This window comes from Nicotiana tabacum, chromosome 10 (genome assembly GCF_000715075.1).
Source record: "Nicotiana tabacum cultivar K326 chromosome 10, ASM71507v2, whole genome shotgun sequence".
Lineage (NCBI taxonomy): Eukaryota > Viridiplantae > Streptophyta > Magnoliopsida > Solanales > Solanaceae > Nicotiana > Nicotiana tabacum.
Genome location: NC_134089.1, coordinates 150,867,565 through 150,939,653, shown reverse-complemented (window position 1 = coordinate 150,939,653; position 72,089 = coordinate 150,867,565). Strand labels below are relative to the sequence as shown.

At 37.0% G+C, this 72,089-nt stretch overlaps 2 protein-coding genes across 3 annotated transcripts; both read left to right on the top strand.

Moving 5' to 3' along the window:
* The first annotated feature begins 33,943 nt into the window (after window positions 1-33,943).
* On the top strand, window positions 33,944-42,746 carry LOC107767758 (3-oxoacyl-[acyl-carrier-protein] synthase, mitochondrial). Of its 2 annotated transcripts, none has more exons than XM_016586851.2 (14): window positions 33,944-34,155; window positions 34,846-35,075; window positions 36,272-36,379; window positions 36,458-36,529; window positions 36,715-36,801; window positions 37,472-37,623; window positions 37,794-37,874; window positions 37,972-38,005; window positions 38,258-38,324; window positions 38,427-38,503; window positions 40,253-40,313; window positions 40,424-40,506; window positions 40,813-40,884; window positions 42,055-42,746. In XM_016586851.2, the coding sequence occupies exons 1-14, from the start codon at window positions 34,032-34,034 to the stop codon at window positions 42,217-42,219; spliced, it is 1,413 nt and encodes a 470-aa protein (XP_016442337.1). In that variant the 5' UTR covers window positions 33,944-34,031; the 3' UTR covers window positions 42,220-42,746. The 2 variants fall into 2 exon arrangements, with proteins under 2 accessions (XP_016442337.1, XP_016442338.1); XM_016586852.2 differs by having other exon boundaries at window positions 34,016-34,155; window positions 34,780-35,075.
* A 2,211-nt stretch (window positions 42,747-44,957) lies between these two features.
* On the top strand, window positions 44,958-49,735 carry LOC107767759 (uncharacterized). The gene is made up of 7 exons (XM_016586853.2): window positions 44,958-45,874; window positions 47,352-47,468; window positions 48,350-48,528; window positions 48,638-48,731; window positions 48,868-48,945; window positions 49,042-49,143; window positions 49,398-49,735. The coding sequence occupies exons 1-7, from the start codon at window positions 45,398-45,400 to the stop codon at window positions 49,527-49,529; spliced, it is 1,179 nt and encodes a 392-aa protein (XP_016442339.1). The 5' UTR covers window positions 44,958-45,397; the 3' UTR covers window positions 49,530-49,735.
* The last annotated feature ends 22,354 nt before the right edge of the window (window positions 49,736-72,089 follow it).

The following is a 72,089-nucleotide window of genomic DNA, read 5'->3' as shown; positions in this document are numbered from 1 at the left end:
GAACTTTCAAGAACCCTAAAAATACCAGACTTTTGGATTCTGTCCAGATTGAATAAAGATTGAGGTTTAATCGACCTTAGTCGAAGTATTTTCAGTGGAAAATACTTCGACTAAGGTCTGTTTGATTTCAAACAAATCCGAAGCCAAGTTGAGTTCGAGTCTGATTAAAATTCAGAGGTAGTTTTCTATTTCTGTTTGTGTATTCTGTATGTATTTTCGTTTGTTTTAATAACTTGTTAATTTTTCATATTTTGTTTTGATTAATTCTGTCATCTTTGTCTCATGCCCGTCTTATGATCAAAATATGAAATTATTTCTGTTGGTTGTGATTGTTTACAATGTGTGTAATCAACTCGATTAAGTTCGTCGATTAGTTATATTACGAATTTTCATTTCTGAAAATGCTGACTGAAACAGTCTGCTTCTATTGTTTTAGACTGATTATGGACAAATGTTGTAAATAGTCAACTGATTAATACTCGTCAATTAAATCATGTTTGTTTGTGAATCAGTGAATTCAAATGTATGTTGTATATGTTGTTTTCTGAACAGGGCATTGTCAGTATATTGACAATGCTCCTGTGTATGTTTGATCTTAGTTCAATTTGAAGATCAGTTTGAATTATTATGCTGAACTCAGTGTAATATTGTTGTAATGTCAAGTTTGAATTCAAGTTTACAAATGTTGATTGGATGTAATTGTGTTAGGGGGTTACATTCTTAGTCAGGATTCAGTCCAAAATTTAGGATTGGTTGTAGCTGTTGTAAATCAGATTAATAATCAGGCTTATACAGATTTTAAAATCTGTATTGTTAAGATGCTGAATTTAAGGCAGTAATACCAGTAGAAAACAGTAAATCTGGACATTTCTGGGATAAAACAATAAGGGTAATATGATATAATAGAGGGCTGAAAGTGGTTTGTTAATGGATTTTAATTTAATGAGATAATGGGAAACAAAGGGTAATGGGCTGCTTAAAATCAGGATAAGATCATTTAAAGTATTAAAAAGTAGTTTGTAATGGAACTTTCTGATTTTTAAAAGAAGAAAGGGGTCCAAGAAGCACTTAAAAGTATAGGACCAGCCCTGTATAAATACAGGAGCTGGACAACTTAATAAAAGAGGAGGGGAAGAGAGATTTGGAAAGAAAAAAATCTGATTTAGAAGTTTTCAGAGAAAGAGAGAAAATAGAGAGAGATACATTGAGAAAAATCAGAAATAGAAATCTGAAAAAGAGGAAGAAAACAGAAAAGAAACAAAAAAAAATGAGAATACACACCTATACGCACAATCTGAAATAGATATAGAAACAGAAAAGAAAATCAGAAACATACTTTTCTTTGGATCTGTCCGGGTCTGTTTGTTTGATATTACTTGGATTAAATCTGAAAGTTTTCCCAAAAATCCTGTTACTGTGCATCTGGGCTCCTCGGATCCTATTCTTGTTCAGACTTGCTGTGTTATCGGTACATTCTACTGATTTTGTTATTGCTGCTACTGCTGAAATTTACTCCTTCTACCTTCATTTTCAGGTACATATCCTTTTAAATTCTATGTTGGAAAGAGATTCAGCATGACAGATAAATGAAGCTTGAATTGTAATAATGTCTGTTATTCATTTGAGCTCTTTAATTAAAAATTCAGTTTTGTTTCTTGATCAAATAAGTAATATATGTTGATAGGATGACTGTAAGTTAAATGTCCTTTATTGAAGACTGTATAAGTGTTGTAATAAGGTTAATTTTCTAAATTTTCATTAAAGTATAGTTATGATTGAATTGTTAAGATAGGGAATATGGCAGAAAGTTGGCTATTAGTTAAGTCCTATGACATTGTTAGTCAGGTATAGAATATTCTGAAATATCAAGAAAATGCATGGTTAGTGTAATTCGATTGTTTGGTTGTGGATTAAGGTCAGATGTTGTTAGTTGAATAAAGAGTAGTACAAAAATGTCAAAAACCATATTGCTAGTTTATTCTAATACCAGATTTAGTTATGGATTGAATGGTGGGAGTTATACGTTCATATATGGCGTGATAACAGGTATATATATAACCATTAAGGGATGATGAATTGATGTATCTCATTATGATGTTAAGAATATTATGAATGTTTAAGCGTACAACTATGTTGTATGTAATACAATTCGAATTGAATCAATTTGCATAATAACTCTATTCTCATCAATTTGATCATTTATCGTTATAAATAAGCGGAGTAATTATAATTCTGGATCAAAAACAAGCGTGTGAGAATGAGGCGATATGTATAAGAACAAATCACAACATTTTATATCAATGGTAAATAAAAGTAGAATTTGCATTAATTAAAAAAAAAATTGTTTAAAAATACTTCTTCCCTTCATAAATTATTTTTGTGAGTTTCACATGGCATTCATCCTTTGGTATATGTATATGTTGTATTTGTGAAGGATAGTATTAATCATGTTCTTATTTTACTTTGAATTTGAATAGTCTTGGGATGAACATAATTAATACTCGGAAATTATAGTCAACGGGCAATATTTGATAAATTGTGAATTTTTTTAAAAAGAATTTAAAGACATCCCTTGAATATGAATTTCTCAGTATTTTTATATAAAATGTGTAGATACAACAAACAATTTGTGGAAAAATTCATAATACCATTAAGAATATTTGGTGTGATTAGGGATACGTTCGCGTAATCTGATTATACCAATAAAAGCAATTCGAATTATGCGTACGCGCAATTTCTAATGAATATTTAATATAAGGGATTTCTTCGAGGACGTTAAATTAATTTCATAAAAACCCGAGATGTGCGGTTCACTATTTAAGAAAAACAAATATTCTTGATTCAACACAATTTCGAAAAAATGATTGCTTAATAAATATATTATCAAAAGTTATTGTGTACACGTACGCGTGACACAATTCCGCATTTTTAAATTTATAACACGAATATACGTACGCATAATTCGATTCAAAGAAGGGTCCTTAATCACAATAAGTAAAAGCGGTAGAAAAATCACGTAACAAAAAGTATTTAATAAAATCAAGATAATTAAGCCAATAATAAAAACAGTTAAGCGACCGTGCTAGAACCACGGAATTCGGAAATGCCTAACACCTTCTTCCGGATTAACAGAATTCCTAACTCGGGATTTCTGGTTCGCAGAATAATAAACAGAGTCATATTCTCCTCGATTCAGGGATTAAAATTGGTGACTTGGGACGCCTTAAAATTCCCAGGTGGCGACTCTGAAATAATTAAATAAATCCCGTTTCGACTGTCCTTTAATTGGAGAAAACTCCCCACGCGCCCCGCGAGCGCGGTAAAAAGGAGGTGCGACAGCTCTGGCGACTCTGCTGGGGATTCCTATTGTAAACTGTAACCCAGAACCATTGGTTCAGGGTTTAAAGAATTCGAGCTTAAAATATCTGTGTTAATTGGCTTTATTTACTATGAGATTTTCAACTGTTTATATGCTAATATGCTAAATGTTGTTGTTTACCGCTTTAATATTATTTGAATTGCGAATATATACAACTGCTACGAAACCCCCTTCTTTCTGAGTCTTCTGAATTTATGGTGTACACGTGCGCGTGACCCACCTTTATGTTAAAGTCATACCAAATAAGACGGAGTTGGGACAAGTAACTAGGCCGGGCAGACTTTCGTGCTCCCGGTACGTTGCCCCCGCTTCGGCTCAAACTGTCCGTTTGGGTAAGCCAGGTTTAGAACAATCAACCTAAGGTTTTACACTTAGAATAACTCAGCCATGTACCAGATCCCTAGTAGGAACGTCTATTTGCATCATACACATTTGGCATTGGAGACTCAACACAGGGGTTGGGTCTGTCTAGGACAGGTGAACCCGAAATAAAAAGACCATCATGATGCATCCTATTTGCTACTTGTGCATTCATTTGCCTCGAACATGCTTGTTGACCAGTTTAAATGAAATCATGGTGAGAAGAGAGGAATAAAATGGGTTGTTTTTTTTAAAAAAAAAAATTCAAAAAAAAAAGAAAAATATTTTTAAAATAAAGGTATTTAATAAATAAAATAAAAAAATCGAAAATGTTTTTTTTTAGTGTAAATTTTCAAAATGAATTTTGATTTTTTAAAATTAAATTTCAGATACAAAATGAACACCACACAAGGCCCCTCATCCACTAGTACGGAAGAATTTCTATTTCAACTTCAAATATGGTGGTATGATTTAGGCGAAGATGGTCAAAAATGGGTCGTCAAGCATTTGGGAAATCTCACGGACATTATGAAAGTTAAACCCCGTGATGATCTGATTGCAGCGTTAGTAACTTTTTGGGACCCTGCTCACAATGTTTTTCGTTTCTCTGACTTCGAGCTTACTCCTACATTAGAGGAGATAGTTGGATATGCTGGTTTTGACGGAAGTCTAAGAAGTCAAAGCTTGATATTCACAAAGGCTCCTTCGGTACATCGATTCTTCGGTCTTCTGAACATCAGCAGTCAAATCAGGAAAAGCAATGTCATCAATGGATGTTGTTCCTTCAACTTTTTGTATTCAAGATTCGGAAAGTCAGATGGGTTCGAAATTCATGAGAAAGGCCTTACCAATAAGCAAAACAAAGACACTTGGCAAATTCACCGTCGCTTTGCTTTCATGGTGACTTTTCTAGGAGTCATGGTCTTTCCAAACAAAGAGCGAACAATTGATATTCGCACCACAAAAATTGTGCAAATCCTCACCACCAAAGAAAATCACACCTTTGTCCCCATCATTCTATCAGACATTTATCGAGCTTTGACTTTATGTAAATCAGGAGCAAAGGTCTTCGAAGGATGCAAAATTTTGTTGCAAATATGGGTGATGGAGCATCTCCAACAACAGCCCAAGATCATACAGTATGGGTCAAACAATGATAATTGCATCGAGAGCTATGAGGAGAGAACAAAAAATTATCAGGCTCCAGAAGGGATAGAAGCATGGGTATCTCATCTAAAGGCTTTAACGGCAAATCAAATGGAATGGACTCTGGGATGGCTCCCGATGAGGGAAGTAATACACATGTCAGCCTCAAATAGTTATCTACTACTATTGGGATTGAGAAACATTCAGCCGTATGCACCACTGAGAGTCCTAAGGCAATTAGGGAGATATCAAATAGTTCCTGATGATGAAGATTTGAGTGTGCAAGTAATCGAATTACACCCAGAAGCCACTATTCCCGAGGCTCTACTTCAGCAGATGTGGAATGGGTGCCGATACTTGAAAAGTTATACTCAAGTCCCAGACGCTACAAAGGGTGAGATAAATCCTGGATATGCAAGGTGGTTTGAAAACGGTCTCGCGTGGATGATGTACCAGAGCCTGAGCTAAGAAGGCCAACAAAAAGACCCCATGTTCAAAACTTCAATGATAAAATCCAAGAACGGTTGATCTGGGGAGAAAAGGAAAAAGGGTACAAAGCAACTATCCATGCCCTAAAAGAAAATCTAAGAAGCCTCAATTTGGAGAAAGATTTGCAAGAACAAGAAGCCGAAGGCGAGAAAAAGAGTCTAGCTTGTGAGAATGAAAATCTTTATGCTCGATTCCAAAAAATGAAAAGAGTTTCTGAAATGCCAAAGAGGAGCTGGAAGGATCAAAAAACCATCGCCAATCTCTTTGAAAGAATGCAAGATTATGATTCCATTCTTGCGGAAAACGAAAGGGCATTAAGCAAAGCAAAAGAAAGGATCCAACAATTAAACGAAGAAGCCAGATCTAACAAAGAACGCCAAGATAGACAATCCGAAAAAGACAAGGCACAATTCAAGAAGGAAAAAGACTATTGGATGCGATCAGAAGACCAGCTTCGTGCACAACTAGAAGAGGCAAGAAGATGCAACAGAGAATATCAACAAGCAGACCTCGACAGGGAAAGATCGCAAGCAATATTAGAGCAGGCCAGACTCCGAGCTCTATTAGAATCAGCTTTAGATCGTGAAAATCGTGTCAGAGATATAGCCACCACTCGTCAGCAGCAATTGCAAGACCAAGACCAACGTCTCCAAGGTTTCAGGGCACAAATCCACGACCTGGCAGTCTTCACATCTCAAAGTTATGTAAACTACCAAGGAATGGATTATGAAAGGTTTACAGAGCATGCGCCCACTTTTGCTCGTCATCTAGCAATGGAGTTGGAAAGGATGTATCGTACGCTGGGAGGCCATCCAGGTCAAGCCCCACATTGAGCAGATAATCCAATATTTGACAACAAAAGTGGAAAGTGGGGCACGTTGTGAGATGTTAAGAATTGTATCTTTTTTTTTATTTAAGTGTGTGTGTTTTCAAGCCATTTTCTTAAAGTTTTCAAATGTAATTCCATCTTTGTGTAATGAATAAAAGTGATTGCCTTTGGTCCGAACTACGCAAGGTCTGATTCATGTGAGGCATGATACGTAGGCAATCTCTAAGATTCGACCACCACGATAAAAGATATATATAATAAATAAAAGTGAATAACAATAAAAATTTCAAGAAAGCTGGGACGACACAAGCAGCCGAGCAAATGCATAATAGAAAGGGATTATTTGTCTAGGAGCATTGCATCTCAACGTGTGATTATATATGTGTTAAACTCTCAAAACTAACAAGTTTGTTCATTTTCAGAATTCAAGCAGTTAGTTTCTCTAAAGAGTATACTGGCATATTATCACTATCACACAAGATCAAAAGGACCAATACCCGAAAGTATGTCTATCCCAGATGTTGACACAGGTATGGAGCTAGAGGAGATGGATGTCGGGAAAATGAAAGAAGAGATGTTTAAGCTCAAGCAGCAAATGGCTGAGATGTACCAAGCATGGTCTACAGGACAGCTACCCCATCTTACCCAAATAACCCTGCTCCATCAATGACCCAAGCTCAGGATAATATCACCACTGAATTATCCCCAAACTTCCCCATTTACCAGCACTACCGAGGCACCACCTCTCAGACACCGCAGTCTCCACCTCCAAAACCTGTTCCATATTTTCCTCCACCTATGACTCCTGTTTTCGTAGCACCTCCCCCTGCTACATTCCACAAATCTCCTAGTGAGCCTACATTCCAGGCCCAGGACAACCAATATTACCCCCCGGAGCCCACCCTCAAAGCCTCCGAAATTCATTCAACCACTCCTCGTTTTGATCTCCCAACCGAAATTGACAAGCCAGCCAAAAATGCTGAGCAAGAAGAGATATTCAGGAAGGTCAAGAGTCTAGAACAATCGTTCAGAGACATGCGAGGATTAGGTGGGCAAGTCAGTGTAGCATACAAAGATTTGTGCTTATTCCCCAATGTACAATTACCAGTTGGCTTCAAGATGCCCAAATTTGACTTATACAACGGGCACGGCGACCCAGTAGCCCACTTAAGAGGTTTCTGTAGCAAGATGCGAGGAGCTGGGGGAAAGGATGAATTATTGATGGCTTACTTCAGTCAAAGTCTAAGCGGATCAGCTTTGGAGTGGTATACACGCCAGGACCATGGGAGATGGTACACCTGGGATGATCTGGCACAGGCATTCGCATACCATTTCCAATACAATCTGGAAATCATCCCAGATCGATTATCTTTGACAAAATTTGAAAAGAAACACAACGAAAGTTTCAGAGAGTATGGTTTTCGGTGGAGAGAACAGGCAGCAAGAGTGGAACCTCCTATGAAGGAGAGCGAAATGGTAGACTATTTCCTCCAAGCCTTGGAACCGACTTACTATGCCCATTTGGTTTCAGCGGTTGGGAAATCATTCAACGAAGTAGTGAAGATGGGAGGTATGGTGGAAGAAGGCCTCAAGACAAATAAAATCATGAGCTATTCAGTAATTAAGGCAACTACTCAAGCTATTCAAGGCGGGGTAGGAGGAATCGGAAGAAAGAAGAGGGAGGAAGCAGCAGTAGTTGATTCAGGAATTTGGCCGGGACCCAGAGGTTCACCGCTTTACTATAATCAACAATGACCTCGCCAATCAGCTTACCACCATGATTCATCCCAACACTACTATCACCCTTCAGAGCCTCATTTTTCCATTAATCATGCTCAAGCATACAATCAGCCACCTGTTCACACCAATTGGCGTGCTCCTGTCACACCAAATACTTACCCACGAGCCTATCCCGGACCAGGTTTCAGGCCTAGGCTAGCATTCAGGGGAGAAAGGGAACAGAAAAAGAAAACTTACACTCCATTGGGAGAGTCTTACACTAGTCTGTTCCACAGGCTGAGATAGCTAGACATGCTGAGACAAATACAATCCAAGCTACCCAATCCTCCTCCAAAGAATCTGGATTACACCATTAGCTGTGAATATTGCTCCGGTGCACCAGGCCATGATACGGAGAAATGCTGGCATTTGAAAAATGCAATACAAGAGCTGATTGATACTAATAAAATCGAGGTTCAAAACCCCGAAGCCCCAAATATCAATAGAAATCCAATGCCAGCCCATCAAGAGGCTAATATGATAGAAATCATACAAGCTGATGGGGAGACAAAGAAGCCATCACAAACTGTCATGATGATCAAGTCTCATGAAACCAAGCCAGATAAGCAGTTGATAGAGGAGAAGCCGGTGTCTAAGCAAAACAAAAATGGTGATGAACCATCTATGATAGTCGATGAGGGATCATCGAGCAAAGTTGCCGCAAAACAAGAAAGGCCGAAAGTGATAGTACCAGGGGTTGCTAACAAACCCATTGTATTCGTGGAAGGAGCCCGTACAGATCGGGTTATTATTGCACCTGTAATCCAGCTGCCGGTCATCAACAACAAAGCCATCCCATGGAACTATGAACGGGTGACTGTAACGTACAAGGGAAAAGAAATCAAGGAAGAAGTGTGTGAGGTGCAAGGCTTGACTCGTTCGGGAAGATGTTTTACTCCCGAAGAGTTAAGAAAAACTAAAAATAATCCAACGCCAACAAAGAGAGCTGTGACGGAAGAAGAGGCGGAGGAGTTTTTAAGAAAAATGAAACTCCATGATTATTCTGTTGTGGATCAATTAAAGAAGACCCCCGCTCAAATTTCATTGTTGTCATTACTGATCCATTCAGAGGAGCACCGTCTGGCTTTGATGAAAATCCTGAATGAGGCTCATGTTCCTGAAAAGATCTCTGTAAATCATTTGGGAAAAATAGCCAACAGAATCTTTGAGACAAACAGAATTACATTTGCTGATGACGAATTACCTGTGGAAGGTACTGAGCATAATAGAGCTCTTTACCTCACCGTGAAATGTGAAAACTCTGTAGTAACCCGGACATTGGTTGACAATGGGTCAAGTGCAAATATCTGCCCTCTCTCCACTTTAAGCAAATTAAAAATTAAAGAGGAGAGGGTCCAGAAGAATAGTATTTGCGTACGGGGATTTGACGGTGGAAGCAGAGATTCATTTGGCGACATAGTGTTGGAACTAACAATAGGGCCAGTTGAATTCACAATGGAATTCCAAGTGTTGGACATAACTGTTTCTTACAACTTGTTGTTGGGTCGACCATGGATCCATGCTGCTAAAGCAGTCCCGTCAACACTACATCAGGCTGTCAAGTTTGAATAGGATCATCAAGAAGTAGTCGTGCATGGAGAAGAAAGTTTAAATGCTCACAGCACTACCATTGTACCGTTCGAGGGAACAAAAAATAACCAGGGACCATGGGTATACCAAGTGTCAGACACAGTGTCGATAGAGAAAATTCCAGAGGGGAAATACCTTCCGAATCCAAAGATATCCTCTGCATCAGTCATGGTAGCTTATGAAATGTTAAAGAATGGTTTTACACTTGGCAAAGGTCTGGGCTTATCTCTGCAAGGAATTGTACAACCAGTATCTCTCCCCGAGAACTGGGGAACATTCGGTTTAGGGTTCATACCCACCGCCAATGACGTGATAAGGGCCAGGAAGTTGAAACACCAAGCATGGGTTCTTCCAAAACCAGTACCACATCTGTCAAAGTCTTTTGTCAAGACCGGTGCTAAAAAATGCCCGATAACAACAATTCCTAAATCCCGGATCAATCCTGAGGAGGAATTAATTGAAAGGTTCGAGAAATTATTTAGTGATGTGAACATGTTGGAAAGCGGAAAAGGGTGTAGCAACGTAGAAGTTCAATTCGTTGGGCCAGAAACAAAGCTCAATAATTGGAAAGCCACTCCTCTCCCAATTCGAAAGGAGTCTTGGTAGTTTATTTTGATTTTCTTTCAGTTTGTTTGGGTTACTTCAGGGTTGTAATCCCAAAGCTTATCTTACAGTTTGTTTGAAGTGTGCAAACCTTGTTATCTTTCATCATCCAATAAAAAGCAGTTTCCTTTTTATTATCATTCCTAATAGCTTTCTTTTCTTTTTCTTCTTTCCTGTACAGTTCCTTTTACGCTGGCTCTAGTGATATGGCATGCATGAGGAATCCTCAGCCCAGTCTTAAAAATCAATCTGGTTCTAAAGTAATAATTCAAGAAATATATTGTGATTATGAATCAGAATATGATAAAGATGAGGTTTTTGAAGAAATTAGTAAAGAGTTAATTTACTTTGAGGAAAAAATCAAACCTAACTTGAGTGATACCGAGGACATCAATATAGGGGACACGAGTAATATCCGAGAAACCAAAATAAGTGTCCATCTGGAACCAAAGATCCGAGAGGAGTTAATTAAAGCACTCATAGAATTCAAAGATGTTTTTGCATGGTCGTATGACGACATGCCGGGCCTGAGCACTGATTTAGTGGTTCACAAATTGCCCACCGATCCAACGGTGCCTCCTGTCAAGCAGAGGTTGAGAAAATTCAAGCCTGACATGAGTGTGAGAATTAAGGAAGAAATCACCAAACAATTGGAAGCAAAGGTCATTCGAGTCACTCGATATCCTGTTTGGTTGGCTAATATCGTTCCTGTACCAAAGAAAGACGGCAAAATTAGAGTATGCGTCGACTATCGCAATCTCAACAAAGCAAGTCCAAAGGATAATTTCCCATTACCTAATATCCATATTTTGATCGACAATTGTGCCAAGCATGATATAGGGTCTTTCGTGGATTGTTATGCCGGGTATCATCAAATTCTAATGGATGAAGAAGATGCAGAAAAGACGGCATTCATCACACCATGGGGAACTTATTGCTACCGGGTAATGCCATTCAGTTTAAAGAACGCCGGAGCAACCTATATGAGAGCAATGACCACAGTGTTTCATGATATGATACACAAGGAGATTGAGGTATACGTGGACGATGTGATCATAAAATCAAAGCATCAGGCCAACCACGTTGGGGATTTGAGGAAGTTCTTCTTAAGACTTCGCAGGTACAACCTCAAGCTTAACCCTGCCAAGTGCGCATTTGGAGTTCCATCTGGAAAGTTGCTGGGATTCATAGTCAGTCGACGAGGCATCGAGCTAGACCCATCAAAGATCAAAGCCATCCAAGAACTGCCACCTCCAAGAAACAAAACTGAAGTAATGAGTTTGTTGGGAAGGTTAAATTACATCAGCAGGTTTATTGCTCAGCTCACAACAACCTGTGAGCCAATTTTCAAATTGTTAAAAAAGGATGTTGCGGTCAAATGGACCGATGAGTGTCAAGAAGCGTTCAATAAAATAAAAGGGTACTTGTCAAACCCACCCGTGTTGGTCCCACCAGAGCCAGGAAGACCTTTGATTCTTTACTTGACGGTTTTGGAAAATTCATTTGGTTGTGTATTGGGGCAACATGACCTCACTGGCAGAAAAGAACAGGCCATCTACTACCTTAGCAAGAAGTTCACAGCTTATGAGGTTAAGTATACTCATCTGGAAAAGACATGTTGCGCCCTAACATGGGTAGCTCAAAAATTGAAACACTATTTGTCATCCTACACTACTTACCTCATTTCTCGGTTGGATCCATTGAAATACATTTTTCAAAAGCCTATGCCAACAGGAAGACTTGCAAAGTGGCAGATATTGCTCACAGAGTTTGACATCATCTATGAAACTCGGACTGCGATGAAAGCCCAAGCACTGGCCGATCATTTGGCCGAAAACCCGGTCGATGAGGAATATGAGCCGTTGAAAACTTATTTTCCTGATGAAGAAACAATGCATATCGACGAGGTGGAGTGAATTGAAAAGCCTGGCTGGAAACTTTTCTTTAACGGAGCCGCTAACATGAAAGGAGTCGGAATAGGAGTTGTAATCATTTCTGAAACAGGGCATCACTATCCTGTTACGGCTCAATTGCGATTTCATTGCACCAATAATATGGCTGAATATGAAGCTTGTATTTTGGGGTTAAGGCTAGCCGCAGACATGGGTATCCGAGAAATCTTAGTCATGGGAGATTCGGATCTTTTGGTACATCAAATTCAAGGAGAATGGGAAACCCGAGACTTGAAGCTCATACCATACCGACAATGTCTACATGATCTTTGTCAGCGGTTTCAATCAGTGGAATTCCAACATATTCCAAGAATCCATAATGAGGTTGCCGATGCATTGGCTACCCTGGCATCAATGTTGCACCATCCGGACAAAGCTTATGTAGATCCAATACATATTCAAGTCCACGATCAGCACGCTTATTGCAATATGGTTGAAGAAGAATTTGATGGTGAACCATGGTTCCACGACATCAAGGAGTATATCAGGATGGGGATATATCCCGCACAAGCCACAGGAGATCAAAAGAGGACCATTAGGCGATTAGCAAATGGATTCTTCTTAAGCGGAGGAGTTTTGTATAAAAGAACACCAGATCTTGGATTATTAAGATGCATAGATGCCAGACAAGCTACAGCTGTCATGTCTGAAGTACATTCAGGAGTTTGCGGACCCCACATGAGTGGATATGTGTTGGCGAAGAAAATCCTCCGAGCTGGTTACTATTGACTTACCATGGAGCGAGATTGTATCAGTTTTGTGCGCAAGTGTCATCAATGCCAAATACACGGAGATTTGATTCATTCTTCACCATCCGAGTTGCACACAATGTCGGCACCATGGCCCTTCGTTGCCTGGGGCATGGATGTGATTGGACTAATTGAGCCGGCGGCATCTAATGGACACAGGTTCATTCTGGTAGCTATTGATTATTTTACCAAATGGGTTGAGGCCAAGACATTCAAATCAGTGACCAAGAAAGCTGTGGTCGATTTTGTACACTCAAATATCATATGTCGATTCAGAATCCCGAAGGTGATCATCACAGATAACGGTGCTAATCTTAACAGCAATTTAATGAAGGAAGTATGTCAACAGTTTAAGATTACACATCGTAACTCTACCCCATATCGGCCCAAGGTGAATGGAGCAGTAGAAGCAGCCAACAAAAACATAAAGAAGATACTTCGGAAAATGATAGAAGGTTCAAAACAATGGCATGAAAAATTACCATTTGCATTATTGGGATACCGCACTACTGTTCGCACTTCAGTAGGAGCAACTCCTTATTTGTTGGTATATGGCACTGAAGCAGTAATTCCTGCAGAAGTTGAGATTCCTTCCCTTCGGATCATCGCCGAAGCAAAGATTGATGATGATGAATGGGTCAAAACCCGCCTGGAACAGTAAAACTTGATTGATAAAAAACGATTGGTCGCAGTATGTCATGGACAATTATATCAAAGAAGAATAAAAAGAGCATACAACAAAAAGGTGCGTCCCCGAAAGTTTGAAGTAGGTCAGCATGTGCTGAAACGTATTCTTCCACATCAGGTCGAGGCAAAAGGCAAATTTGCCCCTAATTGGCAAGGACCATTCATTGTGACCAGAGTATTATCGAATGGTGCACTATGTTTAAAAGATATTGAAGGCAAATGCATAGATATGGCGATCAATTTTGACGCGGTAAAGAGATATTATGCATAAATGTTTTTTGAATATTTGTATTTAGCATTATTTCGAAGATTGGAATGACAAAGGCCATTTATTCTGCTATCCAAACACTATACCCTTTGTTTCCCCCTTTGAGCCATACTTGTTTCTTTCCTACCCCCTCTTGGAAGCAATAAAAAAAAATATATATATAAATTTATATATAAAAAATCACTATCATGTGGTGAACTACGTTTGACCTGATTCCTCAAAGAAGGATACGTAGGCGCCTCACGGCTCGGTCATAGGGTGCACAACATACACCATGTGCACCAAAAAGAAACATCAAGCGACCCCAATCAAGAAACTGGGGCAAGAATTGTATTAAAGAAAAAGATTCCAAGAGTTGTAATTCTAAACCCATACCAAAGCTATTTAACTTTTAATACCTTTTCCATTTCTAACCCCATACCAAAAAGACCTTTCGATCAATCTTAGAAAAATGCTGAGTCAAGCAAATGAAGATGGTTCATAACACTCGGGTACAAACAAGAAAAGAAAGTAAAAATGAGAGAGTCTTATAGGTGAAAACCCACACGGGCACCATAAGGCGACGGAAGTTGAGAGAAAAGTAAAATGAGAGAGTCTTATTGGTGAAAACCTTCGTGGGCACCATAAGGCGAAAAGGAAGTGAGAAATGAACAAATGAGGAAAGTTTATCGGTGAAAACTCTTTGAGACGTTGCAAGTCCAACAGGTCTGTGAAATGAAAAATGAAGTTGGGTTATGGAAATTTTGGCAAAAACAAAAATGAGACAATTGAAAGGAGATTGATTAAAAGACTGGGTTGATTAATCCGAAATGCATACCCTGATCATTGGCGCCAGTAACTCCAATCAGATAAGTTTTTATTCTTTTTCCAACAGTCATCCAAACTTGAATTTTTCTTTTCATTCTATAAATTGTCGAAATCAGCGTATTTCGTTACTAATAATCTTACTTTTCTAAAAAGTTTTGAGATAAGTTTTATTCCAAACAAATAAGAAGGAATTTCAAGATATACTACCAAGATTCAAGGTTACAAAATACGGCCACGAAAGGTGGGAGATAAAAGATATGGGTGTAAGAAAGGTGAAATCGAAAGTGGGTCAGCAAAGTCAGAAGGGACATATGATTACAGTTGAAAGGTTTTGAAGGAAAACATACAGAGGGGAATCCTATAGTCAAGAATCAATTACAAGGACAAAACAGTCTTTTCAACCATTCCAAGGCAATAAAGAGAGACGAAGAGAAGCATCACCATCGGCAAGAATACCCCAGTCAACCACCCTGCTTTAAACTAACGAAGTTTTCTTTGAAAACAGGGGCAAATACAATATTTGTGTCAGGAAATACCTGGTAAAAGAATTGAAGAAGTCAGGCGTCCACCTGGAGAATGAGGATGAGAATTGAAGAAGTCAGGCGTCCACCAGGAGAATGAGGATGAGAATTGAAGAAGTCAGGCGTCCACCTGGAGAATGAGGATGAGAATTAAAGAAGTCAGGCGTCCACCTGGATAATGAGGATGAGAATTGAAGAAGTCAGGCGTCCACCTGGAGAATGAGGATGAGAATTGAAGAAGTCAGGCGTCCACCTGGAGAATGAGGATGAGAATTGAAGAAGTCAGGCGTCCACCTGGAGAATGAGGATGAGAATTAAAGAAGTCAGGCGTCCACCTGGAGAATGAGGATGAGAATTGAAGAAGTCAGGCGTCCACCTGGAGAATGAGGATGAAGAAGTTTAAAAGAAGTCAGGCGTCCACCTGGAGAACGAGGATGAAGAAGTTAAAAAGAAGTCAGGCGTCCACCTGGAGAACGAGGATGAATAAGTTAAAAAGAAGTCAGGCGTCCACCTGGAGAACGAGGATGAAGAAGTTAAAAAGAAGTCAGGCGTCTACCTGGAGAACGAGGATGAAGAAGTTAAAAAGAAGTCAGGCGTCCACCTGGAGAATGAGGATGAAGAAAGAAAAGAAACAGCCAAGGCACCCACCTGGGGAACGAGGGAATACAATTGAAGTGTTGAAATCAAAAGCCCGCTCATATGATAAAGGAGCACACTTAGAATCAATAAAGCAGAGGAGTCCAACAAAATCCCCAGCAAGAAACAACAAGAGTCCCAAAAGAAAATACGGGACACAATAAAAGGAATACGGAATAAGCCAAATGCCCAAGAGTCACCAAGATATCAAGACAACAAGAAATGCAAGGGCATGATCTAGATAAGATTTTTTATAATTCATGTACCATAGTCTAGTTTAGCTTTTTTGTATTTCCTTTGAAGTAAGGTGTAATAAGGAGGTCAGCAAGTAGTAAAAATAGCACGAAGCAGCAGTAACATCACAGTCCCAAGGTAGTCCCAGCTACCCAAAACTTCACGAACTACATTGACCTGATTCCTTTATAGCCAAGGATATGTAGGAAACCTTTGAAGCAAAGGTTCGGTCAAATCTTTCAAAAAAAAATGCTTCCCACGGAGTATTCAAACGGGCAAAAAAATCGCACGTATCCGCTCACTTTATCTTTGCACGAAAACTCTTCGAGTTTCCGCACAAAGAGGGGCAGCTGTGAGCACGTGATTTTTGCCTTATGAAAACTACTCCAAAATAAATCAAAAAAATAAAATAAACTTCTTTTACTGTGTAATTCTTGAATTTGCGTGGAGTTAAATATTTGTGTTATGTCCGTAAATGTTTACTTTGTCATAATAAATTGAAAATTAAAATAAAATACATGTTGCATGCATATAGGATTTAATTATGTATTTAAAAGATAATTTAAACAAAATCACAAAAAATATGCAATAGTTCTATTTTAAATATTCCACTGTGTGATTGATGTTTTGTCTATGTGTTAAATAATTGTTATAGAATAATTAATATATTTTTTGTGAAGTTAAAATTGTTTTATAATTAAAATTAGAAATCTAAATTAAAAAAAAATGAAAAAATGTATATATATATATATATATATATATATATATATATATACAAAATCGGACCTGGATTAAAATCCAGGCCCAAATGAATTAATTCCCCCCCCCCACAGCCCAATCCAGATGACCCTGTCCGGTCCAATTCAAAGCCAAAACCAAACGACGACGTTTGGTCACCTCCCATCAAGGGCCGTTGGATCAAATCCAACCAACGGTCAAGATCTCACCCCCTTTACCCGTAACCCGTAACCCGATCCAGTGACCCGACTCAGCCGACCCTGGCATTAAACCAAACGACATCGTTTGGTTTAATGAATTGATCCTGGCCCTTCATTCTACTTGATCTAACGGTTAGTATCAATCCACCCCACCCCTATATAAGTCCCAAGCCCCTACCCCGGCCCCTAACTGAACACCCCCCCTCCTCTCACTGTTCATCATCTTCCTCAGACCCCCCCTAACCCTAGCCGCCCTAGGATCCCACCGCCTGAAACCCGGCGGCATCAACGCCGCCGGTCACCAAAATAACACCCTAGAATCCCCTGAACATCCTCTACACAGATCTAACATTGGTTTCCTTCGAATCAGGCCCCAACTCTTCGAATCTTAAATCGAAGGTTGGCCTGAAAACCTTATCTTCTCCGATGACCTCCAAAATAACACCACAGTTTCTCCTAAATCCCCTCACCAAGGATCTGTTAGTTGCATGGTTCGAATCATACTGGAACTACTCGAATCTTCATTTGAAGATTCGAGTACAACCTGACCTTATCCCAACCTACTTCAAACTCACACCAGTTACCCCCTGACCTCCCTCGTGCCTAGAACATCTTTGGTTTCCCTCGAATCTAACCAGAAAAGAGTAAATCCCAAATCAAACTTTCAAGAATCCTAAAAATACCAGACTTTTGGATTCTGTCTAGATTGAATAAAGATTGAGGTTTAATCGACCTTAGTCGAAGTATTTTCAGTGGAAAATACTTCGACTAAGGTCTGTTTGATTTCAAACAAATCCGAAGCCAAGTTGAGTTCGAGTCTGATTAAAATTCAGAGGTACTTTTCTATTTCTGTTTGTGTATTCTGTATGTATTTTCATTTGTTTTAATAACTTGTTAATTTTTCATATTTTGTTTTGATTAATTCTGTCATCTTTGTCTCATGCCCGTCTTATGATCAAAATATGAAATTATTTCTGTTGGTTGTGATTGTTTACAATGTGTGTAATCGACTCGATTAAGTTCGTCGATTAGTTATATTACGAATTTTCATTTCTGAAAATGCTGACTGAAACAGTCTGCTTCTATTGTTTTAGACTGATTATGGACAAATGTTGTAAATAGTCAACTGATTAATACTCGTCAATTAAATCATGTTTGTTTGTGAATTAGTGAATTCAAATGTATGTTGTATATGTTGTTTTCTAAACAGGGCATTGTCAGTATATTGACAATGCTCATGTGTATGTTTGATCTTAGTTCAATTTGAAGATCAGTTTGAATTATTATGCTGAACTCAGTGTAATATTGTTGTAATGTCAAGTTTGAATTCAAGTTTACAAATGTTGATTGGATGTAATTGTGTTAGGGGGTTACATTCTTAGTCAGGATTCAGTCCAAACTTTAGGATTGGTTGTAGCTGTTGTAAATCAGATTAATAATCAGGCTTATACAGATTTTAAAATCTGTATTGTTAAGATGTTGAATTTAAGGCAGTAATACCAGTAGAAAATAGTAAATCTGGACATTTCTGGGATAAAACAATAAGGGTAATATGATATAATAGAGGGCTAAAAGTGGTTTGTTAATGGATTTTAATTTAATGAGATAATGGGAAACAAAGGGTAATGGGCTGCTTAAAATCAGGATAAGATCATTTAAAGTATTAAAAAGTAGTTTGTAATGGAACTTTCTGATTTTTAAAAGAAGAAAGGGGTCCAAGAAGCACTTAAAAGTATAGGACCAGCCCTGTATAAATACAGGAGCTGGACAACTTAATAAAAGAGGAGGGGAAGAGAGATTTGGAAAGAAAAAAATCTGATTTAGAAGTTTTCAGAGAAAGAGAGAAAATAGAGAGAGATACATTGAGAAAAATCAGAAATAGAAATCTGAAAAAGAGGAAGAAAACAGAAAAGAAACAAAAAAAAATGAGAATACACACCTATACGCACAATCTGAAATAGATATAGAAACAGAAAAGAAAATCAGAAACATTCTTTTCTTTGGATCTGTCCGGGTCTGTTTGTTTGATATTACTTGGATTAAATCTGAAAGTTTTCCCAAAAATCCTGTTACTGTGCATCTGGGCTCCTCGGATCCTATTCTTGTTCAGACTTGTTGTGTTATCGGTACATTCTACTGATTTTGTTATTGCTGCTACTGCTGAAATTTACTCCTTCTACCTTCATTTTCAGGTACATATCCTTTTAAATTCTATGTTGGAAAGAGATTCAGCATGACAGATAAATGAAGCTTGAATTGTAATAATGTCTGTTATTCATTTGAGCTCTTTAATTAAAAATTCAGTTTTGTTTCTTGATCAAATAAGTAATATATGTTGATAGGATGACTGTAAGTTAAATGTCCTTTATTGAAGACTGTATAAGTATTGTAATAAGGTTAATTTTCTAAATTTTCATTAAAGTATAGTTATGATTGAATTGTTAAGATAGGGAATATGGCAGAAAGTTGGCTATTAGTTAAGTCCTATGACATTGTTAGTCAGGTATAGAATATTCTGAAATATCAAGAAAATGCATGGTTAGTGTAATTCGATTGTTTGGTTGTGGATTAAGGTCAGATGTTGTTAGTTGAATAAAGAGTAGTACAAAAATGTCAAAAACCATATTGCTAGTTTATTCTAATACCAGATTTAGTTATGGATTGAATGGTGGGAGTTATACGTTCATATATGGCGTGATAACAGGTATATATATAACCATTAAGGGATGATGAATTGATGTATCTCATTATGATGTTAAGAATATTATGAATGTTTAAGCGTACAACTATGTTGTATGTAATACAATTCGAATTGAATCAATTTGCATAATAACTCTATTCTCATCAATTTGATCATTTATCGTTATAAATAAGCGGAGTAATTATAATTCTGGATCAAAAACAAGCGTGTGAGAATGAGGTGATATGTATAAGAACAAATCACAACATTTTATATCAATGGTAAATAAAAGTAGAATTTGCATTAATTAAAATAAAATAAAATAAAAATTTGTTCAAAAATACTTCTTCCCTTCATAAATTATTTTTGTGAGTTTCACATGGCATTCATCCTTTGGTATATGTATATGTTGTATTTGTGAAGGATAGTATTAATCATGTTCTTATTTTACTTTGAATTTGAATAGTCTTGGGATGAACATAATTAATACTCGGAAATTATAGTCAACGGGCAATATTTGATAAATTGTGAATTTTTTTAAAAAGAATTTAAAGACATCCCTTGAATATGAATTTCTCAGTATTTTTATATAAAATGTGTAGATACAACAAACAATTTGTGAAAAAATTCATAATACCATTAAGAATATTTGGTGTGATTAGGGATACGTTCGCATAATCTGATTATACCAATAAAAGCAATTCGAATTATGCGTACGCGCAATTTCGAATGAATATTTAATATAAGGGATTTCTTCGAGGACGTTAAATTAATTTCATAAAAACCCGAGATGTGCGGTTCACTATTTAAGAAAAACAAATATTCTTGATTCAACACAATTTCAAAAAAATGATTGCTTAATAAATATATTATCAAAAGTTATTGTGTACACGTACACGTGACACAATTCCGCATTTTTAAATTTATAACACGAATATACGTACGCGTAATTCGATTCAAAGAAGGGTCCTTAATCACAATAAGTAAAAACGGTAGAAAAATCACGTAACAAAAAGTATTTAATAAAATCAAGATAATTAAGCCAATAATAAAAACAGTTAAGCGACCGTGCTAGAACCACGGAATTCGGAAATGCCTAACACCTTCTTCCGGATTAACAGAATTCCTAACTCGGGATTTCTGGTTCGCAGAATAATAAACAGAGTCATATTCTCCTCGATTCAGGGATTAAAATTGGTGACTTGGGACGCCTTAAAATTCCCAGGTGGCGACTCTGAAATAATTAAATAAATCCTGTTTCGACTGTCCTTCAATTGGAGAAAACTCCCCACGCGCCCCGCGAGCGCGGTAAAAAGGAGGTGCGACATCATGTATCCCATGCCTGAATCTTGCACAAGTATTGTCACTTAGAGATCCTGCTACTAGGCTAATAATCCTGTCCTAATAAAGCTGACATTCCTGTATGCATTAGATATTGTGTCTTTAGGAACTCTCTTTGCATTTCATTGAACATGTCCATTTCGATTAAGTAAATCATTGGCTATAAAAGGGGTTAAGCAGCCTCACACATAGACGTCGTGTCTTAAAATAAAATAAAACGCCTGTTATAATCTATGTCATCTTGAATAACATGTCGGTAGTTTGAACAATTTCTTAAATTGTTAATCATCTCCTGTAATTATGATTGCCAACAGTCCCCCGCCTAGGCAAGCCTTAGGTTATCAGTCTTTATATATACATAAATTGGAAACTGCGTTTGATTGTGTTAAACTGCTTAAGCTTAACAGGCTATAAAACCAGTAGGCAAACTGGTTAGGATTCTACCACTTTCTTTATGCATATCCTGAGTCTGTAACATTCATCCACATATCATGTTCTAAGGATTTCTGAACTTCTTCACAATCTGTGTTTTAGACGTGCTGTTTGTTTGCCTATATACGTGCGAAGGTAAATATGAGCCTTCTAACTGTTTGTCCTTATTTGCTTGTCCTACATGTTATTTACTTGTCACCTAGATTTTTACCTTTTAAAACCTTAGGTTGTTTACAACGGTCCAGATTTAGAGGTCATAAATTCCTCTAGGACCATAAGGAAGGGGCGGGTAGCAGCACGCTTATGGGTCGTTAATTAAACTCACTTATATAACCTCTAAGGGGAGGGTAATGGGTAGTAAAAGGATATGATGACCTGCATGCTAATGTCACGTGTAGCCCCTCATCGAGGAGTGATTACCCGACATTCATGGGTATGATCCTGTAGGCTAATCAACTTAGGACTTCCATTTCCCGATTCCCATATGTGTTTAGATTTTCTAAACTTCCTTTCATTTACGTATGCATGTGTAAGTTGTCCAAACCCCTCTTACTTTCATTATCTGAATTTCCTTGATCATATATATACTTAGACTGCAAAATTACCTTTATTTGCAAATATGTTTAAACTGCTTACTTGTTAAAATGACTAATTCATATAGTTTAAGTTCGGCCGGGACCCACTGTTGTGGACCGCGAGGGGTGCCTAACACCTTCCCTTCAAGGTTATTTCGATCCCTTATCCTAATATCTGGTAATGCAAACTAGTTACATGAGTTAATTACTCTAGGTGCCCTAACATACCATAATCCGTTAGGTGGCAACTCTTCAAATACCCAATTTCCAAAAGGAAACGAGTTGTTCCCCCATGAATGTCTAAACCCAGACCCCCTTGTCGGCTTCCAATTTTGTGTATATAGTTGTCTATAGCAGCCCTGTTGGCTCGCCCTATGTATTTTGCATGTATATGTACATATGTCTTTTGGGCAGATTTCCCTCATACATGTTATTCTCGTAATTCAGCAGATGTTATTCATGTTTATATCATATACGCATGCTCATGGGTGTTCGACAGGTAGGACTCCCATCGGTTTGGATCATGACAAATGTGGTATTAAAGTAGTTATGTCCTAGGGTTGTCTATAGTTGTATCTCGTAGAGTCTCGTTTATGGGTATGTTGTGCACCACACTTATAAGCAGGAGGCTACAGGATATTTAGGATGATTACTTTTCTTTCTAATCCAGATTGTGTGATAGAAATGAGTCGTAAGTATCCACTCCTAATATTTACCTTATTTATGGTTTTAGTGATACCTATTACTGTTAGACAACAAGCGCAAGCCGCTAGCACGGTCAGAAGGCTAAGAAGGTGTTAGAAGGAGATATAAGTTACACTATGGAGTCAGATCCATCAGAGATCATGGGTTCTATTGAGGAGGATCCATCCGAAGATCCATATGAGTCATCCGTTCAAGTAGTTTCGATTTCTCCAACAGTAGATGGGGCGAGAGGAGTTTCGACCTTACAAAGGCCCTTAGTTTCATTACGAGGGCCCGTTGATCAGGGTATAAGGGGAGTGGTGCATGGATTGACACAATTGGGTTCCCCTCAGGCTCAAAACTATGTCAAGGTATTTGCAGACACCAGCTCTTCTGAGGTTCCAGATAGTCCACAGTCTTGGGAGTCCGTCAATCAAGGTTCGTCTATGTATGTTATGGGATATGCAGAGGAAGAGGATAGTAGTCGGGATAAGAGGAGGAAGGTAGCTAATAAGAATATAAAGATTCCACTTCGAAGTGTGTCTAATCGAGGCTCTCATATAGGACGGGGCGAGGACCCTCTACTGTAGACTTTCTCCAAATGTCAGCTTTTGGTTGGTGAGCTCCACTTCTTCTTGGAGTATTACCAAGTCAGGGTTCTGAATATGTTAGGTTGTTTTATGAGGACGTAGGGAGCCCTGTCCTGACTTACATAAATTATGGTCATATTTCTTAGAGGTTTTGCAGACAATATCATGTATATAGTTTTGGGTATGACATGTCTATAGCCTTATCGACCCTTATGCATCTATAGAAACTTTTTCTTGCTTTGAACGAGTTCTGAGAATTAAGTCCTAATATTGTTACGTATATATATAAATGTGGCTCGTAATAGCCCGTGATAAGTTTGATAACAAATAAGGATAATGTATGTGGCACTTGGTTGGGTAGAATTTGATGTTATAATGGGTATGGATTGGTTTGCTTCTTGTTATGCTAACATTGATTGTAAATCAAAGATGGTTCGATTCTAATTCCCAGGAGAGCCTATTTTTTTTGGAGTGGAAAGGTAATATGGCATCGCCAAGAGTTAAATTTATTTCCTATCTCAAGGCAAGGAAGATGATCAGAAAGAGCTATATTTATCACTTAGTTCGGGTTCGGGATGTGGAAATAGAGTCACCAACCATTCAGTCCATCCCTGTGGTTAATGAGTTTCCTGATGTTTTTTACGATGAGCTTCCGGGTCTCCCACCAGAGCGAGAGATTGAGTTTGCTATTGACTTATTACCAGGTATTCAGCTAATATCTATTCCTCCTTATAGAATGACACCTGTAGAGCTGAGAGAGTTGAAGGAACAACTAAGGGACTTGCTTGAAAAAAAGGCTTTATCAGACCTAAGACATCACCGTTGGGAGCACCTGTGTTATCTGTGAGGAAGAAAGATGGTTCCTTGCGGATGTGTATTTATTTTAGACAGTTGAATAAGATGACGATCCAGAATAAGTACCTATTCCCGAGGATTGCTAATTTATTTGGTCAGTTGCAAGGTGCCAAGTGTTTCTCGAAGATAGACGCAAGGTCTGGGTACCATTAGTTAAGGGTTAAGGAGAAAGATATCCTAAAGACAACATTCAGGACCAGATATAGGCACTTTGAGTTTCGTGTCATGTCATTTGATTTGACTAATGCCCCAACAATATTTATGGACTTGATGAATCGAGTGTTTATACCCTTTCTAGATCTATTCATGATTGTATTATTTGATGATATATTGGTGTAATCTCGTTAAGATATTGAGCACGCAGATCATTTGTATATTGTGCTCAAAGTTCTACAAAATGGAAAGTCGTATGCAAAATTCTCTAAATGTGAATTCTAGTTAAATTTTGTAGCTTTCCTTGGGCATATTATTTCAAGTGAAGGTATCCGGGTTAATACACAACAGATTGAGGCAACAAATATTTGACCTAGACCCACGACACCGATGGAGGTTCGTAGCTTTCTTGGTTTGGCAGGTTATTACAGGAGACTTGTAAAGGAATTTTCTTCTCTTTCAGCACCTTTGACAAAAATGGGGTGATGATGTAATGTCTCGCTTGATATTTCAGAATAACATAAGTAAATCTATGGTGCAAGCAAGTTGAAGGAAGGTTGCGAATGATTATAAATAGATATATATAGGTCACAGGCTAAAGTATGGTAGAGCGACAAGGTTTTAGGACACTACTAAAAATCTGGTTTTAGCGACGAACAAATTCTGTTGCTAAATAGAAAAATCTGTCGTTAATCACATTTAGCGATGGATTAATGACAAATTATCAAGAAATTCTACTAGCTACGGGCAATTTAGCGACAGATTAGCGGTGATGTTCGTAGCTAATTATAGATTTTTTTGTAGTGGGAAGACATGAGTAAGGATAAGAAAAGGTGAGTGAGAAGGTGACGAGAATGGATAAGTCCTCGGGATTAAGCCCATGAAGATAAGGGAGCTGATGGTTTGAATGAACTCAAAGGAGTTTAAAACTAGTAGCAATTAGAAGAGATGGAATGATGCCATAGTAGTGGAATAAGGGCGTAACTGTGATAGATAAAGGATGACGTTTGGGCCTTCGATTGAGTAATGATTGTACATGATTAGAATATATATGTAAGATGACTCAGAAGGGAACTAAGTTTCAATGGACTGATGCTTGCGAGCAGAATTTCCAGACATTGGAGGACAAATTAACTTCAACACCGATTCTAACGCTCCCAGAGGGAACCGATAGTTATGCTACCTATTGTGATGTTTCGGGCGCTGGATTGGGTTGTGTACTGATACAGCATGGTAAGAGTGTAGATTACGCTTCTAGACAGCTAAGAAAGCACGAGAAGAATTACTCGACCCACAATTTAGAGTTAGCCGCGGTGATTCATGCGCTAAAGATGTTGAGGCACTACTTGTATGGCATTCATGTTGATATTTATACGAATCATAAGAGCCTCCAGTATATATTCAAACAAAAGGAATTGAATTTATGTCAAAGGAGATGGTTGGAGCTACTTAAAAACTAGGAAATTGATATTTTGTACCATTTGGGGAAGGCGAATGTAGTAGTCGACGCCCTCAGCCGTAGATCAATGGGTGCATATCATATTTATAGTCAAAGAAGAGGGGAATAGCCATGGGATTCATCAACTAGCTAGTCTTGGAGTTCGATTATTGGATTAAGGTGATATCGGAATTACTATTCAGGACACGACAACATCCTTTTTAGTAACTAAAGTGAAGAAACGCCGGTACGAGGATCCTTTGTTAGCTCATTATAGGGATACAACCCCTCGGAAGGAGAAGACACCATTTGAGATAACAGAAGATGGTGTCCTCAGGAGCAACGAAGATGTATCATGATATCAAGGAAGTATATTAGTGGGACGGAATGAAAAAGGATATAGCGAAGTTTGTTGCCCAGTGCCCTAACTGTCAGCATGTTAAGATTGAGCATAAAAAACCATTGGATTATTGCAGGCTATAGAGATACCGACTTGGAAGTGGGAGGTAATCAATATGGATTTCATCGTAGGTTTACATCATACCCAGCGTAAGTTCGATTCTAAATGGGTGATTGTTGATAGACTTACAAAATCAGCCCATTTTCTGCCTGTTAGGACTATATATTCCGCAGAGGATTAAGCAAGGATTTACATGAAGGAGATAGTACGACTTCATGGTGTCCCTAAATGGGTGATTGTTGATATACTTACAAAATCAGCCCATTTTCTACCTGTTAGGACTGCATATTTCGTAGAGGATTATGCAAGGCTTTACACGAAGGAGTTAGTACGACTTCATGGTGTCCCTATACCTATTATCTCGGATAGAGGAGCTCATTTACAACTAATATCTGGAGGTCCTTCCAAAAAGATTGGGGACTCAAGTAAGTCTTAGTACAACATTTCTTCCCCAGATAGATGGATAAACTGAGCGTAATATTTAGACACTTGAGGATATGTTACAGGCTTGTGTAATAGACTTCAGGGGGAGCTGAGATGATCATCTGCCGCTTATTGAGTTTGCGTATAATAATAATTATCATTCCAGTGTTCAGATGGCTTCATATGAAGCTCTTTACGGATGGAAGTGTAGGTCGCCTATAGGGTGGTTCGATGTTGAGGAAACTACATTAGTAGGACCAGAATTGGTACATCAGGCAATCGAGAAAATTAAACTTATACAGGAAATGCTATTAGCATCTCAAAGCCGTCAGAAGTCTTATACGGATGATCGATGGCGAGATTTGGAATTTTAGGTTGACGATTGGGTATTCCTAAAGGTATCACTGATGAAACGCATTATGAGGTTCAGTAAGAAAGGAAAACTTAGCCCTCGGTACATTGGACCATATAGGATCATACACAAGGTAGTCCAGGTAGCATATGAGTTAGACTTGCTTTCGGACTTGGAGTCTGTACATCCAGTCTTTCATATGTCTATGCTCCGTAAATATAACGGAGATCCTTCCAGAATTGTGTCAGTTGACAACGTTCAGGTCACAGAGCAGCTATCATATGAAGAAACTCCCATTGCTATATTAGATGGACATGTTCAAAGATTGAGAACTAAAGACGTAGCTTCGGTAAAAGTAATTTGGAGAAACAACAATGTGGAAAAAAATAATTTGGGAGGTCGAAGAAGACATGAAGTCTAGATATTCTCACTTATTTCCTCTTCTAGAGAAGGGTCCGACTGAGACATCACAACCTTAAGGTACATGTATGGATTTTTGTGTTAGTAGTTGTCATTGGTTGTGTGAGGCCATTATCGTTATCAATGATTGTGGTCCTATGTGGCATTAAATTATTGAGTTTCTATAGGAAGAGTTGGTAGTAGTATTGTTACAAAGGCGACTCTTCCAAGATTTATATAGATCCCGTGGAATTAAACATTCGAGGACGAATGTTTTTAAGGGGGGAAGGATGTTATATCCCTCATTTCGTAAGTAAAAGTTTCATCGTAAGTTAATCGATGTAGACTTGGGAATGAGATTATCTTGAGGTTATAAGTATTTATGCTATTTATAACAAGCAATAAGTAAGTGTCGTGAAGGTTAAAGTGTAAACAAATCAAAGAAAGTGAGTTTCGTCGAAGTTTGTCGATTTGGGATAAAATAAGGTTCGAGCTATAATACTCCGTATTTATGGATTTGTGCCATACAAGGTACCATATGACCATGATAGTATGATGTATAAAGTGTATTAAAAAGGAGTAGTATTTTAGGTAATTTGAGATAATTCTTAATTATGTGGGTAATTAGTTAATTATTAGATAATGGGATATTACCTAATTAATTATGAAATTATTGGATAAAGATTAACCCCCCCACACACACATACACAAGGGAATTATGTGGCAACCCCCAAGCCTTATGACTCTTAAGCCATTATAAAATAGGTGGCAAGATTTAAATCATTATGGATTATGTGGTGGATGCACATCTATATAAAATATATCTCTAACTTAAAAGACATGGATGGATAAGCAACATGAATCACAAACTCATTCTCATATGCATTTGGTGAGGATTCAAATACATAAGCAACACCCAAGACCTTCAACAATTCAAATTAATGTGAGATTTTGCAATTCTAAGGGAATACAGTGTAATCTTTCTCAAGAGAATCGACTTAGGTATGTTAAGACTATCCCTTCTTTTCTTTTGGCATAATCTATATGACACGAACGAAACGAGCAAATGCACAACTTCCATAAATGGCCCTATTCATAGAAGTATTAGAAGTGTCTATGTTCTTGAATTCCTATATGTCTTATTATTACATCTTTTGTTCATGGGTGTCACAAAAAATAAGTAAGTTGAAAAATATTTACTTCATGATATTACTCAAAGGCATAATGGTCTTATGACATTCCGAGAGATTTTATAGACATACTTCTCATGCATTGCATTCATTTATACATGTACATTAACTCATGACCAGACGGTGTTATATACGCATATATATGTATATGGGATATGGGAAAAGGTTACGGCGTTATGTACGCACCACCACCTGATCAGTTGGTATATATTGATGATTTTGCCCCAGTGACCGAGATGATATGAAGGGATGCCCTTAGAGTCTTGATGATGTTATGTACACATATACTTATGCATGATACAACATTTATACGCACGTGCATGACATTATAAATGTTCAGTATTTACAAAGTTATTTAGACTTACAGGCGGAATTTTTTATTCCATGTTTCATCTATGTCTCTTATGTACTGATTTTCATACCTTACATACTCAGTACATTATTCGTATTGACGTCCTATTTCCCGGGCCTGCGTTTCATGCCCGCAGGTGCAGGTAGATAAGCAGACGGTCTCCCTTTTTAGGATCCTTGATCAGCGATAGTTGGTGTGCTCCATTTGATCCGGAGCTACTTTGGATTTTGGTACAATAAGTTTGTTTACATATATGGGTATGATGGGGCCCAGTCCCGTCCTTGTACAATTATATATTTTGTTAGATGTCTGTAGACATTTATGTATAGTTGGATAGTATATGGCCTTGTCGGCTTCCAGTTTTGGGTATATAGTTATCTATAGCAGCCTTGTCGGCTCGCTCTACATATTCTGCACGTATATGTACATATGTCTTTTGGGTAGATTTCCCTCATGTATGTTATTCTCGTAATTCAGCAGATGTTATTCATGTTTATATCTTATACGCATGCTCAGGGATGTTCGATAGGTATGACTCGGGCACTCGTCGCGGCCCATCGGTTTTAGGTCATGACACTTTTCAATTGATTGACCTCCTCCATGTCTGCTCTTGTGATAAGCACATTATCAACATAGACAGCTATGTACATAGTGGATGAGTCTGTCCTTTTGCAAAACAAGAAATAATCATTGAGGGAATGCACATATCCTCGAGAGTATAATGCCTCTTCTAGCTTGGCATACAATTGCCTACTGGCTTGCTTCAATCCATATAGAGATTTTTTTGGTCTACAAACAACACATGGAGTGGACACCTCAAGGACTGGGGAATTTCCATGTAGACTTCCTTATGCAAGTCCCCATGGAGGAAAGCGTTATTGACATCAAGTTGAGAAATGATCCACTTCCTCTTTACTACAGTGGCAATAAGAGCCCTAACTGTAGTTAACTTCACAACAGGTGAGAAAGTTTCAGTATAGTCCACACCAGCCTGTTGTGTGTACCCTTGACTACTAGTCTTGTTTTGAACCTTTCAATTCTCCCATTTGCTTTGTGTTTCATCTTATAAACCCACCTACAACCAATGGCCTTTTTTCTTGGAGGTAATAGAACTAAATCCCAAGTATGATTGACATGCAGGGCCTCAAACTCTTGAGTCATAACAACCTGCTAAGCTGGGTTAAGTGTTGCCTCCTCATATGAGTATGACTCATTAAATTGCAAACATTCATCACAAATGAATGACTATCATGCACTAGGGATTCAGGTGACATATGATAGTGCAAAGAAAACAAAACATCAAGAGATGAGGATAAGGTACCAGGAATGTCTGAGCTTAACTTGGGAATAGAGCAAACATATTCTTTTAAGTGAGAAGGCAGGTGATGTTCTCTCTGAGATCTCCTAAGTGTAGATACATGCTCAGGAGGTAGAGATACATATGGAAAAGCAGGGGAGGATTGTAATTCAGGAGAGTGAGAAGGAAAGGAGCCATTAGAGTGAGAAGGAACAAAGTCAGGATGAGGACTATATGGAGTATTGTTGGTGTTAAGAGAATCAAGGAAAGGGGTAGAGGATGGAGAAGGAGCAACATGTGAATGTGGGATAGCAAATGGGAAGACAATTTCATGGAAAACTATATCTCTGGAACATAAATTTTGTAAGTGGTGAGATTAAATACTTTATATCCTTTGCTATTAAAAGGGTATCCAACAAAAACATGGGGGAACACTCTTGGGTTCAAGTTTATCTCTATCTATTTTAGGCACATTGGGATAACATAAGCAACAAAAGGATCTTATATGTAAATATGATAGTTTCTTATTATATAAAAGTTTAAAAGGACACTTATTTTTGAGGAGTACAGTGGGCAACCTGTTTATAAGATAGGTTGTAGTAAGGATACATTCTCCCCAGAATTTCAAAGGAAATTTTGATTGGAAAAGCACGATCCTAGCAGTCTCAAAAAGGTACTTGTGTTTTCTTTCTACCACCTCATTTTGTTGTTAGGTGTAAGGACAAGTCTTTTGATGAAGTATACCTTTGCATTGAAAAAACAGAGTAGCTTCTGTGCAAGTGAATTCCAATCCATTATCAGACCTTGTAGATTTAATGGACTTCTGAAATTGTGTTTCAATTAGAGATACAAAGGCTTGGATGATTTGGAGTACATTGCTCTTGCAACTTAGTAGGTGAGTCCATATGGCTCTACTATAGTCATCCACCAGAGTGAGGAAGTATTTCTGATTTCTATTGGTTGGGACATAATAAGGACCCCATAGATCCACATGTAAGAGCTCAACGGCTTGGTGAAAATATTGGATCTTTGAGGAAAGGGAAATCTAGACTGCCTGGCCATGGGCAAATGTGGCAAAGGAAAGATTGCTTAGAAGAAAAGGTGATTGGTATAGTAGAAATGCTTTTCATCTTAACAAAAGGGACATGCCCAAATCTGTTATGCCACAACACATCTACATTATTATCATGAGGTATGGAAGAGCATTGAGAAAAACCAGAAGAATGTAAAGCAGTATATTGTGTCTTATTATCAATGGAACTATTTGCAGGTGAAAGAGATTGACACTGTGGAGTATTTACATCACAATGAGGAAGTAGAGTAGAAGTAACAGAAACATTAGAAATTGAGTTACCATTATCCAAGCAGTGGGAACATAGGAGATATAGACCACCTTTTATCTTACCAATCACCAGAGAGCTCTTCATTTAAGGGGCCTGCAGTAGACATGAAAAAGCAGTAATGACAAACAAAGAGTTTAGATGTGCAGTCACAGAGAAGACATAAATGAGATTGAATTTGAAAGCAGAGACAGAGAACTTTGTGCAAGGTGATTTGAGATGTAAGTGCAACACTACCGACTTCTGTCACCTTGACCTTATAACCATTTGGAAGTGCAACTAATAGAGGTTAGTACAAAGGTCTAGTTTCAAGAAAAAGAGATTTATTGTATGTCATGTGGTGTGAGGCACCAGAATCCACTATCCATGTGTTAGACATAGTTCTGAAACATTACAATGAGTTGCCATGACTAATAGAAGAGGAGCATGTCATAATACCTGCGAAATTGACTGCTCCGCTGCTCAGGCGAGTGTCAGTAGAGTCCTATCCATTGGTACTTTGAAGGTGCTGAAGCAGGTTTACTAACTGACTATACTGCTCATTTGTGATTCCAATAGTTGCCACATTGTGTTGCTTGTCCTGTGAGTGTGAACCATCTTCCTTAAAAGACAACTCTTCAGTAGGTGCAACATGTGCATTAGCCATGATATGTTTCCCTTTGGCATTAATTCTAGGACCTGGAGTGTAGTTCTGAGGATAGCTGCGCAGTTTGTAATATCTATCTCTAGTGTGTCCTATGGTTTTGCAATAATTGCAAAAAGGACGTGAAGTTCTGCCTCCAATGGACTGATTATTTGCATGATAGTTTGTTATGAAGTTAGCATTCCCTTGAGTGTTAGAATTGGCATTTCCTTGTGCATTCACGTGAAGAGAAGTCGACTCAAAAACCAGTTGATTGGAGGGTCGCATCTCTCTCTATTTCTCATCTTAAATGAGTAAGGAAAAGTCTTGTGTTAATGAAGGAAGAGGATTCATCATTAAAATGCTTCCACGCACTACTGTGTACATCTCGTTTAGTCACATAAGAAATAGGATCAAGTGCCTATCCTGCTCTGCCTTGAATAATTTTTCCTTGGCACCATAATTACACTAGCAATTGCATTGTGCTTTCATACTCGGATTACTCAATTCCTCTCAAAGTTTCTTCATTTTGGTGTAGTAGTTCGTGATATTGAGAGCTCCCTGAGTTAGATTATTTATTTATTTTTGGATCTGATACATTATAACACCATTAGTTTGCTCGTAACGATCTTCCAATTCTGTCCATAATTCAACAATATCATTTGCATACTCAACACTATCTGCAATGTCCTTCGAAAGGGAATTAAGGATCCATGAAGTGACCATATCGTCACATCACACCCATTGGCAATAATTGGCAGACTGAAAATTCAGTTGTTTGCACTTCCCACTAATAAAACCAAGCTTATTCTTAACGGATAAGGCTCGCATAACACTAAGCCGCCATGAGCAATATCCAATTCCATTAGAAGGGGCAGAAACCAGCATAATCCCAAGTTATTAGACAGATGAAGGTAAAGAGAGCTGTTAATGTCAACTCCAGCATTAGCAACTCCACCGCCCGCCGCAACTTCACTTGCATGTGTGTTGACATCAGTCAGGTCATTTTGATCGAGAATAGCCATCTAAAAACAAGGAGATGAAATTGAACGAGAGAAAGTAGAATAGAGGTGAAATCGAACGAGGGAATGTGAACAATTGAGGGCAAATCGCTGACTTGTGCGATTTTTTTTTCGAAATTAGGGCAAAGACAAAAAAGTAGATATGAAAATTGGGAATTTAAGGGATTATGAGCTCCCGTGCTCTGATACCATGTCAAGATGACGAGAGCTTAAGGTGAGCAGCAATGAAGTTATGTGATAAGCTCCATGAGAACAGATGAGAGAGAGAGAGAGAGTTACAAATATTTGAGAGATGGAAAATTTCCATTGATTATGATTATGTGTAGAAAGTTCTAGATATGTACATATATATATAGACACACGTGTGTCTCACCTCATGCCACAACTACTTCTAATTAACTAGTGTATTAGTTACATCTAATCACTACTAATACATAAATACATATAGTTCAATAGAATTCATGTCAATGGTGCGTGGTACCCTTTGAAGGTTCTCCTAATGTTGATTTGGCTGTAACCTAACTCGGGTAATTTTGGCCCATACAAGTAAAATGCATATTTTACCGCTACCTTACATGAGGTATATAAGTTGATTTTGATCGATCCTCGACTCAAGAAAAAGATTTTTAAATAAGTTTGAAAAATACAATAGCAAAAAAGTTAATGATGAAAATATTGAAGGAAAAAAAATTAAAAACTAAATATTTTTAAATATATAAAAGCTTTTTCTATATGAACAAAAAAGCAAAATAAATGTAAGTCCAAGAAAAGTAGAAAAGTGTAAACTGAGAGAGTAGTAGGAATAGAGCGGGAAGTAAATAGTAGTCCATTAGCAAAGGAGCTAAGTTTGGGAGAAGCAATGAGGGGAAGAAAATGGCTACAACTCATCCCTCGCCGACTTCACTTCCATCGGTTCAGCTCATTCACTTCCTTTGCCCCTCCTCCTCATCATGCTTCCCCTCTTCGCAGAGTTGTTGTTACTGGTATTCTTACAAAAAAAAACCCTATTCCTCAACTCTTTCTTTTACTCGGTTACGTGTATAAGATTGCAGGTTTCTCCTTTCGCTTCATTTTGACTTCAAAATTGGTTTAATTTCAATAAATTCAAATCAACAAAATGGGTTTTAATTGACTTTTTTGTTGTCTTTTACAAAAGTTCGTTTTAAACACCGCTGACTTGCAAGTAACTGTCTTTAGTAAGTCTGGTTAAGTAATCTAGAAAACAATTACACCCAAAAAAAAAAAAATCTAGAAAACAAAGTAAATAATCTATTGTAACCAGTTAAAGTTACATTGATCAATTAGAAACTTCGGACATGAACCATAACTTTAGAATTGCTATGTGGTTTAGAAAAAAAAACTGTTTTTTAACTACTCGTTGTTTCAGTACAGATTAGAATTATACATGGGTGTCAAATATGTTACGTACTACGATTAGAACAGCCGAATGGCAGAATAAGCATGATGTGTCTAGATAGCATATCCTTGGATATCCTCAAAGTAATATCATCTCTAGCCAGATGGTTTAGCTTTCCATTTTATATTTTTAGTCTGATTGTGCGGAATTTGTGGATGCTGAAACAAAAATTTCTATGACGATTCTGCAGACTTACAGGTGGTAGTCTGCAGGTGGTTATAAACCCCGAGTGTTTTGGTTGGTGGTTTTGTTTCAGGTCTAGGGATGGTGACTCCCCTGGGATGTGGTGTGGAAACCACATGGAAGAGGCTAATAGAAGGGGAATGCGGTGTAAGAGCAATATCCCCTGATGATTTGAAGATGAATGGTTTTGACCCAGAAGTTAAGTCGTATACATTTGATCAATTGACTTCTAAAGTTGCTGCAATTGTGCCCTGTGGCTCTAATTCAGGTGAATTCGACGAGCAGCTGTGGTTAAACACTAAGGTACTTCCTAACCTTCAATCACACTATATTAATCATAGTTGATTGTATAGAAATGTCATAGAACAAAGTCTTCTACTGAAAATGTAAAATGCCACTTGTTATAAACTCATTATTCCTCGAAACCTTTAGCTCGTCCACTTCCTCTATCTTGCCCCATACCTTGTGGCTCACCCCTTCCTATCACCCGTACTCCTAGCGATTCTGCTATCATAGCTTTGTTAGTTTCTCAACCCACTTCATCAATTCAACAAAATATCTCATTCGTCATAATTTATTTTTTCGGAACTCTTTTACAACTTACATGTGATACATGACATGTTTTAGATCAGCCTTTTCAGATAAGAAGAAAAACAAAAGCCTTCGTTTTCGAAATGCAAATTATAAAATGTGTCTTATTTGGAGCATCTTTTGCTTGGAAGATGAGCACATGACACAAAATTAAAATTGTCGCAGCATATTACAAGTAGATTCTGAAATTACTTTTGTGTCACGATATAAAAGATTTATAAAAAGGCGCTGGACGACACTGCATTCTCGTTTAAATAGTACCATCGACTGGAGACCGGATTGCTACCAGAGACAGGTGGGGAAAAGATTTTGCCCCCGGTGTAGCTCGAAAACAGAAAGAGTCGAATTCATTCGAGAGAGCTTGGCGGTCTTAAGAATGGTTCGGGCGCCCCAGAATTGATCCTTCTTTTCTTCTTACTTTTACTAAGTCTGACTCTAGTTTCTCGTTCAACAAAAAGAAAAAGGAGTGTGATTCTTTTATTCCTAATATTTTTCATCTCTTTCTTTTTCTATTTTCTCCGTTATTCAATTAAATGTTGTTGCCCACTTGCCCTCAATTTATATCATAGATAGAGCATTTTAGTATCACTAGTAAGAATTGATGAACCTGCGTGGCACGTTATATATTTTAGTGATGCATGGATTACATTGAGCATCAACAGTAGTCATTATTCTTTTTTGATAATTGGTATATTAGGAAATACCAATGGGTGAAGATGGAAAAGAAAAATCCTTTGAGATAAAATTTTTCTACTGTGGACAACATACAAATGAAGTAAGGGTGCTAAGATTTGTGATATATTACCCTATGTTGGCACTATTAGCAATAACAGTTTTCTCCTAAAGCTTCTTTTGTATAACACCTCACTATGGTCCCATAACTGCCTTGTGATATCTATCTTTGACAGGAGCATAGATCAATCGCAAGATTTATAGGATATGCACTGTGTGCTGCAGATGAAGCTCTTAAAGATGCTAATTGGATGCCTACTGAGCAGGATGAGAAGGAACAGACGGTATAACCTATTATTGTCTTGATGTCAGAATGTCAATTCTTTTTGCTTTTCATTGGTGTCTAAGAGGAACTACATCAGGGAGTCTCCTTAGGTGCTGGAACTGGAAGTATCAGTGACATATTGGAAGCATCAAGAATGATATGTGAAAAGGTTGGTTAATCGCTTTATCTTGTTGAGTGATGGTGAAATATGAGGCTATCCCCTTCAAACAAGGAAATGAATGTATTCCTATGTTGTCGTTTCCTACTGGTAGATTGGCACTAAATTGCTGGAAGTGAACCATAAATATACGGAAGTGGTGCAATTACTACTGACAATCTACTTTTTGATACCAGAATGTACGACGGCTTAGTCCATTTTTCATTCCACGGATATTGATCAACATGGCTTCTGGTCATGTAAGCATGAAGTATGGATTTCAGGTATGTATGTAGTAGTAATTCGCCTTGTGGAAATGTATGGAAGTTTTTTATATCCAAAGAATTTGAGAAGCTTGATGATCAGGAATTCAGATCTAGTTTATTGTTTTCCATCTTATTGCTCTATGCTTGGACCAACTGTTATGTGACTATTTTAATCTCAACTGATAATTGAGATAACAGAAAAATGTGGTCTACAAAGGAAAAAGAAGCAGATACTCCATCAGATTGGATACAAAGTTAATGAACTTCTGTGTTTTATTCTTTGTAGTAAAAATACTATAGATGTTGTCGAAAAGTAAGGTTGATTGAAATGTCAAATTAAAGGTTACGATGTCTTGAAACTTGCGAAATTATGTAGGATAAATCATGAGAATGCTGTTGTGTATCTGTTGACAAGGGACACTCTCTTTTTTTGCATCCGGTTTCCTAATTCATGGTGTTCAAGTGCGATCTTGTGGCACAAGCTATCACTGCAGCATGACATGCATGCTTCAGTTTTAGTAGCTACTTTAGCAATCTGCATTTTTGGGGTAACTTTTTGTTGCTTATGAATAAATTTAAAGGGTTATGCAACTAGACTGAACCTCCTTGCCTTTTTCTTTGTGCTAGATCTAAGTGTACACACAACGTGCTAAAGAATAATGCCTATTTTATTCTTGAATTTGAATAGGGACCAAACCATGCTGCAGTGACAGCTTGTGCCACTGGAGCTCATTCAGTTGGTGATGCTGCCAGGATGATTCAATTTGGAGATGCAGATGTGATGGTTGCAGGCGGGACAGAAGCCAGCATTGATGCTTTATCTATTGCTGGATTTTGTAGGTACACCTAAAATGTTGGTCTATGGTATTATAACCTATGTATTTACAAACCTCGTCGTCTATTAAGGCCCACTTTGATTATGGATGTGTGGCTCTCTATTTAAAACCCCTAGCGCATCATCTCTGTGTTTTATTTATCTTTTGATGCATACATTTCCGTTTTTGGTTTAGGTTAAGAGCATTGACTACCAAGTATAATTCAACACCTCAGGAAGCCTCCAGGCCATTTGATTGTGGTCGTGATGGATTTGTGTAAGTAATATCCATACTTTCAAGAAGGTAATGTGCATCCTTATATCTAAACTCATTCCGATTCACCTTTGTATTTCATCCTCATTTTGAAGTGCAGGATAGGTGAGGGTTCTGGTGTCGTGGTGTTAGAGGTGAGTTTGGCTGTTCAGAATTTCAGATAGTAAGGAGGAGGGGGTTATCTCCTCACAATACAGTAGTTGGGTTGTTGCCCCACCCTGAAGTTATAACCGTGAAAAACCTCCTTGGCTATTCAGTTTGATCTTTTTATCGTCACTGATATATAGGTCACTGAGTTAATCCACTCCCTCATTCTGTTTACTAGTTTTGCTCGTCAGCATCATTTCGGCTATAATCTCATCTTACATGTGGTGTGATGTCCCAAGGAACTGGAGCATGCAAGAAAACGAGGAGCAAAAATATACGCAGAGCTGCGTGGCTATGGAACATCAGGTTAGTTTTGGTTATATTCACATTTTAAATCTGATCTCCTTTCATTCATCCCTTCATTATGCTTCAGCTTGTAATTGTATATTACCTATTTATTTTGCTTAGGTGATGCACATCACATTACACAACCAAATATTGGTGGAAGAGGTGCAGTTTTAGCTATGACACGTGCTTTGAAGCAGGTGATGTTTATGTTGACCTCCGTCATTTCTTAGGTCCCACTAAATTATAATCAATTATGTGTTCAAAATCCAGGGTAAATGATTTTGAACTGGCTCCGAGTTTGCCACTATGCATGACGTACAAGTATCTCCTCTAGTTCTTAAAATCAGATTAACATTCATTCTTTGAGTTTCTCGGTTTCTGTAGACAATGCTTTAACCTCTTTCTGCATCTTTTGTTCAAAGATTATAATAGTCAAGCAGTTGAAAGGACAGATTCCTTTCTTTCTCATCTTCCATAGTTCTTCCGTACTATAAGTATTCAGCATTGCCGCTACCAATTTCCTAGTTGTCCACATCAATTTTCTCTATTCTCATCTATCCATGACAAAATCAACATAAACAAATATATGAAAATGTTCCTCTCTTATTGGAAGACTAGGATTACTAAATAGGGTTGAGATTGTTCCCAGTGTATCTCGATTTGAGTAGTTGCCAAACATAGTCAATTGCTTTTGCGTGGAATAAGCCAAGGGTTTTATATGCTCCTGCATCAATAGCAGATGGACATACAAAATATTCAGTAGCCGAAAGAAGTAGTAGCAAATAGACTGAGACATTCTATAAAACTTTCACATGTTTCAAGAATTCAAATTCATTAAGCAATTGAATTTTACATCATTACATTGTTACCTACATTAAATTAACTCTTTATTAGCTGTGGTAATAATCTTTTTTTTGGTCCAAACAGACCTTTGTAAATAATTCTACTGTCTTTTTAGATTTTGTGAGCTCCCTCACTCTAGACTAATAGTGATCTCACTAGATTTGGATCTTTTTTGGCTAGCTCCCAGACTTATTTTATTATCCTGTATTTGGAGGTAGCATGTTCGCTTTTGTAATCTCTGCATCTTCTTGATGCCAATCAATGAATCATCATACTTTATCAAAACAAAAAAAATATACTTTTGCTGCCACATGTAACTCTTACATGTCAAATTAACAACTTAATATCTGTGTTAGTTAAACTGTTTCACATGAATTCTAACCGAGGGAGTAACTATATCAGCCTTTAGCTTCTCTCTTGCATGAGATTAATTTGGGCCAAGTACAATTAAGAGAAAGAAAAGGAAGTAAGTGATTGTTACAAGTGTATTCCACGACGTATGTCAAAGGCACTTTTTTTTTCCTGGGTAAAGGTCAAATGTACTGGTGATGTTTTAAATTAGGAGTTGTTGTAAGTAAACAGTCCACCAGAGCATTACAATGAGCATCATAATTGAAGAGGTCAACAGCTGAATGACCACCTTACACTGGAATGGTGGAATGGAAGAGAAATCTGTGCTTATGCTGACTCTTTCCTAGTTTTAAACAACTTGCTTCTGTTTGCCTTCATATTCAGCATCCTTATAAGTAGATAAAAGAAAGCTTTGCTCCTTTTACTTCTTGTAGTTGGTTGAGCATTGTGCTTTTTATTGTATGATATCACTTGTTTGACAGGTAAAGGAGTTACAGAACTTTAATATCTTTTGTGACATGAACATACATGACCTATCAATCCTGAATGGAGGATATGGTTGAAACTCAGAAACTTATAGTGTTGTATACAGTTTCAGAAAGGAGATCAAGACTTTTCTGTTATTCATGCTACTTAGAGGGGAGACCTTCTGGCTTTCTAATTTATCAGAGAGTTGATGTTCTAATTTATCACATTCAATATGTAGATGATTTTTACCTAACGCTTCTTTCTTTTCTTCATGTCCTGGGCAGTCTGGTCTTCATCCTAGTCAAGTGGATTACATAAATGCTCATGCTACATCTACACCCCTTGGTAATGATTTTGCAAACATGAAGGTGCTCTGTCATGATTCAAAATTTTTGCCCTCAATGGCAAACAGAAATTTGACATTTTTTTATGTGTTGCTGAAATATCTTGCTCAGGTGATGCAGCAGAAGCCAATGCAATAAAACATGTCTTCTCCGATCATGCTACATCAGGGGCTCTGTCCTTGTCCTCTACGAAGGTAATCATAATTGGGTGTTCAACCAAGTTCGAACTCTTATATGTAGAGTATAATAAGAAGTCCCAGTTCTCCTATGTACCAGAGCTGAAGGAGACTTTGGTTCTGCATCAGAAAAAAACCGTTCTTGTGCTTTCAGCGTACTATCATCTTGTTGAATTTTTCTGCATTTACTTTGTGGTTATTAGTGGATACTAGCATATTATTCTTTTTGTCATAAATTAGCAAGTTATATGTAATTTTGACATTGCGAGATGTATTTTTTCTCCTTCTCTGTGAACTCTGCTGAACTTTTACCCAAAACATCAGGGTGCCATCGGTCATCTTCTCGGAGCCGCTGGAGCTGTTGAAGCAATTTTTACTGTCTTGGCAATACACCATGTAAGATGATGCTTTCATTTATATTACACAAGACCTAATCGCATGAGCCTTACATTTGATGATCTTCACACTCGATCAAATGTCTGCTGGTACATGCCTGAATTTCATTTTATTTTGGATATTCATCCCATGAAGATCTTTTTGTATCTGGTCTTACATTAGTAGTCTGTACAATATCTATATTTCTGCTGGATAATGTCTGATATATTTAAGTATATTTGGTTTGTAATTTCCTGAAACACTTCTGTTCAGTCCATTGCATGTTATACACTTATACTGTTGAATGTTTATTAGAAGGATTTTTAACAAGAGCTTCCTTTCATCTTGGCTTGGGAACTTTTGGAATTTGATGCAATTATGTTATTCTTTCTACTAGACAGAAGATAAAACTGTGGAAATATGATCTTCTTTGGTCATTTGACTAAACCATATTTTAAGCACTTCAATGTGGAGTTGGAATTCAAACAGGTCATTGACCTATGTGAAATGTACTCTTCTTTTTCTTGGGTAAATGTCAAATGTACTGGTTGCTTCCCGATGTTGTTAATTAGGAGTTGTAATAAAGAGTCCATTAGGGCATCACAATGAGCATCTTATGAGAAGAGTCTTCAGCTGAATGATCACCTTACCCTAAGCTTAGCAAATTGGATAAGTTAACAAATTGTAGAATGAGTTGACACGATTGTGATGGGCAGGCGATATCTGTACTTGTGCTGACTCTTTCCTGGTTTTACCGAATTGTTTCCTTTTAATGCCTTCATGTTCAGCATCCATGTTATATTTAACAAGAAAAGTGATACCGATAGAAATAAACTGAAGGTCATTCCAAAAAGAAAAAGTGAGAAAACGAAAGTACTTCATGATTGTCAAACATGAGAATTACTTTTAATGGGGCTTCAAAGGTTCCGCTGGCAAGTGTCTACAGAACAGAGAAACGATCAGGATGTGATCTTTGGTTATTATATTGTAAATCAAATAAACTTGTTGCATCTTTACCTCTGAGATATATGTAGATGACAAAAGTGCTAGTTAAATTGGGATAAATGTCAAGGCAGTAGATGCATGCTTTAACTATTGCTAGCGTTATGCTTCTTTCTAGACTTGATGAGGTAACTCTAATTCTTTCTATTTCATGAATGAGCCGCTAACCGCTTTGATGTTTATTTGCAGGGCATCGCACCTTTGACCCTGAACCTTTCTGAATCAGATCCAGTTTTTAATGGCGGTTTCATGCCTTTGACTACTTCAAAGGAGATGGCCATTAAAGCTGCTTTATCAAACTCGTTTGGCTTTGGAGGAACGAATTCTTGCTTGCTTTTTACTTCAACCATCTGATACTGAAACTGATACTGATATAATTAGCCAGAAAGCCCAGCTGGAACAAGAGTTTTGTTAGGCTTTAAAACTATGGTTGACCAGGTGAGGTAAACAAAAGCCGTCCTGCCCCGTCCCAATAATCAAATACAGGTGCGAGTAAGTGGAAGAAAGAATGGGGGTTTGAGGGCTATAGCTTGCTTAAAGTAAACGTTTTAGCCAACTCTTTCTTGCCTTGACGCTCCAGTTTCATTCTGATTTCTTTGATTTTTCAATTTATTATCTTTATTGTAGTTCTGTTGGTTTTTCCTTAGATGTGTCTTTAGAACCAAGCAGAAAATGTATTGAACTTCTAGTGCTAGAGAGCCTATTTTTTTCAAATATTGGATTGAGATGGGTTTAGATGGAGTGACACGGATAGTAGAGATTTTATAATTGATCCGAGCTAGATTAGGATTGATGCGTAGTTATTGTTGTCTTGTGACTACGTTGGTGGACACATTACCTTATAAAAAAGTAAGTTCTGTTTATGGCTTTATTTTAGCCAACGTTGTGGCTAGCAGTCTTGCACTATGGTTTGAAAAAAGATTTGTCAAACTTCTGTTTGCTATTAAACGCGTGAGATCTATAAGTTGAGAATGAAGCTACTGTTTGCATGAATGCAGGACAGAAATAATAGCTGGACAGTTTTATCAAATGCGATGTCTTTTTATTTAGAAAGTTTATGTCACTTAGCATTTATTTAACCAAGAGGAAAAAGAAAAACAATGGCCTTGTGCCTATATAAGAGACTGTTTTTTACCACTCTTAAACACGACTTTTAGGCGACTTGGCACAAGTAATATCTACTATTAGGCGCCAGTATGGTTAAGAGTTTAGGTAGAGTGTTACATCTCTATACATATGATATTATATGCCGGTGATTATTTAATATGAAATTAAAAATAGAAACTTTGAAGTCGGTAAGCTCTTCCCCTGTTGATGCATAAATAAGTTAGGATTTGTTAATCGGGATAGACCAATTTATACTTTTATCAAAATGAACTGATTAAATCAAGTTGACGCATCAACTATATCATACCCCTTTACAACTGCGTTTTTGTCTTAAACTAGTTGAGATTAAGTATATGTATAATCGTGAATTTCGTTTTATAATCTTGAGTAATTTTACTTTTAGCCTCATGCAACTACGGTTGCTTATGTTTGATAAGTAGAATTTGTGAAACAATATTTTGGATATGTAAAGGCCTTAGATTGTGCCAGTTGTGTAAGGCACAACCTAAAATCTTCCCCTTCATCTTGGAATTTACGTTTTATCTCTTGTACTTGAAAAAGTAAAGGGTGTCCGTTTTGCATCTCTTCAGGAAAATATTTGCCCTGACGTACTTTTTTGAGAAAAAGATAAATATTTTCTAAAAACAGTAACTTTACACATATTTTCTTTTAGAATCTTTTTTAATTTTTTCCCCAAAAGCTGTCCTAGCTCTATAATTGCATTATTACGTTATGATGTTTTAGGATGACTTTATATTAGGTAGGTGTGGACACATTAATCAAAGTATGGATATCTATTTGGATTTGTCTTTCTTAATAATGAAACATGATATACACTGATGAGTAATGGCCCCATCTTGTACGGTACAATCTTACATCTGTTTTGCATATATCTATTTCATGTAGCTAAATGTTGTAAAATAAAAAATCAGATTTTCTGTTCAAATGATTGAGAAATAAAAGAAATGAACCTTTTTTTGTTCATTCACTCAAGAAAAAGTAAAAGATAATAATACAGGGTGGTTAAATTATTTTTGACTATCTAGCTATTAATGAATCAAAAACATAAAGAGGATTAATTGCAATTATGGTAGAGTCTTGAATTGATTTTGGTTGAAGCAACATTACAAACACTTTAAAGATATTTGACTGATGTAGTTAAACATTTAAATAAGGAAAAACATTACGTATTTAAGTGTATTTGGATTGATTTTATTGGCTAAATTGATATGTTAAGATAAGAAAGAATTTTAAAATAAATTTCTTACTGGAGTAATATCTAGTAGTATGTTATAGGCTGCAATTTCTTTATTTTTTTCCTATAGAATTATGGTTGGAATAGTCATAAATTGTAGATTTATTTATTTTCCATATCTAGGAGGTGTCACGTTTGTAGAACCATCAAGTACGGAGTGTGCCTGCCACTTTTTGTTTTGCTCTCTTTCTATGGGTAGAATAAAAATAAATATTTTTGTTTTGTGTAGGTTCATTATATTTTAAGTAATAATTTTGGATACACTGAAGATGCAGAAAAAATTGGTACTAATAATAAAAAATAATAAATAATGTTCCCTTTGCGTAAGTGGCTCCAAGCAAACAATAAACCTTGTCTCCTTAAATTAATCATTAAACATCATGGCACCCCACAAACCTTCTCAATGTGATAACGTCACGGTAAATTAAATTTCTAAGCTTGTTTGGTACAAGATATAATGAATAATTAATCTTCAAATTAAATTTGATAGGAATTTATCTTACGTTTTGTCGGGATAAAATTACGATATAATTAATTTTAAAATTAATTATTTCAAGATTGTAGTGTTATTTTTATTCTTATGAGAGGATAATATAATAATTTAGGGATAACTAATTCCGAAATAATAAATCATGAATTTATTATCCGGAATAACTTGTTTCTCACCCCTAAGTATTAAATAATTATCTTTTTCTTCTCCTTCTATCTACTTTGAGGCCACCAAATCTTTTCTTTTCAAAATTTCCTCATATTTGAAAAAAAATCTTTGATTCACTCAAATATAAAGATTACAAAGAAAGGGTGTTTTTTCTTTGCATTTGAATCCCCCCCTTCAATCATCCAAAGTTCCTAATAAGTTTCTTCCTCTTTATTTTTGCGGGTGTTAAAGTCTAAAAAGATCTGATTTTTTCCCTCTCCTCTGTTCTTTAAGGCTTAGTTTCCTTATCCATATGTTAATTCATAATCTTTCTGTACAAAGCTTCAAAATTTGCCTTTTTTAATCAGTTTCTTTTCAAGAATCTGATGCTCCAAAAATGGGATTTTTCTAAATTCTCAGATACTCATTTCTATAAAGGCCTTAGATTTTCTCATTTTGTCTGAAAAGTTGACCATTTGTAATCTTGCATCAATTTTCCTATATCCTTTTGATTAATCTTGAATTCCCACAAAATGTATGGAACCCAAAGTAAAAAAGATTTGGCCTTTGAATACCAATCTCAAGTTCACATTTTGAGGCCAAGTATTCATGCTAGAAGGGCAAATATAACTGTGAAATTCCAAGATCTATATGGGTTTTCAGTAGAAGGAAATGTTGATGATGTTAATGTGCTAAATGAGGTTAGGGAAAAAGTTAGGGAACAGGGTAAGGTGTGGTGGGCATTAGAAGCTAGCAAAGGTGCAAATTGGTATTTGCAAACACAAGTTACATCAACCCTAAAAACATCCCTTAAATTGTCTACTTTGGTTAATGCAATTACTCTGAAGAAGCTAATTAGGAAAGGAATCCCACCTGTGTTAAGGCCTAAGGTGTGGTTTTCACTATCAGGTGCAGCTAAGAAGAAATCCACTGTTCCTGAAAGTTATTACCAAGATTTGATCATGGCTGTTGAGGATAAGGTCACACCTGCCACCAAGCAGATTGATCATGTGAGTTTCTTGCTCAAAATATTACCTTTATCCCTTGTTGATATTAAGAGGATATATTTGGTTTGTTTGGCTGCATGTGTTTTTCACCTTCTTGTGCCGAGATCTATTGGAAATAGCCTCTCTACCTAGGGTAGGGTAAGTTCTGCATACACACTACCCTCTCTAGACCCTACTTGTGAGATTATACCGGGTTGTTGTTGTTGTTGGTAGCCGCATGTGTTTGTGTGCTATTTGGTATTAGTAATGTTTGTGGTTTGACTTATTGTAGCTGTATCTTGAGAATTGATGTGTTGATAGCCCCTTTGGGTGGTTTTGACACCTATATTTTGGTGGTAATACTGATACATGCTCTAAATGCAAACTTTGTCATCTTGTTAGAGATAGAAATACTAGGATGTCTTGAAGATAATTAGGATGTCCCGTTTTGGGGCAGAATTCATTGTTGAATGTTGGATGTGCGAACTGATCAGGGGAAATTTTTTTTTGAATGTTAGATATTTGGGACTTTTTAACGTCTGAAATGTTGCGTCGCATTGGCAAAATTTTGGGACTTCTAGAAACTTATGATAGATTTTGAAGATGCCATATGCTAATTTAGAGAACTCAAAAATACAATATAATACAACAATTTTAAGTGGTTTAAAAGTTTCTAATGTATGGGAAAAAATCTTCTAACATAAAGTATTGTGGAATGGAAAATTCATGGTGCCGTGATTAACTTGCTGCAACCCTAATTACTCAGATGATTCGGCATTTCTTTGTGGTATTAGCAAAGGTTAAGGGGAAGGGAGATCATGCCAGTATTTGTTTTGATGATTTTGAGTAATTACGACTGATATGTAGCTAGAGAATTTTAGTGAAGGGGTATAAGCTGCAGTGTAAAAATTTTCTTTCCTTTAACTAATAGCTTTAGTTGGTACTAATAGCATTTATGCTGATTCTTTTGTCTTAACCAATTAAACACCTTAACGAAAAGAACAAAGAAAAGAAAAAAGGCCATGGATTGTAACCTTTTAACCTTCTTATGTAGCTGTGCTTGATGTGTCTGTTGAGTCACAGTGGAAACTGGAAAACTACTATGTTGATCAATTTTTAGGATTCGGTTATTTCTGAATATACCATGAATCATTTGTTTAGTGCTAAGTGTTGAAAGTTTAGGCATGTTTTAAGGGAGGATTATTATTACAATTTTCAAGGATTCAGTGCTTTCATTTGCAGTAGTTTTGAAGTTCTTTTGGCAAATGTTCCTTTTATTAGTCGCAGAGCATGTCCCATTTTCTATTTTTCTAATCCTGCATAAGGCTTATGTACCTTTTAACAAGGATTATTTACTAGCTTTTTAACAAGCTTGAAGTGAAATGTAGAAGATTTTGAGATTGCATTTTACTAACAACTTTTGGGAAAAAAGAAAAACATTTTAGCAACAATTTGTTACCACCACATGTTGCCATCTCATCTATGTGCATTTTACTTGCAGGACCTCCCACGAACCTTTCCTGGTCATCCCTGGTTAGACACTCCTGAAGGTCATGCTGCTCTTAGGCGGGTTCTTGTTGCCTACTCTTTCCGAGATTCTGATGTCGGCTACTGCCAGGTAGAATTATTCTTCATTTTTTTCCTTACTAAGATAGATTTTTGGATTCTTATCTCTTTCACATACAAGTCTCCATGCTGCCATGCTTTACAGTCTATAAAAATTTAGCTGCCCTTTTTACAGCCACTTATCTATTATTTGTTAGATTATGCATGTCTTAGAGGGATACCAATTGATTTTCTCACGTTATCTTGTAATCAAGAGCTATGTCCTTGATTTGACTTGAATAGGAGCAAAAAGGGTATTTAACTAAGGCTACTACAGAATTGACAGTTGAGGACAGGCAATTAGGATAAGGATTGTTTTATCAATATAATGCAGTTGTGTAGCTCTTTTACTTTTTAAGGGGAAAAAAAGTGTAACAGCAAACTGAATTTGTTGTTTCCGATGTTGCTATAACGGTGCTGTCTAATTGTGGAAGTGATACATAGCACTCCTCAAGGTACAAATATCAAAGACTAATATATTTGTCCTCAAGGAACAAATATTCAAAGTCTAATATAGTTAGCTTAATAGAGCCAGTTTCTCGAACATACTGCCTAAAGCATCCAACTTTTTCTCAAAAGTTAGAAAATATCAAAGACATAAAATGGCTTTAAATGTGCTTGACTTAGAGAAAAAGAGGTAGGAACAGGTATTAAGCAGTTCTTTTTTTCTCTTCAATAATAGTTGGTATATCACTTCCTTGAGCCGAGGGTCTGTCGGAAACAACCTCTCTACCTTCACAAGGTAGGGGTAAGGTCTGCGTACACACCACCCTCCCCACACCCTACATGTGGGATTACACTGGGTTTTTTCTGTTGTTGTTGTTGTAATAGTTGATATATCACTTGAGACTACATCTCCCTTAAACTAATTTAAATGAGTTGATTGGTTTGCAGGGATTGAACTATGTTGCAGCATTGTTATTGCTTGTGATGAAAACTGAAGAAGATGCATTCTGGATGCTTGCTGTCCTTTTAGAGAATGTATTGGTTAGTGATTGTTATACTAATAACTTGTCCGGATGCCATGTTGAGCAAAGAGTGTTCAAGGATCTATTAACTAAAAAATGTCCAAGGTACTTGCTCCTCTTCTTTTCATTTCTTTTTTGTAATTGATTTTTTCCCTGATGTTAGTGATCCGCATGAATATAGACTGTTTTCTGAAATTGACGAGGAAAAATGCAGGCTAGCCGCTCATTTGGATGCTCTAGAATTTGATGTTTCTCTTGTTTGCACTGAGTGGTTTCTTTGCCTCTTCTCCAAAAGTTTGCCTTCTGAGGTTAAAAAATTCTCTCTTTATGTCTTCTATTTTGTGTCCAATTTTGCTATAAAATAGATTATCCAAACCCAAGTGCTAACACCTGCTGAAAAGTTGGTTAATGATTATTAAATTTGAGTCTGCTAATTTATTTCAGACAACTTTGCGGGTATGGGATGTCCTATTCTACGAAGGTGCTAAGGTTCTATTTCATGTAGCATTGGCAATTTTCAAGGTAATATTCTTTCAAATTTGTGTCGTGTGTACTCCTGGTTCTGGAGAAGTGAATTTCAAATTTTAAGCAAGGTCTACAATTTGTATATGACTGTAGATGAACGAAGAGGAGTTGCTGGTAGCACATCATGTCGGCGATGTGATTAGTATCATACAAAGAAGCACTCATCACCTTTTTGATCCCGATGACTTGTTGACGGTAACTTTTCTCAACTCTATTCTTGTCTTATGCTCATGTTGATCCATGGTATGAATTAACATAAATGTTGCACAAATAACTTATGATTCTGAATTGATTTGCTCGATCATAAGGATAACATGATATTCTTAAAATTTTGATTCATATATGTCTTCTACACGACCACCAGCTCCATTAGTGGCATGGCCATTTGTTGATCTATTTCTTAGGATGGTTAAACTCTGTAGTGAATCATTTCTTTACCATTTGTTCAGGTTGCTTTTGATAAAGTTGGCTTTATGACAACCACTACTATATCGAAACAGAGGAAAAAGCAGGAACCAGCAGTAATGGCAGAGCTGGACCAGAGATCAAGAAGATTAAATTCTGTAAATGAAAAACGGTAGTTTTATGAGGGAACTTAGTAAATGTAGCATATGTATAATGTATCTGTGTCAGGGCGTGCTGCCCTTGCTAGGAGAACAAGCTTTCGCTCACAAAACAATGAGCAAAGACCGCGGCTTGGAGAGAGTATGCATGTTTATTAAGTTGTAGGTGTCACAGAAGTGTAAATTAATCTGAAATGTTGTTGTATTCCAGTTCTCCTTTATTCTTTATTCTTTCCCTCTCTGTTATTGAAATCATTCCCAATGCACTGCAGCTTCTCATATTTTTGTTGATCCAAATTTATAGTAAGAGGAAAGTCCATACTGGTTTTGGAAAAGTCAGGCCTATTATCTGACTTGATTTGCATAACTTTATACGTAAGTTTTTTGATTTGGTGTCCTTAGCTGTGTTTGAATGTTAAATCTTATCCTGATTCTATAAAACTGCAGTAAAATTTTATGTTGCATATCTGGAAAGCTAGAAAAACATGGCCTTTAATGCACAAATGTGGGAAGCTCCATACATTCTTGGAATGGCTATTTGATTTTTATGAGTTTTCAAAATTTCGGGGATTTTGCATCTATACCCGGGTATTGGGGTCACAGTTGAACCTATAACCACATTGGAAAAATTTTTGCAAGCCTACCTACTTTACGATTAACTTCAAATTTATCGGGTCTGAAGTTAAAAGAAAATTAGTCTGAAGTGATGCACTTAAGGCCAAATAGGTTGAAGTGCAACCAATTGTTTCATGCACTTAAGGCCAATAAGTCTGAAGTGAAAAATTGCACTTCAGATACACTTAAGGCCAAAAGGTCTAAAAGTGCAACAAACGTTTTCCTATACTTAAGGTCAATAAGTCTGAAGTGAAAAATTGCACTTCAGATGCACTTAAGACCAAATAGGTCTGAAGTGCAACCAATTGTTTCATGCATTTAAGACCAATAAGTTTGAAGTGAAAGATTGCATTTCAGATGCTTTAAGGCCAAAAGGTCTGAAGTATAACAAATGTTTTCCTACACTTAAGGCCAATAAGTCTGAAGTGAAAAATTGCACTTTAGATGTACTTAAGGCCAAAAAGTCTGAAGTGCAACCAAACGTTTTCATGCAGTTAAGGCCAAATAGGCCTGAAGTGCAAATTGCCCAGAAACAGAAATTTATTCTTTAAATTTTAACAATCCAATATACGATTTAATACCTAAATCTACTCCAAATGAGCTCAAATTTGAAACATATAACCTCCAAATATCATCAAGAACAAACCACAATCATCAATTTGTCAAAACAACAATAAATCTAACGAACTCATTTTGCAATTAAGAAAAAGAAGAAGAAGAAACCCTACGCAATAGTAAAAAATCAAGCGCCACAACAACTCATCACCGTAAAACATCATAAACTACCTTAAAATATGTTCACAAATACCATATAAAATCATTATTATAAAAGTGCCTGAAGAGGAAGAGGAAGAGGAGAAAAGTGCCTGAAGTATAGCGGGTACAAGTTAAAATAAAATAAAATATGGGTACATGTTAAATGGGGGCGACCAAATAAATTTCTTAAATAGTAATTTTTTCTATTTTCTACAAAGATCGAAAAACTCTTCTCCTTAGGTGCAGCTGTTGTATGAAATATAACCAATGTTTGCAAGGTAAAATTGAAAAATAGCCACAACTTCAAAACGTGAATATCTGCTTCAACGGATACAAAACATCGATTTGCTTTCCTTCAAATTTAAAAACTAGTTGTATGTGGCAGAATGTTGGCCATTCAAAAAGTCACATGTCCAGCATATGAAAGTAGCGGAAATGAGGATGTTGAGATGGATGTGTGGGCATACTGGATTGGATAGAATTAGGAATGAAGTTATTCGGGACAAGGTGGGAGTGACCCCTGTGGAGGCAAAGATGCGTGAGGCTAGGTTGAGATGGTTTGGGCATGTTAAGAGGAGAAACACAGATGCCCCAGTCAGGAGATGCGAGAGGTTGGCCTTGGGAGATGAGAGGAGGGGTAGAGGTAGACCTAAGAAGTCTTGGGGTGAAGTGATCAGGCAAGACATGGCGCAGCTTGAGCTAACCGAGGACATGACCCTAGATAGAATGGTGTGGAGGTGGAGGATTAGGGTGGAAGGTTAGTAGGTAGTTGGGCGTTTCCCTTAATCTTCCCTATTTCGATTGTATTAGTGCTAGTATGGTACCCTTTTTTCCTTAGTTTGCTATAGTTGCGTGTCTTGTTCTGTTACTACTTACCTTCGGTAATTCCGTAGTTTGCTAGCAGGACTTCGTCATATTCTCGTGTGCTGCCTTGGACTTATCTGTCTAAACATACTATCTTGATATACTTGTTATCAGCACTATCTTGCTATTCTTTGTTGTTATCTCCGATTTAGTTTTCTAACTATTTGTCTTGCTATCAGGGCTTCCTTCACCTTCTTTAGCCGAGGGTCATTCGAAAACAATCTCCCTACCCTTCTAGGATAGGGGTAAGGCTGCGTACATCCTACCTTCCCCAGACCCCATTTGGTGGGATTATACTGGGTAGTTGTTGTTGTTGTTGTTTCATTTAAAGGTGAAATTCAAAAATAGCCGGATTTACAAGTGGTAATTGAAAAATAGCCACAATTTTAAAAGTAATCTAAATATAGCCACTTTTCATGTAAAGATAAATCTGAACGAAAATACTGTTCAAAATCCGAAAAATATTCCAGCATAATATACTGGAGTTCCAGCATAATATACTAATCCAGCATAATATGCTGGAAGTCCATACAGCTCCAATCTCCAGTATATTATGCTGGAACTTTCTATATTGCAGCAAAATAGTGGCTATTTTTTAATGACTTTGTAAACGCTGACTATTATTCAATTTCCAACCCGAAAACTGACTAGCCCGTGCTATTTTAACTTCATTTAAAGATGCTCTTGTTTTTGGGTTGCTGATTTGCTTATGCAAATCAAAGTCTAAAAAAGATGGCCTTGTTCTACTAACAAAAACCTATAATTAATGAATCTTGGAGTTTTACGTGTATAAATTTTAAATTTTTGGGCACTTTGCCGCATTTACGATGGCTATATTCTAAACAGCAGCTTAGAAAAGTGGCTACCTGGTCTCACTTTTACAAACTGAAGCCCACGATTCGGAAGATGTATGAATAATGTGAAAATATTCCGGGCTAGTCAGTTTTTGGATTGATAATAAAAAAATAGTCAGCATTTGTAAAGTTATTGAAAAATAGTCATTGTTTTGCTGAAACATAGAAAATTCATGCATAATATGCTGGATTATAGAACTCATGCGTATAAACTTTAAGCATAGTATGTTGGAACTCCAGCACATTATGAAATTTCAGCATATTAAATTGGAATCTCATATATAAAAAATTTGAACTCAAGCATATTATGCTGGATTTTTTTAAATTTTAAGGGTGTTTTTGTTTAGATTATATCTTTACATGAGAAATGTTAAATTTCAATTACTTTTGAAACTGTGACTATTTTTCAATTACCAATTGTAAATCTGACTATTTTTTATTTTTTTCCACCTACTTTGCGGTACTATTTGAAACCTTATTACCTTCCCTACTTAAGTTTCAATAATTACATAGGCATATACAATTTACCAATTATATAATTTTAGGAATTAAATAAGAATCAATTAACTCTTATAATCTTGCTAACATACATACCCCCACGATTCTGATACCCATCTCCCTCCATTAACGCTCTCTTCCATTTTTGTTCAAAAATCTTTTACTATCTCTCAAACTTTCTGATTTCTCTCAAAATCCTACGAAATCAGTAACAACTTTAATTTTTCCTTCCCTTACGATGAAGAAGAAAGAATTTTCGAAGAATATCCCTAAAAATGCTAATGTTGGTGATATTCCTACTTTTGATTTTGGTGGTTTCTCACATGATTCACCCAATAAAAAATAATGAAATCGACACATACAAAACCAGAGACAAAGTCCAAGCTTTTCCCTCGTAAAGTTAGGGCAGAAGAGCGAACAAAACTCAAGCATGACAGGGATGCTGTGAAGCTTCGACATATGCTAAATCAGTAAAGTGGAAGAGCAAAGAAATTGCTCGTGATTATGATTTCGTCGAAGAAGAAGCTATCCTGAAACCTGCAAAAAAACCAAAGTTTCTCCTACTGTCAAACCTTCAAAAAGGAAGAAGGTTAAAAAATCTCCTAAAAACATACCCTAACAGTCATTAGAGAAGGTAAAATTGTAGTACTTATAATTTTTGCTCTTTTGTTTTTAGTTACAAAACCTGTTTTCATTCTCATGACTACACTTATTTTTTGTTTTTCTGTATTAGTAGAAGTTTTGTCTACATTGTATATATTTGTTGTTGGTTATCAACGTTTCTACATTTTTTGAAAATTGTAGATTTGTCATATATTATTTGAATTAATTTTGTTAGGGAATGTACTACATGATTTAGTTGGTTTTATTGGTTATTATTTGTTGTACTTACAGAAGTTAGTTTCATTTTCTGTAAAAAAATTGTATATATTATGTCTAGTTGTTATTTCTACTTTCTTGCTCTAAACATAAATTTGTCAATGCATTTGTAGCTCTAATGTAGTTCAGTTGTTATATATGTTTACTAATTTTTTAACTTATTTGTATACAATATATTAATGTCTTTCTGGCTATAGCTAAAGTGTAGTATAATTATTATTATTTTATTTGTTGGTCTTTAAACATGGTTTATTAACGTATTGTTTCTTTTGGTGCAGAATCAGATATTTTTTGCGCCATATGATTTTGATTATAGCATCACTAGATTGCAAACATTATCCGACCCTGTTGTTCCTGCCTAAATCAAGGTGTTATTATCTGAAAATAGGTTAAAGTTGTTTAAGAAGACATGTTTTGGGCACTTTCTTTGCATGCCCAAAATATGTATCCAAAATCAGGAAATTCACCTTCTCGTGAAGTATGAATTGAACACATCCGGTTTTCTTTTTTTTTTATAGCAGAGACAAAGGATGAGAGGCTGAACTTTGGGTTGAGGGAGTTTTCCCTTATCACTGGCCTTCGATGTTTTACAGAAGTAACGAACTTTGATTATACACCTAAGTATGACAGTAAAACAATGAGGAGCTATTTTCTGAAAAAGAAAAAAGTGAGAAGTCGTACTTGAAACAAATTGTAACCAGTCGTAGTTGGGTGAATGATGAGGATGCAGTCAAGTTGTGTATTCTCTATCTGATAGAATTATTTCTCTGTCCTTCATAGAAAGATAATGGTTTGATAGACTACTTTAGATTCTCTTTAGTGGACTCGGGGAAGTATACGAATTTCGCATGGGGTATCGAAACTTATACACAATTGCTTCAGTCTGTTAGGCATAAGCTACACCCTTTTGTGCATTTTTATCTCCTTCGAGGTTTTCCACTTGCTACGCAAATTTGGTTGTATGAGTATTGCTCTACAATTTACACTGATATAGCTACAAGGGTTGGTAATTCTATCCCGCGCATACTTAACTGGACTGCTAGTAAGGACAAGATATGAATTTCTGCATTGGAAGAGAGGATGATCAAACCGTCATGGATCAAGGTAATAGTACATTCACTTTTGTATAAGGTATCTCAAAATATTGACATACTTAACACAACTAATCTACATGCTTATGGTACAGACAATATAACTACATATTATATACACATTTTATACATATGATGACTAGGTCCCTCACATTTTTATTTCCCTCAGTTCACCAACATGATTGAAGCCCTAGAAGAGCTTTCTAGAATGACTTTGACAGACAAAGTTAAATACATCCTTGAAGAAGCTGAAATGCAGGCCGATCATCCGACAAATGTTCCATCTTCATCTGGCAATAAGCAGGCAATGTGGCTTGATGATAAGAAAGATATTCTGAAACAACTAAAAAAATTAAGAAAAGATGATGATAAGGTAACAACTAATGATATTCCTAGGTGGATTCTTTAATTTATGTTATGCAAATTATTTCTTTAACTCTTTCTATTTTTATACTTAGGTCAGTTCAAACCTTGAATTGTTCAAGAAAGAGGTATACCTACTTCTTGATTTTTATTATTGATAAATATATCGGTAAGTCTCTTATTGTCAGATACATTATAAACATCTTTTGTTCTTTAGGTTTTTGAAGAACTAGATAGCATTCGAGTGCTACTTAATGATTCCATCAAGTATGTGTTATAGGCAATAAAAAGTCTAAAGGATACTAACATGATGCTAAGTTTTCATTCAAAATATATTCATTTTGGAAAATATTTTTTACCATGTTTAAGTTTATATTAGCATTCATAAAGTATATAACCTAACAAATTCTGCTTGCAATTTAGTGGCAGTTCTGCGAAAAATGATGAGTATTACAAAGAAAAGAACAAACAACAATATCATGGCAGTAGTGCTAAATAAATATTAGGTAGCAGCAGCAAAACAAATATTTTAACAATTTTAACACAATTTGATGACAAATAATCTATATTATATCTACATTAAATCTACATATATCCTAAATTATCAAAAAATAATCTACATTAAATTTTCAATTGTTGTCTTAGATACATGACACATGTCAGACATTTAAAAATAGGAGAATGTTCCTATATCATGACCGATAGGTGTTGACGTATCTTTCCAATTTCAAGGGGCATTGGAGGAAGAAACTGCAGGTATGATTTAGTACATTTTATCTACATATTTCACAATACATATTACATCTCAGCAACTTTACAATATTTCAATAAATTAACTACAATTTATCTATAATGTTGTTTCTGTTTACTACAAATGATCTACAATTTTATTAAGTTGTGCACATTTATTGTACCAGATAAGGAAACTATGCATGTGCACTCTCCAAAACAGGATGCAAAAGTTGGCATACAAAGAGAGCATTTAAATGAGGAGAAGGAGACTATGCATGTGTAATCTCCAATTCAAGAAACAAATGTTATACAACAAGGAGACGATTGCAGTGAAGATTTCAGTGGTATTATATATTATAATATAATTGTAGGAAAAAAACAACAACTTTCATATAAGTTTTAGCTTTCCCAAAATTTCTGATGCAACCAACATACAATGTTGTTCTTTTGTTTTTAATTTTGTAGGTGAACAAGTCGACTACATCAATGTAGGTGATTCAGACAATGACTCCAGGTCTGGAAAAAGAGCGGCAACACTTGATGATTTTGAGCTGCCAGAGAACTTCTCACTGATTGTTAAGTTCGGCACGGTTAATGAAGATGAAATAACCCTTGTGCATCAAGGAAGAATAAGGATTCCTATAAAGTATGTTAGATCCCCTTTCTCCCTTATTTTAGTTCTGGGGTAAGCATTTCTATTGAAACTCCTCCAATTTTCAACATCAAGCATCCATTTACTGAGGTTATTGGTGACAATGTTGATCCTAACTTGTTGGAAGAATTCAATAAGTGGTTATATTTAGGTACCTACACAATTTCAAAGAGGTTAGATTATATACTCTTTTCATATTATCGAGTGCATATAATTTATGGATTTTCAATTGAAACAACATATTAATTGTACTTGCTATGTCTTTAAATAGGGAGAAGGCACCTTATTCTTTAAAAGATAACCAGCTCAACCCGTGGTTTGATTTTGGAGCGGAGAAAGTTGATAAAAATGAGTGATTTTATACTGTAACATATCCCGGACAAATCCTCAACAACACGGTACACTCATACCCTGGCAGAATTTAATAATTAGTTGTAGTCTTCTGTTATTTTAGATAATTGTAGATTTTTTGTTTGAAAATTATAGTTAAATTGTATTCAACATTGAGAAATAATGAAATCTATTTTTTTGCAGCACATTGATGTTATTTTATACTATTTGAGGAAGATAAGAAAGCATGATCCTGAAAAAAAAATATGGTTTACAACCACTGACTGTATCTTTAAGACTAGAATTGAACAAATTTATGAGAGGCTTGCCGATAGGAAGCTTGCTGTTGTCAAACCCCAGGACATCGTATCCGAATACATATTGGGGTACCGATTACTTGCAAATGTTGCATGGGATAAAGTTAATTTTGTGATTATGCCAATAAATATTGTGAACAAATTTCATTAGTTGTTGGATGTGTTTGACATTACCGATAGGGTTCTATATGTTTATGATTCTATGGTCTCTTCACGAAATCACAAACTTGTTGAATTTGTTGTCGATAAGTTTTCTATTATGATCTCTCTATACTTGTCATGCACTAGCTTCTATGTCAGGCGTCCAGACATCAACTACAAGAACACACAAAGGCATACATTTAAAAAGGTGTTACTGACCCTTTTGATATTTAGTGGTTGGTCGGTGAGATACCCCAACAAAAAGAGGGATCACTGTATGTGTTATTTTTCCTTCAATTTAACCAATTGTATTTTATATTGAGTGCTAAATCTTTTTTCCTATTATTTTTTGCAGTGACTGTAGTGTATACGTGGAGACATTTGCAGAATATGTCAGCATTGGAGAGCTATTGATTTTAAAGGAAGACCTTTATGATATTGATCAACACCGTAGATGCTATGGAGCACTCCTTTGGGATTATGCTAGGAAAAAGCAAGAGTTTGGTGCAATTAGTGAAAGTAAGGTGACTGGCAAATTAGCAAGAAGAAAAGGTGCAACAACTGTGAGGTAGAGAACATGAGTCTGGAACAAAAAGAATTAATTACCCTTTTCAGTAGAAAAATTGTAGTTAAAGTGTTTAGTTGTAGTTGAATTGTATTAAAGTTGTAGGAAAATTATTTATTAAGAACAAATCAGCTACAATTTATTTGTAGCAGATTTGTGCTACAGTTGTTTTACCTTTTATTTTGTTATTTTGTCCAGAATTCTACTACTTACAATAGAAAACATATGTGCCATTTTTTTGGTTGAAAGTTGTTAGTACTCGATCTCGATATTGGTACTATATAATTTCTTTACAGCATAACTATAATTATGTCTACAACTAAATACAGAATCTATTCAATTTTAGCAGTGTTGTTAGGAAAAGCTTAAAAGTAATAAATAAACCTAATTTTTGAATAAAATAACTACAAACCAATTGCATTAAGAGTTGAAATCTCTTTACCAAATATTCATTATAGGACATAATCTTTATTCAAATTAGCAACACAACTATAATTCTACAAAATAGAACAAATACGACTGAATATGTCTTAAAGGATAGATTATCATCAACAATATTTAGTAAAAAAAAATCTATATACTATATCAATTTTTATTTCCTTTTGGGAGCATTCCTACAAGATCTTTTGTTATGTCTTTCTTGTCCACAGTTGCCACATGAAACCTTGTACTTCTTTGCATTTAGTTCATCATATGATTCGTATCTTTATCTTTAAGGTCTCCTTGGCTGCCTTTTCCCAGTAGGTGGAATTACAACTTCTTCGTGTGTATATGTTGTGGCACATCCCATTTGCTTTCATCAGGTAGAAGGTCTACTGGTATTTCATAAGTCTGTAGAAGGCTCCCCCTCGTTTAATAAGGAGAACAATAGCTTTCATAAGACTCGTTCCTGTGCCTCAAAGCCGCCAAAGCATGTGGACAAGGAAGTTCATCAAGTTGGAATTGTCCACAACTACATCTCTTGTTTTGAAGGCAAACAATGAAGCGTTTCATACCATTTATCACAGCTTGGATGTAATCTGTTGAAGCCCTCACCTACATTTTTATTACAAATATACAACAAGTTGTCAGCACTTGATACAAGACAAAATAACTAGAATTATACAATAATATATCTACAATTATCAGTATATATTTAGTTTGAGGAAATCAATGATGTGATGTTATTGGCCATGACTTACTCTCATCTTCAGCGATAATATTCTGTTATCCTATAACTCTTTGTTGTATTTTTTCCCAAGGTATGCGAACGTACCCTTTGCATTCAATAACTTTTTATTAGTCCAGCATTTAAGAAGAGTCCTCATGTAATCTAATAGTTCAACTACGGGCATCTCTCTTGCATCTTTGGTTACCGAATTCAAGGACTCTGTAATATTTGATGTCATCGTCCATGTTCTATTCACCGTAGAATGTACCCGAGACCATCTATGATATCCAATATCGTATAGGTATGCTTTAACATGTGTGTCGATCTCTTCAATCTTTAACATTCTTTCATTAAATTCATCAAGCATGTATGGTCGTGTTGTGTCAAAGTACAATTCGCTTAACTTTAGATGACCTTTCTTGAACTTTGACCTTACATTTGTCCAAATATGCCAATGCAAGCATAATGTGGCATGCCAGTATAAATAGTAGATGTTGCCTTCAATATACTCTCATTTCGGTCCGAAATAACACATATATTTGGTTTTTCGCCACATGCATGTTTGAATTGCTCAAAAAACTACCTCTATATTGCCTCATTTTCTGAATCAACAACGGCGTATGCTAGTGGTAATATGCTACCTATCACATAGGTAACAAAAAGAAATTCAATTTCAGTAATAAAACTTGAAAATATAAAAAATACAGTTTTAGAAACAACTTTATAACAATATTTTTACAATTAATCAACATTACCTGCTGCATCCATTGTGCTAGCTGTTAGCATGATTTCCCTATATGCCTATTTCCCTAGATGGACGTACTAAGTGCAACAAATGCATACAAGAAATAGTCATTTTCAGTTTTCTGCAATTTCACTACCGACCAAGGATAAGTGTTCTCCAAAATATACAAATAACTCGGCAAGCGACTGTAGGAATCAACAGGATGACCTCTAAAAAATTTCAAAGCCTTTTCCTTTGTTCTCCAAGCATGCATGTATGTTAAGTTCACACCATGTTCCCACTACATGTCAGTTTGTATGTCTTTTGGTGTGTATATTATCTTAGGATCCGCATATTTTGGCATCACCATGCTGTCAACTACAATGGCACTAGGTTTGCGTTGTATATATGTATTTTCCATCAAAGAGCATGTGTACAAGTTGTTGAATTTTCGAACCTTGAACAATGCTGATTCATTTATGCTGGTAGACTTGAAGTGCCACGTATAATTGTCCCCAGCACATACGAGGCAATAGCTACAGAATAAAAACAATTCAAAAATTGTTATGCAAATTATAGTTACAAAATATGAGTAAATATGCACAACAATTTTTTTAAAACAATTTATATACATAAAAACTATAACTTATAAACAATATGAATTTGACAAATAAAATATTCGTACCTTCTTGCACTATAACTTTTCACCCTAAATTGAAACTTATTCATGACAGAATAATACTTCATTGCACTAACAATTATTTGCTTGTCTTGGTAAACTTGGCCTACTTCAATTACATTTGGCGTATGTTCTGTTATGATGATACTTTCATATTCCACAATTGCTAGAGATGTTGGAATATCAATCAACTTCATTGTTCCTAATACTTCTCTAATTGTGTAACAATTGCTTGATAATTGTACCACGTTAGTATTACGATAATCAAAAGTACCTGCACTTAATTAAAAGTATAGTAATTCATACCTTTGTATATTCAGGTGTTCAGTATTTGAAAACTTGTAGATACTTTATTCTTTGGTCACATTTTTATTTTTTCAAACCTTAAGTACTGTGTAACAGGTACACTTCAATTGTATTTAGAGATATAACAATTTAACTACATTTGTTATGTAGTATAGTTGTATATAATTTGGTAAAATTGTAGAACAGTTGAAATTGAAAAATACCAGCACTGGAAAACAGAGCAAACCTGCAATTGTGCCCGCATTCAACATATTGCATTCTAAATCGAAATCATATACTGTTATACACATCGAATACATTCCTAAGTTTTTGTTTTCATTTTTAGTCTTCATATACACTCGAACTCCCATATCGTTTCAAATTTGCATTGGAGGACAACGTTCGTTAACGGCGTATTTGATTTCGATGATTTTGCAGAGGTATCGACCATTAGATGCTCTGCAATTGTAGAATTCAATTGACTATAATTTGAATTTTCATTGGCTACCATTCCGTCACTATCAAAATCTTTGTATCTCCCAACGCTATCCTACCGACCATTGAACTGAAGCATAATCGCCAATTTTGACATTATGTCATGAAATTTAATTCAATCGTAGCTAATTGTTTGCAATTTATTTCGTCAGAAGCTTTTTTTTAATTTGTTGACTTGTTTATGGAAAATCAGAGGAAATCTGCTGTAACAACCCGACCGGCCATTTTAAGCTTTTGCACTTCGCTCGCTAGTTCTCGGGCATGGCTAGCCCGATGTGATATATTATGACTTATGTAAATTATCGGTTTTGGTTTTCAGTGTAATTGGAATAAATTTGGAAGAACAGTTCTCAGTTGAAGCTTAAAATTTGAAAGGTTTGACCAAGTTTTGACTTGTTAGTATATGATCTCGGATTGGAATTTTTATGATTTTGTTAGCTCCGATAGGTGATTTTGGACTTAGGAGCGTGATCAGAATGTATTTTGGAGGTTCGTGGAAGGTTTAGGCTTGAATTGGCGAAATTGAAATTTTGGCGTCTTCCGGCTAATAGGTGAGATTTTGATATTGGAGTCGGAATGGAATTCCGACAGTTGGAGTAGGTCCGTTGTATCATTTGTGATGTGTGTACAAGATTTCAGGTCAATCGGACGAGGTTTGATAGACTTTTTGATCGAAAACGGAATTTAGAAGTTTTTGGAATTTTTAGGCTAGAATCCGATGCAAATTTGGAGCTTTAATGTTGTTTTGAGCATTTTGAAGGTAGGAACAAGTTTGAATAATGTTATGGGATATGTTGGCATATTTGGTTGAGGTACCGAGGGCCTCGGGGTGTCGCATTCATGATGTATTGGGTGTCGCGTTCACGATGTATTGATGTTGTGTTCTTCGCGTTCGCACTTTGGATGTTGCGTTCGCGTAGTTACGTCTCCAATAGGTATCGCGTTCGCGAGGCTTGTGCCGCGAATGTGTAGAGCAATTTTGGGAGCCGATATTTTTCTTCATCGCGGACGCGATGGTCATACCGCGTTCACAAAAGAGGAAGCCTGGGCAGCGTTATAAAGTACTCTATTTCGAGGATTTCGGCCATTTTTGCATTTTTGGAGCTATGGAGCTCGGGAGAAGGCGATTTTGGAAGGTATTTTGAGAGGATTGATTGGGGTAAGTGTTATTCACCCAAATTTGGTTAAATACCATGATTTTGTCTTAATTTTTATCATTTAATTTGAGAATTTGGAATGAAAATTGGAAGAAAAATTGTAGAGTTGAATTAGGGATTTGAGAGGCCATTTGAGGTACGATTTTGATGTTCTTGGTATGTACGAATTTGTGAGAGTGTAAGGATTCTATTGTCGTGATTTTTATCGGATTTCGATACGTGGGCCCGGTGGGCCGGGTTTGGCCAATTTAGGATTTTTGGGTATAATTTGGATATTTTCGAGTGGGCTTTGTTCCCTTAGCATATTTTGATGGTATGAATCTGCTTTTGGCTAGATTTGGAGAATTCGGAGGCCGATTCGACAGGCAAAGGCATCGCGGGCTAGAGTTTGGACCGGATTAAGGTAAGTAATGATTGTAAATGTTTGTCCTAAGGGTATGAAACCCCAGATTTCACATCGTTGTGCTATTATGAGGTGACACACACACTAAATGATGATCGTGGGGTCGTGCACCGTTGAGGATTGTGACTTAGTCCGTCCCGTATGACTATTAAACTGTGTATTTGACTGAAAACGGTTTGCTATCATCATGTTTTGGGCTGAATGCCATATTTGAGCCTCATGCTAACTGTTTTGGACCCTTAGAGGATTTTTACTACTATTACTTACTGTTTTGACTTCATATTTGTACTCAGTCATGTTATTTTCTACTATTTTCATAACTCAGTCATATTTACTCCGTTTTGATTTTTTAAATGATATTTTTGGGCTGAGCATCATGTTTTACTGTTGCTCGAGTGGCATGAGAGATTTCTGACTGAGTGAGGCCGAGGGCCTGTGTTGTGAGGATATTATAGGTTCGGGCTGCGCGCCGCAGCGGTGTGGTACTGATTTATGATTATGAGGCCGAGGGCCTAATTTGTTACGCCACGGGTGGCATGATATGAGGCTGAGAGCCTGTTTGATTATGCCATGAGATTACTTGTTATTGCGCTTGGGTCGTAAGGGGCCCCTCCCGAAGTCTGTACACCCCCAGTAACATGGGTACCCAGTATGAGTGATGTGATGTAGCCCGAGGGGCTATTGTTTGATTCATATTGTTGCCCGAGGGGTGGTTCTTGATTCATGTTATGCCCGAGGGGCTAATTATGAGTGATTATGAGGTAGCCCGATAGGCTAGTTCTGTTGATGATATGCCCAAGGGGCGGTATGTGATACATGTTTTACCCGAGGGGCTATTTACGCTTTCTATCAGTTTTACTCACTGTCTTATCACTCGTTTGAAACTATTGGAAATTGTTTTAAAAGGTTTACCGAAATTGAGCATGATTTTTTTAAGTAAATGATTTATGTACTGTGTTGGAAATGTCCTCCTTTTATTGTAGCATTTTGATGTGGTTTACGCGTTTTTTTACTACTCGGCTTCCATTTACCTTTATTACTTACTGAGTTGGCGTACTCACATTACTCTCTGTACCTTATGTGCAGATTTAGGTATTTTTAAACCCGGTAGCGGGTGTTGATTGCCCAGTGGCAGAGTCATCAGAGTTAGCAAGGTAGTTGCCTGACATTCGTAGCACTGCTTTTCGCCCTCTTGTCTTCCTTAGACTGTATTTAGTACATTCTTAGACTCTAGTTGTATTCAGACCTTAGTAGATGCTCGTGACTTGTGACACCCCGATGTCGGGCTTGTATATTAATTCCGCACTATTTATTTAGACTTACATTATGAGACATTTGATTAATTAAAGTCTTAAAAATGATTCTTATTGAATAATGGTTAATTCGGGAGTAGTGTCGGCAGACCTAATTTCACGATATGCGCCATCATGACCGGGTCAGTTTTAGGGTCGTGACATCTGCGTATCAGAGCCTAGGTTATATAGGTCTCACGAGTCATGAGCAGGTTTAGTAGAATCTCGCGGATCGGTACGGAGACGTTTGTGCTTATCCTTGGGAGGCTGCAGAACCTTTAAAAAAAACTTCATATTCTTGAACTCTTATCGTGCGTCCTTGATTCAGCTTGAAATGTAACTCTTTGAATTCCTTCCACGCATTCGTATGTGTGCATGAGCGCTTAGTATCAGATATGCATCGATGGCTTGTGATTCCCTGATCGAGGGGCGAGATGTGATCTCTATGTATTGATGTTGGGCCAGTCTGGAGGACTTGAGGTTGGGTATTGCCTATAGCTTGAGCACTGAGGCGTTGATTGTGTGAGCACGTGCTTTTGGATTTGTATGTCCGATAGTGTCCCGATTAGTGGGAGTGATGACTGGATAGTTACGTGATGAGTGTGATGTGACTGCGAGATATGTTCATATGAATTGAATGAGACGAGAAAGGTCTGCTTTGTGGTAGCAAGAACTATTTGGTGCTTGATTTCCATCGTGATTTGATGTATAGCCCCGAGTTGTGGGTGTTGAAGGATCTTTTCATGTTGCCTAGTTAGGAAGTGAAGTAGATTTCACGTTGTGATATGAGTTCAGACTCAGGAAGATTAAGTGACTACGTAATGTTTATGAAAATGGAAGGGTATAAAGAGATGTTAGTTTGAGGCGAAATAGGTGGGTTTTCTCCTGCGGAGTGTTCTGAAGTTTGTGTGATCCTTATGTTGTTTATGTAAGATCTCTTTTACCAGTGAAATATATGTGTTGCAATTTGAATTTGGGTAACTTAAGAGAGTGGGCTTGACTGTTACGAGAGTGAATGCGAGATTTGCAGAAGATTTGAAGTACTAGATGGTCTATGTTGCACGAGCTTATAAATGATTGAGTTTAATCTCACAATGGTATTATGGCAGTAATAGAGTATATGCATTATGAGTTATTGTGTGTTTTGATATATGGCTTTGAGCCAAGTGGGGGAGTCTTCTATTGATTAGTTGATTGCACGGTTATATGCTATATTGGTTTCAGTTTGAGGCGTACTGGTAAATCAGTTATGGCTCATGAAGATTGAGACCGAGGATGGATCGAGTAAAGGAAATTTCAATAAAGGTTATGTTATGCTTTATAGGCATGTGAGAATCATGGAATGACTTGAGTTGTTATTGGTAAAGGATGTACGATGCATAGAACAGGAAGTTGCTTGGTTGCATTAAGGTGAGGTTACCTTCTGCGGTGTCGGAGTGCTAACGGAGCACATGTCATCCGGGCCATTTGATCGGTCTAATTGCGGTTTGAGTAGAGTGGATGACTCTCGAGAATGGTTCTAATGGGTTCAAGATTACATGAAATAATTGGAGATTTTCAGGTTATATATTTGGCTAGAAATTGAGGTTTGCATTGAAGGGTATCAAGACTCGTGGTATTTATATATAATTATGGATTCTACACATCAATATCAGGAAGGTGAAGATAATGGCTTTAGATTCGCAGGAAGTCTCTTCAGGGAAAGTATTTCTAATGTGGTGCTTTTGGGGATATTTGAGAGAGTAGTCAGCGGCTTATGAACCGTAGGATGATGTGGCTTTATGCTTGGGTCTCATATGGCGAGTCTAGGTTGAGGATTGTGGTGTTATAGCGAGAAGAAGTATCAAGTTGAAGGTAAATCAAAAGGAACTTGGATAGATGAGATAGCTTGGTAGTAGGTCGGATCAGCATGGTAAGGATATGACTAGTTCTTTGGCTTCTTACGAGGTAATGAGTTTCTATAGGTGTTTCGCGGTAATGCTCTTGGGTTTTAGTGACCTGCGTAGCTTGGTTGAGTTAGAAGAATTCAGTCCTGACGATTTAGTTTTGTGCAAATGGAATTCAGAGAGTTCTTGATGGTTTCTACCACGGTTAGAGATGTATATTTTCTACGAGCGTGAGGAGCATGGGATGTGTAGTGATTTACTTCTAGATAGGATCAATGGAAAGTTCTTGACTAGTTGAGTACGTAGTTGCTTGTGGCTTGGAATGGATATGAAGTTCTCATGTTTATCCTAGGATGGTATGGTATATGTGGTATGTTATGTAGGATTGAGATTTGCATGTGTAAGGTCATGGTTCAGTTTTGAAAGGAAGGTCACAAATTCTTAGGTAGCATGGATAATTTCAGATGACTAGATAAACGAGATCACTGATTGGTGTGTCTTGATGAGGGCATACATTTTAGAAAGGGTGATGTGTTTGAGTGGAGGATACTTCATTAGTATTGCGGCACTCTCTTGTTGGATCGACTGCTGATATTCGAGTTTGCTTGGTGGCATAGAAGAATTATAGGAGTACCTATCATGGGATGATTGGGTATTAGAGGTATGTTGTATATTCGGATAGTGGAGTTGGGATCAGATATGGTAATTCACGTGGTGTATGGATTTGGAGACTGGGAGTTCTCATAGACAGGTTAAGTCGTGGTTGTGGACCGCGTATATCGGTCTTGTGTGGTAACTATGGGAGGTTTGGAGACCCTAGTGGATCTTTTGTTGCTTATTATGGTGGATTTTTATGTGTTATTGGGTACAGATTGGTGGTCTCCGTGTTGTGATATTGTGGACTATTGCGCTAAGATGACGACGTTGGCTATGCCGAGGATGCTACGGATTGAGTGGCGAGGTTCGACGGATTATGTTCACAGCAAAGTGATTTCATTTTGAAGACCCAACGGATGGCTGGGAAGGGTTGTCTTTCTTATTTGACCTTCATGATGGATGTCAATGTAGAGACTCCTACCATTGATTCAGTTCCGGTGGTAAGGGATTTTCCGAATGTGTTTCCTACTACCGGGCATGTCGCCGGACAGGGTTGTTGAATTCGGTATTGATTTGGCGGATTGCAAAAGTTGTGGCTTTAGTTTGTATTGATGTGTCATGTCACCAGAGTAGTTGTATTGGATTAGATGAGATCGTTGGGATCTATAATGATACAGACAGATTCGATTTCAGCATGTTGGAAGGATAATATCGAGGTTCAGCTCAGAAATTTGATATGGTCCTTGCCAAAGGAGAAGTGGCTTCATAAATGGTTGATCTGAGGAATGGTTATGACTTACTGCATGTTTCAATTATCATTGACAGTATACTGAAGTGTTAGAATAAGGTTTTATTTGATAAGAGGTATTATCGGTATTTTATTGTTTTGGGCAATTGATGTGATTAGAAGCTATCGCTATGAGTGTTGGAGTATGTGGTATATCATGTAATGGCATTTGAGTCTGCAGGTATGGTTTGTTACAGCTTGTTCGAGCTTATTCAGAGTATAGATGTGAGATTCTGATCTTGTAGATGATTTCAGAAGTGGAAAAGTGGTAGTTGGATTGTAAAATTCAGTTACATTGTATTATCAGGCCTATATGAGATAGGGTGACGTGGGATCACCTCCGGGTATGTGCATGGTAAGATTACACAGCGATTTGATAGTTTTCGGAACAACTCTGGGCACGTTCGAGGATGAACGTATGTTTAACGAGGGGGGGATGTAACGACCCGACCGACCTTTTTGAGCTTTTGCACTTTGCTTTCCAGTTCTCGGGCATGGCTAGCCCCGTGTAATGTATTATGACTTATGTAATTCATCGGTTTTGGTTTTTAGAGTAATCGGAATGAATTTGGAAAAATAGTTCTCAGTTGAAGCTTAAAATTTGAAAGGTTTGACCAAGTTTTGACTTGTTAGTATATGATCTTGGATTGGAATTTTTATGATTTGGTTAGCTCCGTTAGGTGATTTAGAACTTAGGAGCGTGATCATAATGTATTTTGGAGGTCCATGGAATGTTTAGGCTTGAATTGGCGAAACTGGAATTTTGACATCTTCCGGTTGATAGGTGAGATTTTTATATTGGGATCGGAATGGAATTCTGCTAGTTGGAGTTGGTTCGTTGTGTCATTTGTGATGTGTGTGCAAAATTTCAGGTCATTCGGACGAGGTTTGATAGAATTTTTGATTGAAAGCGGAATTTGGAAGTTTTTGGAATTCTTAGGCTTGAATCCGATGCAAATTTGGTGCTTTAATGTTGTTTTGAGCATTCTGAAGGTTGGAACAAGTTTGAATGATGTTCTGGGATATGTTGGCATGTTTGGTTGAGGTACCGAGGGCCTCAGGTGTATTTCGGGTGGTTAACGGATCAATATTTGGACTTTCGACTTGGCAGTTTTGCTAGTTTTTGTTGCAGGCAGTTTGTTCTTCACGTTCGCGGTCAAGGACTCGCGTTCGCGAAGGGTTTTTTCTGAGGTGGTGAATTCTGTTATTCGCGTTCGTTCTTTGGGTGTCGCATTCGCGATTTATTGATGTTGTGTTCTTTGCGTTCGCGGTTTGGATGTCGCATTCACGTTGTTACGTCTCCAGTAGGTATCGCGTTTGTGAGGCTTGTGTCGCGAACGCGTAGAGCATTTTTGGGAGCCGATATTTTTTTTCATCGCGGTCTCGATGGTCGTCCCGCGTTTGCGAAAGAGGAAGCCTGTGCAGCTTTATAAAGTACTCTATTTTGAGGATTTCAGTCATTTTTGGAGCTTTGGAGCTCGGGAGAAGACGATTTTGGAGGGGATTTTCAGAGGATTGATTGGGGTAAGTGTTCTTAACCAAAATTTGGTTAAATACCATGATTTTGTCTTAATTTTTATTATTTAATTTGGGAATTTGGAATGAAAATTGGAAGAAAAATTAGAGAGTTGAATTGGGGATTTGAGGGGCCATTTGAGGTCCGATTTTGATGTTCTTGGTATGTACGAACTCGTGAGAGTGTAAGGATTCTATTGGTATGATTTTTATATTCCGAGACGTGGGCCTGGGGGGCCGGGTTTGGCCAATTTTGGGATTTTTTGGTATAAATTGGATATTTTCGAGTGGACTTTGTTCCCTTAGCATATTTTGATGGTATGAATTTGCTTTTGGCTAGATTTGCAGCATTCGGAGGCCGAGTCAAGAGGCAAAGGCATCATGGGCTAGAGTTTGGACTAGATTGAGGTAAGTAATAATTGTAAATGTTTGTCCTGAGGGTATAAAACGCCGAATTTCACATCGTTATGTTATTATGAGGTGACGCACACGCTAGATGACGAGCGTGGGATCGTGCACCGTTGGGGATTGTGACTTAGTCCGTCTCGTATGACTATTAAACTACATATTTGATTGAAAACTATTTGCTATCATCATGTTTTGGGCTGAATGCCATATTTGGGCCTCGTGCCAACTATTTTGGACCCTTCGGGGATTTTTACTACTATTCATCACTATTTTGGCTTCATATTTGTACTCAGTCATGACGTTTTCTACTGTTTTCATAACTCAGCCATATTTACTTCGTTTTGATATTTTAAATGATATTTTTGGGCTGAGCATCATGTTTTACTATTGCCCGAGTGGCATGAGATATTTCTGACTGAATGAGGCCGAGGGCCTGTGTTGTGAGGATATTATGGGATCGGATTGTGCACCACAACAGTATGATACTGATTTATGATTATGAGGCCGATGGCCTAATTTGTTACGCCATGAGGTGGCTTGATATGAGGCCGAGAGCCTGTTTGATTATTCCACGAGATGGCTTGTTATTGCGCTTGGGCCATAAAGGGCTTCTCTCGGAGTCTGTACACCCCCAGTGAGCATGGGTACCTAGTGTGAGTGATGTGATATAGCCCGAGAGGTTGTTGTTTGATTCATATTATTGCCCGAGGGGCGGTCCTTGATTTATGTTATGTCCGATGGGCTAATTATGAGTGATTGTGAGGTAGCCCGAGGGGCTGGTTCTGTTGATGATATGCCTGAGGGGCGGTATGTGATACATGTTTTTCCCAAGGGGCTGTTTACATTTTCTATCAATTTTACTCACTGTTTTATGACTCGTTTGAAACTATTGGAAGTTGTTCAACTATCTCCGCTCTCAATGTGCCTATGATGTAGCGCCTGGCGGGCTGTTAGCTAGTGTGTATTATCTTACGAGAATAGAGGATGGTGTGGATCAACCAGAGGAGGTATGCATAAAAGTATTTGTCTCCAGGAGGAATCCTAGAATTCCGTCTGTTTTCTGGGTTTGGAAAAGTGTGGATTTTCAAGAACGAGAATCATATGATATGTTGGGAATCTCTTATGATAATCATCCACGCTTGAAACGTATCTTAATGCCTGAAAGTTGGATAGGATGGCCCTTACGAAAAGGTTTACCGAAATTGAGTATGATTTTTTTAAGTAAATGATTTCTGTACTGTGTTGGAAATGTCCTCCTTTTATTGTAGCATTTTGACGTGGTTTACGCATTTTTTTATTGCTCAGCTTCCATTTACCTTTATTACTTACTGGGTTGACGTACTCACATTACTCCCTCTACCTTGTGTGCAGATTCAGGTATTTTTGAACCCGGTAGCGGGTGTTGATTGCTCAATGGCAGAGTCATCGGAGTTAGCAAGGTAGATGTCCGACATTCACAACACTGCTTTTCACCCTCTTGTCTTCCTTAGACTGTATTTAGTACATTCTTAGACTCTAGTTGTATTCAGACCTTAGTAGATGCTGGTGACTTGTGACACCCCGATGTCAGGCTTGTATATTAATTCCGCACTATTCATTTAGACTTACATTATGAGACATTTGATTAATTAAAGGCTTAAAAATGATTCTTATTGATTAATGGTTAATTCGGGAGTTGTGTCCGCTAGCCTAGTTTCACGATAGGTGCCATCACGACCGGGTCAGTTTTAGGGTCACGACAAGTTAGTATTAGAGCCTAGGTTACATAGGTCTCACGAGTCATGAGCAGGTTTAGTAGAGTCTTGCAGATTGGTACATAGACGTTTGTGCTTATCCTTGGGAGGCTGAAGAACCTTTAAAAAAATTTCACATTCTTGAACTCTTATCGTGCGTCCTTGATTCAGCTTGAAATATAACTCTTTGAATTCCTTCCACGCGTTTGTATGCGCGCATGAGCGCTCAGTATCAAATATGCATTGATGGCTTGTGATTTCCTCATCGAGGGGCGATATTTGATCTCTGTGTGTTGATGTTGGGCCGGTCTAGAGGACTTGAGGCTGGGTTTTGCCTATAGCTTGAGCATTGAGGCGTTCATTGTGTGAGCACGTGCTTTTGGATTTGTATGTCCGATAGTGTCTCGATTACTGGGAGTGATGACTGGATAGTTACGTGATGAGTGTGATGTGACTACGAAATATGTTTATATGAATTAAATGAGAGGAGAAAGGTCTGCTTTGGGGTAGCAAGAACTATCTGGTTCTTGATTTCCATCATGATTTTATTTATAGCCCCGAGTGTAGGTGTTGAAGGATCTTTTCATGTTGCCTAGTTAGGAAGTGAAGTAGATTTCACGTTGTGATATGAGTTCAGACTCAGGAAGATTAAGTGACTGCATAATGTTTATGACAGTGGAAGGGTATAAAGAGATGTTAGTTTGAGGCGAAGCAAGTGGGCTATCTCCTGTAGAGTATTCTAAAGTTTGTGTGATCCTTATGTTGTTTGATGGAAGATCTCTTTTACCGGTAAAATATATGTGTTGTAAT

What these genes read in the sequence shown, in the direction of transcription:
- LOC107767758 (XM_016586851.2), top strand. Translation starts at nt 34,032, where the DNA reads ATGAGGGGAAGAAAATGGCTACAACTCATCCCTCGCCGACTTCACTTC. An exon ending in AGGATGAGAAGGAACAGACG is followed by an intron (nt 36,380 to 36,457) that starts GTATAACCTATT and finishes GAACTACATCAG; the next exon opens with GGAGTCTCCTTAGGTGCTGG. An exon ending in CAAGAATGATATGTGAAAAG is followed by an intron (nt 36,530 to 36,714) that starts GTTGGTTAATCG and finishes TTTTGATACCAG; the next exon opens with AATGTACGACGGCTTAGTCC.
- LOC107767759 (XM_016586853.2), top strand. Translation starts at nt 45,398, where the DNA reads ATGTATGGAACCCAAAGTAAAAAAGATTTGGCCTTTGAATACCAATCT. An exon ending in CCACCAAGCAGATTGATCAT is followed by an intron (nt 45,875 to 47,351) that starts GTGAGTTTCTTG and finishes TTTTACTTGCAG; the next exon opens with GACCTCCCACGAACCTTTCC. An exon ending in ATCCCGATGACTTGTTGACG is followed by an intron (nt 49,144 to 49,397) that starts GTAACTTTTCTC and finishes CCATTTGTTCAG; the next exon opens with GTTGCTTTTGATAAAGTTGG.